This window comes from Magallana gigas, chromosome 5 (genome assembly GCF_963853765.1).
Source record: "Magallana gigas chromosome 5, xbMagGiga1.1, whole genome shotgun sequence".
Lineage (NCBI taxonomy): Eukaryota > Metazoa > Mollusca > Bivalvia > Ostreida > Ostreidae > Magallana > Magallana gigas.
This window is the reverse complement of record NC_088857.1, coordinates 54,694,809-54,755,085: the sequence shown is the minus strand read 5'-3', so window position 1 is coordinate 54,755,085 and position 60,277 is coordinate 54,694,809. Positions and strand designations below refer to the sequence as shown.

Below are 60,277 nucleotides of genomic sequence, written 5' to 3'. Positions count from 1 at the left end.
TTTCTGATGTTTGGTATAAGGGAAATCGAAGAAAAATTTCCCCATACTAGGTAGATACTGCTGTTCTGCTGGAAAATATGGGGAAATATAAAAATATCTATATCCTTACTCTCGTTTGCACGTCAGTTCATAAAACGTTGTCTTTGTCAGTTTAATAGGCTTACCGGTGAAAGAATAACCATACGTTATTAAAAAATATATTTTTACTTTTGCGTCTATAAATTATTTTAATCATGTTTGCAACCCTCTGAAAATGAGTTCTATTTTTATGTCAGTTGAATATTTGCTTTTTCATCGGTAATTCAAGGGGAAAACTCGTGTCATAAATCAACCCTTGGCATATCGATATACAAAACCATTAAATCAAGGTAGTGACATTGTTTCAATGTTTTGTTTTTTCTTCAATAAAATATTTGTCCTTGGAAAGTTTTTTTTTTCTTAAGTGGTTTTGTAACCTTTTTCCCCACTTAAGATAAATTTTTCCATGTTTATGCCTTACACATGTAAATTCCGGAAGTATTGGACAGAGGTCAGATTAAGTGCTTAATTCCAGGATGTGTTTGTGGTGAGTTCAGATTTAGTGTTCTCGGTGACCGTGTTAAGATTAGGATTAACTAGTCATGATTCAAGGTTATTCCGTTGTTTCTATTGTTGTTATCACCATTGTGAGGGCATCCGCACTCGTTTGATACACAAGGTAGCTCACAATTAAGACACAATACAGTACTTAATGAAGCCTAATTACGTACCATAATTTGACCTGTTTTGGGAAGTTTTTATTCAAATACAATCGCACAAACGAAATCAGCTGTTACTGACGACGTTCGATTGTGGTTCTCGGTACAAAAGAGGGTTAATCGGGGTCCAGTTGTCTTTATTCATCAAGTTTTCCGTTTCAATCATATGGTCGTAGTTAACTACCACACCTTGACAACATTTAGGGAGAGGGAAGTGGAGTTGTGTATCTCACTTAAGATAAATATCGAATGTGTTCGGAAATACAAAATCCTTCGCGTCACTGCCCCATAAAATAAAGTGAATTGGTTGTTTCACCAATTGGCGTGTGTTCGAGATGACTTTCGCGATAACGTTTGGAGTTTAATGGATGTGTATGCAGATGGCAAACCCTTCCGATGCCTGCCATTAATTAACCTGATGATGTGTTTATGCTCACGGATAAGACCCCTATTGTGTCCCAAAAGGAAGTCTCGATCAACAATTTAACATCCATAGTTACTTAATTCCATGAATGATCACCTGATAAAAGACAATTTATCATGTAATATCAAATCCTTCACATTTTACACGTCTGTATGTAGATGCACATTTTTTTTACTATTAAACAGGTGAATATCAGAGTTCTTGGTCACCTTAATATCACTATTGTTTAATTTCCTTTGGCCTATTGTGAGTATAATTGGCTGTCTGAAATGACCAGTTACACTTGACCTTCTGTCAGTATTATGTCAAAGTTCCTGGTAATCCTTCAATAGATTAATTGGCCATTGAGCTTACCGTTCAGCTCTACCATAAAATCAGTGACAGTTCTCTTTAGAAATTCACACCCCTTTCTACTTTTGGAGCAAAAACAATCAGCAGCGATGTGTGCAAGAATAAACATTCATTAGAGCTTTTATTTATCTGTTAATCAGGGACAATTCCTCACCATTAGACAGAGATGGAGAGAATGAATCAGATAGGCTACACACTGTGTGATTGTAGTCTACAATTGAAATTAATTACATGTCATCAAGCAGTAGCTCTAACTGTGTAAACAGAGGCGTTAGCTTTGTCGGTAGTATAGAATTTGCAGTCAAATACCAGACAGAAACTTTTATTGCGGTTTTAATATCAAGAACATAGAACGATCAAAGAACCCATACTTTGTATGTTTTATGCTAAACCTGTAGAGATTTGCATGAGCAACAAAAATCTCTCCCACACTTATGAACCATTCATAAGTATTTTGAGCATTGTATAAAAGTACAAAGTAACAGTTTTGATACATTTGACCACCACCACAACCTCCACACACTCAAATCATTTAATTTGACATTTCTTCCAAGTTTTACATGCGGAAAAGTTGAATAAGATTAACCCTGATTAAGAGGATCAGTGTAATCCTGGCTCTGTCACGGTGTATACCACAAGTGGGTGTAATGTCTTCCCTCTCGCCAATCTTACTGCATGATGGCCGACCGCTGGGTTTTTCATATCCCTAAAAGGGAATCGTTAGTACTATGTCTGCTTCGCAGTCACTTTTTCACACTGAATATAATGGTGCCACACTGTAGGCGAATTCTTAATTTATGTCTATTTCAAGGTCTGACGGTAAAAAATATTACACAATCGATTATGCAATGTGAATATCTCCCTATCTCTACTGTTTTAGAAAGTAATACAAAGACGCACGACGATTTTTCAATCATCAAAGTACTTTTCAAATTAGCATGTTTTTTTTTTCCTTTTTTTAAATTTATTTATTTTTGTACTTTGCTTTACTAATTCTTGTAATGCATGATTTTTGGAGAAAAACAATTGATATTTTTTTCTGTTGCAATAAGATCTGGAACGTCTTTTGCACATTTTTATCGATCCATATCTCAGGTCTCAAACCAAATTCTTTGGCATTTTTTCCCGTACATCTATATATGGGCCATAGCAAGTAGAATGAAACAAACCGCGAAAACGTTTTTATTTTCCGACTAGAGAGGGGAGGAGAGACGGCTTCCGGTCTTGTGAGTTAAAGTGCAGGATCCAAAGCGACTTATCGCGCGCCAAAAACCACATATGTTTTCCCTAGTCACGATTTTGGTTCAAGATCAAATATATAATGTAACTATACTGCTGTATGTTTCAATGGTTTAGGAAGTTTTATGAGGTTTTTCATACAAATATAAAACAGTGATACTTAAGAAAATAGTTTCAATAGTATGTTTATGTATACATATTTTATAGTACCACGTACAGGCTTTTCTTTTGACGTTGATAGAAGCTAACATTATCTACGCCCTAGCTGAAAGAAAACGTGAGTTGTTAAAATAAAAAAAAAATTAAATATGTGTTTTCATGTCGTTTTGGCCTAACATGGGGTATTCCTACAGAAATGACAATATGGTAAGCATTGAAACGTTATACCTGGATATAATGATTGGGTCATACACACGTAAGCATTGAAACGAAATACCTGGATATAACCTGGATATGATTGGGTCATACACAAGTAATACCTGGATATAACCTGGATATGATTGGGTCATACACACGTAAGACAAACAAGTCGGTTCTATTGGTCATCCTTTCTGATATCCGTGTCTAAAAAGTTTGCAAAATATACTTGAAGTTGTAATGTCCGCAATTCTGAGTACATATGTATCACATAAAATGCCTTATTTGGTCATGCACTGTAGGAACCAGGATAGCTAGTTTAATTTTCAGATCTGGTTTTGTGAACCCTAAACCTAATTGATGTTAGTCAGTTAATATGTAAGCTAGACATTTATTAGGATTCTTTTATGAATTTTGCTTATTTCGAAAATTTTGTTCAGAATTACCATGATTGAAAATCTAAAAACAAGATCAGAAGACCTCAAATGGAAAACTAAAACTAAAAACCACAAAGCTATCTTATCTAACTGGTTGTTGAAATTCTTGTTGTATTCAATATAATGGCAAGTTTCGTCCAAATGATTATTTTCCAATTTTCTTATAAAATTGATAAAAAGTTAACAGTCGATTAGTAAAAATTAAAAAGATCTAATCTGTTTAACCAAGGATAATTTTAAGTGTGGTTCTTTAAATCATCATTAGTTAAACAACTCAAATCTTTTTTACCCATACTTTTTTAACTGCCCACGTATGATTAACAAATCGAAGTGTTCACTGCCATAGAATAAAGGCTAATAAACCAATCTTTGAAAAAGAAATATTTCCCTACTAATTGTTTACCCTTATTTTTACAGTGTGGTAAAAGGTTACCGTATATTAATGGAATATATAAACTCTATTTTTATTCATGAAATATAAATTAACATAGTTTAAGTAACACTTTAACTGACCGACCGCCCGTCTGACTGCTCTGTTATGGAACTTTTTATATTTGATAGGTACATGTATTAGGATTTCTAATCACTTTAGTTTAATACTGAAAATATACATACCCGGTATATGCAATCGGAGTGTTCTCCCTTGTTTTATTTGAATATTTTTGATTTTTTTTCTTACATCGTATTCTTTTCTTGGCATATTATCAAGTTTTTCCCTTTTTGAACTTAAAAAAATGTAAGATCAAAATATATGAAAGTACATATAGTACGCTCTTGAACAATATCTGCAATTTAACGTCAGTTTGTGAAAATGTACTAACCATAAAAAGATGACGTACACGGGTGATTATAATTGTTCTGTGAAACGTACAGGTGTAGACTGTATATAAATCCTGCCTAATGGTTAGGACTTCTTTGGCGGGAACCATTATAAATGTTGCACTTCTTCGGTCGAAAAAAAATAGCCATGATTTATTATTTTGGTAGAGATGTTAGTGAACATTCGTTCTTCTTTTTTTCCCACCAGTTTAGATCTTTTGACACAGCTTTCATATACATCGTCTCTTCACACATGCTATACAATCTGCTTTGTGAGGGAGGTTGTTTGTTTGTGATGTTGATTTCGTCGTTGTTGTTGTTTTTGTTACTTCGTTTGTTATTGCAAATTTTATTGATGATGAAATATTAGAAATTACGTGTATTCCGTTGCTTTTGTATATTAGATTATTATATTGTGGATTACGTCGTCGGTGTTTTAATTTATGTAGTTAATTTACATTTTTCAGTGTCTTTGTCTATGATCTATTATAACACTACAAATCGATTTTGAAATGTATAGGCCAGTACATTTCATTCACGACTATTTGAATATATAATCGTACAATTGCTGAAAAAGTATAAATAATATGAAATCATTCTTTGAGTATTATGATGTGATCAAATACGGTCGGGAATGATGAAATTTATCATAGGGCCCTTTGGATCTGATCACCCCGACCGTATTTGATCACCTCATAATATTTTATTCCTTAAGATGGAATAACACATCATCACAAAATGGCTAACCGCTGATCTAAACGACATTTCGTTTTATTAAAAAAAATTTATGGACTGAAGCATATAACTTACTCCATAGCCGAGTGGATAAAGGGTCGAACTTGTGATCCGTACATCCCGAGTTCGAATCCCACAGGAGCTTTTGTTGTTACTTACTGCATTATTTTAATCATTTTAGATATTCATTTTTTATACCCAAACTGCAAGTTTTTCGCTTATTTGACTTTTGTACAGTTTATTTATCATTATATCGTTCATTATCAAAAAAATTCCTGTTAATTTGAGTGACTTTTTCAAGGTGTGTTATTCCACATTAAGTAATTGTTGACTTCGGCATAGTTTTTCCTGTCGCCGTTACAGCTCTGGAATGTTGATATCGTCCATGTAAGTATTGCAGTCGGTTTTGTTTTGTTGGTTTTTTGGGTTTTTTTGGTTTTTGTTATTGGGGTTTTTTTTTGGTCTTATACAGACTTTTCTTTTGACGTTGATAGAATTTAACATTTGTTTTGCATGCATATTAATTTAAACAACACACAACTTTTGAAGTCGGACTTTAATAGTGTTCTAGCAATAATAAAACAAAAACGTAGTACATGTGTCTCTTTCTATGATAATTTTTCCTTTTTTAAGCATTTGAATGACGAGTAGGAATCCGAAGGTCGAGATATGATATATGTATTCCCTAGGGTTGTGTTTGTCGTGGCTGCCTACACTACCTGTCACATATATAAAATCACCTTAATATGGTTTAATAAAATAAATTCTTATGCAACTTTTCACATTTATATCTTCTTCTACAGAAGCCTTGGTCTTATATGAACTTAACTTTTAGTGCATGAGAACATTTGAATCCTTATGATAACAAACATGGCTGGAATAAAACGACACCCCACATGTCAAGCAGCCATGAAATGTTTTTATTTTTTGGTATACTGGGCCCGATTTTTTTTCAAATTTTTTTAGGCGGGCGGTGATGAGAATCTAAAAATTTAATTTTATGTGACCTGACACAGGCAAGTGAAATTTTAGTCTCAAATCGTTTTCATTAATACAAGACATGACAGAGACACGAATTAAGCATTTTTTAAATAATGACATTGAACTTGCCCTAATGTCCTTGGATCAAGGTCTTGACACATCTTCAGGTCATAAGCAATCTTAGTGTGAAATCAGATCTTAAAACGTTTCGCCATAAAAAGAAATAATCCGGACAAAAATTTTGCGATTTTTCTGTCATCAAACTTGCCCAAATGACCTTTGGTCAAGGTCATAACACAAAATCAAGACATAAGCAATCTTTGCAGGAAGTAAGAAAGATATGGATCGGACACGAATTCTACAAAGACCAGACGGACGGGCAAGGTGATTCCTTTATCCCCCACCCACCCACCCCAAAAAAAACTTTTTCAGGGGTTATAAAAACAAATAAGACGAATTTTCTTTAAAAAGATTTAAAACTTCGTGATATGTAACAAGACTGCATGATCAAAAATGTCTTTGTATACGTTTTATGTCAATTTGTTTTGCCTCAGAAACCTTACATAACTTGCATCTGTTTTGTAACACAGCCCTGTGGATTGGATATTGGTGGACGATATCGAGATTTAATCCGACGTTCTCTCTCTTTGGGAAGCGCACTTGGTCGCTCATTGATTTTACGTTCCCTGGCATTGCTCAGTTCGGATGTATTCCATATAACAATGCTAGTAAACAACGAACATTGTGTTCCTTCGCACTCCCTCATGTTTCTTAATGTGTGAAAAGATTCCTGTGATTGAAAACATCGTGTGGTCCTCGAATCTTCCTGTCAGCCTCCCACATTGTGTGTCGCGGTCCGCTCCCGGGCATTCCGGGCCAGTCAAGGTCATTCAAGGTCGGGCGATCTCAGTAAGGGGTTTGCCAAAGTTCCGCCAAAAGTTTCAACTACAAACAAACGAAGTAAAGAAACAAAATGCACCAGGAACATGACTACTGAATTTTGATGTTGTTTGTCTAGAGAAATATCGTCAGACGAGGGTTATTGTTGACCGAATATTCTTGTGCAACAATAAATACAATAGTATGAAAATTGTTTTCATTTTAACAGCAATATATAGACGCATGAAAGGCCCTAATTTAGACCTGAAAAGAGTTTAAAATTGTACCAGCAACATTTGTTGTTTGTCGCCAGACCATTTTTATTAATCAACAATTTCTGGTTTTCAGGTGCAGCGACTTTAGCGTTACCAAGGTAATTACTACTCAAATAAATCAACAACGTCTTTAAGATGATTTATAAACAAATCACAGCGTCATTGCCATATGGGGAACAACTTTATTACAGTATATTAAAATGCAATATAATAAATCATGATATTGTAGGTTTGGTATTATTCAAAAGTATTGCATCGTGGGCAACAATTAATTGCACGTGAAATTTGACGTCGGTGTCTCAATTCGCAGGGGACAATTTGTCGTTAAGGAAATTAAAATGTAGAACGATGTTATACATTAAATTAATGTATTAAATTAATAAAACCGTAAAAACATAATTTCTGTTTATTTTGGTACGTTATTGCATCTGTTTTCTTTGTCTTTTTATTGCTAAATTTTATTCATTTCTGGACATTGTCCATTGTTGTGCTGAATATCTTGTACATTTTTCCAGCTGTTAAATATTAAGAGTCAAGTGCCATGTTATCAAATTAAAATCAAATTATTGCAAATATTCTGAGCTTTTTGTCTGCCGTTTCTATCATTAGGTATACGTGCATATGAATGGACCATATGCTGATGTAAGTATCCAGATATGATTTACACTGTCAGTTCATGAACAAAGCTTAATATTACATAAAGAGTTTTATCACAATTACAAACTATTCACAACATTACATTCATTGCCAATTACGTTAATGTCTCTAAACTTCAGACAATTAGAATCAGACAATAAACGACAGACCTATTTGTACAGGTGTACAATGCGTAGTTATCAGAATTCACACGACGTCTATTGTACTCGTGACAACTCTAACGCAAAATTAGTACTGGTATTGCGCAATTAGAATCTTTTGAAACAAACATCACTGTTCACCTCAAAATGGGCAATTCCACGATTTTTTTTTCAAAATTAGGAACTTTTTCCTAACCCTACGTGATATTTGTCATATTGTAAACATAGGAAAAAGTTTTATCAGAGTAATTACAATGGGTAAATATTTGTTGGAGCGCGTCTAAGTACTGACGGATATCTATCAAGTCTGAGATCGCATCAAACTGTTGACAGAGTTAGTCAGTCAACCCTGTAGTTGCAAAACTATTATAGATCACCCTCAGCTTCCGCTTAATATATTTATGACGTAATTTGCCATTTAATTATTTGTCTTTTTCCTAAATATTTTATTTTTTTAACTTTCAAAATTATTATTATTACTTATCGCAGAACAACCATTTGATGTTGTATATTACATATATGTACTGTGTTTCACAATTTTAAAATGATTTTTAAAAAACGCATAGATGAATTAATTGTTTTTAGGGCCTTTATTCTCACAGTTTCATTATTTATTTATTTACTTCTTTAATCACACAGTGAAATGTTAGAAACCAACAACGTCACACGTCTGTGGTCGCGATGAACAGATGTACTTTAGAAGGTGTTGTACTGTCAAGGCGGTGAAATATCATCATTAATTTATGATTTAAATATCTATTTGTCGAATGCAAGACAATAGGACAAGTTTGGTCTCATGTTAAAAATTTAATTAGGTAGTATTGCACACCGCCCCGCTGAGATGTGCAATTCCTTCACACTTTGGCGGACGCATTCAGTAAGACTAACAAGTAACAACTGCACAGTGGGTGCATCGGTGAATCAAGACTTTGAAATATTGAAATCCAAACCCTATGGGAAATTCATATTAAAAGGATGTAGTTATTTTCTTAGCTATATGATGTCATTCTGTTGAAAGATTAACACACCGTCGATAAACAATGGTTTTACGGTTTTGTTTACCACAAGAATAAGTCGATTGGGAGGCTGCTATTTTATTACTGAATACTTGGAATGCAAAAATAGTCCTCAAAGATGATTGTTAAACTATTAAGGTGTGTATCCATCAAATCATTAACTTTCTTCAGAGATTCTTCAGAAGTCTTCTTGTTTTTTTTTATAGATAAATTGATCTGATTTGTTGAATTCTCACTTCTCTTTCCTATAAATCAACACTACCTAACCATGTGATTATGAAGACTACAAAGTTTTGGGGAAAAATCCCTCCGCAAAATATTGGCCAACGACAAGCTCTGGAAATATTTGTTTAACCTCTAAAACACCTAACGTATCAAATGATTTCTGTCTTCGCCAATGTGTTTGTATAACCACTGCAATCAAACTATCGATACGAGGGAGTACTGAGGACGGAACAAGGCGATGGTAGCGGAGTGCATCTCAGCGCAAATTCCGTTTGTCGCCTTCAGCCAGCTACATCCATCAATGGTGCACACAGACCGAGTATTCCAGAGAGCTATTAAGACGGTGCCGACATCTATTCTCAAGATTCAATAATCTCAAATGTAACGTTTGCTGACCGAGGAAAGGTATAAGTTCTCATCGAGATATAACCATACCAGGAGAGTTCCAACCGACGAAAGGATAACCATTAGATGGTCAAAATAGAGACCTCCAAAATGTAACACAATTTATCACGCAAAATTCAAAACGCAGATCAAACAAAATATTGAACGGAAACAACAATATTACTATACTCTGAATTAAAACCAGATAAAGAATCATTGCTTAAACAAGTTAGACTTTGTGCATGAAAACAGATTTCTGTCACAAGTTTGGTTTTTGGGGTTTTTTATGTTGTTTTTTTTTTTTTTTTTTTTGCATTTTAAACATGATCCTTCAACGTGAAATAACTAATTTACATGAAAGCTTTGGGCACTAATACTCTTTCAAAAATATTTTAACTACATTAAAAAAAAATTATTTGGATATTAATCATTTACACATATTTTTAAAATGTAAAAGTATATGTCATACGGATTTGCAAATTTATCAAAATTTGTTTATAATGATACTGAAATACTATTTTCAAAGCGAGTTTATTTTAAAATGAGATAAGCATTATCAGAAGACTTATTACTTAGGTGAAGAATTCAATTATCAGAGTTTTTCTGATGAAACATTTAACAAAGAAGTAAGTTTTAGGGATAATGACGTTTTCCGATGATGATAAAAGACCAACGCGAACCTTGGCTTTTCTGTGTTTGATTGAAAACTAAACACTAGCTTATCATATAGGTGTTCTTTTTTTATATGGTACATATATACAAGTTTCTATCATAAAATCTGGTCTTAAGAAGCAATGAATGAACAACGCTTTTTGTCCTGAACAAGTCAATAAAAACTAAAAGCAGGTCCATAACACAACTCGCTTCTCATAATGGTTTGTAAAAAAATTAATAAAAATAAAACTCATTGTCACGCACACTTTTGAAATCAGTTAACCAAATCCCTGCAAAGACGGCCGATCTTTTGTAATGAATATTATAAGGCAGAGCTTCTGACGAAATCGCCTCGTATCCTATCGTATTTCCTATCAATACTCCAACCTCGGATATACAGAAGGACATGACTTATTTATGATAATTCCGTTTGTTCCATTGGGATATTCCTCACCTCCTCGACTTTGATAGCAGAACTGATACAATAGCAAACAGGTAAACTGGAATTTCATCATTCTGCAGGGAGGGTCATGCTTGATTGTGACGTACAGAACCTTCCGGGTCAAAGGTCACATGTCGACGAACTATCAAGAAACTTATTCTTCATCACACAAAAAAATTGCCACACCCCCATAGATGTAGGAGCATATATAGTATGTAAACTACAGTTTGCAGCGAGTTGAACACAGTTTGTGGCGCTGTTTGCTGGACTTGAGTACCTTTATTTACTATCATGCCGTTAGAAGGAGCCGTTTGAAATCTATCACCAGAAGTTAGAAGAAGAAACCAATTTTCCGAGTTGTTTTATTTTCAGATTTGAGTGTTGTTCGTGGGAGCCTGTGATTTTTGTGGATATGTCTGTGAACTATTCGTACATCTTATTCCTATTAACAATATTCATATGCACTATAATCAGTTTGACAGTTGCTTTCCCCCTGGATGAGTTAGAAGTTATTCAAGCACCCGAAGAATGGTAAGTCAATTCATATTGGGTAAAATTATTTAAAGTTTATCAAATAAAATTAGTTAATTTCAAGGTGGCAAGTTCTCGCTTATAAACAGGGTTTAACTGAATTCTATTTAAAAAAAATTTTAAGGAAAAAAAACGCGATGTCATTTCATGTGCTCTTTGCATTATTAATTGTCAATTTTAGTTTACTGTTGATTTTTTTTTTGGAAGCTATAAATACAAACCATTTTGACACGGCTCTCACATGTCATTCCTTTTTTTTTTTTAATTTCTGAATAATTTGTTTGGTTGTTTCAGTATGTATAGCATTGTATATCGGCCTCGTCATCTTAATTATAGATGTATTGGTAAAATAAAGCACTGACGTGCCAGGTATGGTTTGTTGTTTAGGAATCCCTATTTCATGGCGTGTAATGAGCGAGAGAAAGCCCTAATTAGGCCCTAACGAAGGCTGCTGAAGTCAGTCAGGTGACTGACAATTGTCAACTCTACCGGAAGTAGGGGGACAGAGGATAGATAACATATATAAGATATGAACCAGCAGAACAGCGAGTCGATTAGATCTAAGAAAGTGAAAGGAAATTAAATCTACTGATATCGTTTCTCATTACGTGTACAGTATTATGATGAGCTTCCAAATTTCATGAAAGTAAAGTAAACGACGATTTTCTTGCACACAAAAGTACGAAACGTCCCTTTTAAAAAATGCATATTAATGTTTATATGTTTTTTGTAAGTAAAAGTATTTGACTTGTTATCTAAGCTCCAATTAATTTCAAAGAAAAATATTTTATTTAATCAAATTTGGTTAAAGTACAAGTTGTTCTACAAAAAAAGAGACAAAATGTTATGTGATTAACGATAAATCAAACAAGCCTTTCCTATTAAATTACAACTGTAAACGTGTTTTTTTACCCTGGACAATGACGTTTTGGTAGAAGTATTTTCAAAATCAATCCGAAGCACATTCTATCCCCTGTGCCATCTCTATTTTTGACGGACCAAGGCGTTTTGGGACTAGAGTGTCTGACGTATAGTATGAAGATTTCCTTTCTTGACTTTTGTGTTCGGGCCGTCAACACTTTTCCTAGACATTTTTATAGTAGGTAACAAAATAAACCCAGGCATTGAATCTCTCAGTCTGGAAGACCACATAGACGGTTTATTTTTCTTGTAGGGTCCCATATGAATTGACGATATTAATAATCTCCGAAGATGCCGTTGTCATATTTTGGCAAAATGTTACGTAACGTGAAGATTAGCTTTGCTATTTTTTGATACTCAATAGAGGAATCATATAAAATGTCTTCATTAATTTTTCGTTGATGAAATCGCTATTTGTGGTGATGCATGTGGCAGTAGTCCCGGCTTGGTTTGGATACTAAGCGCCCATTTCTCATCAGATTAGAAAAGGTTACAGAACTTGGAGTGAGATTCAATGGTATTTCCAGTGCTGGTTTATGCAATTAACACCAGCGTTAGGTTTTATTGATATTCTCCGGGGGGCGGGGGAGGGAGGTATAGTGTCTTACTCAAAAGACCTACAATACAATTTCGATTTACTCCTTACCCCGGGAGTATTTGTTCTTTCACGACCTATATATGATAAAACGTTTGAGTTCAGGACCATATAATTCATAGGGTTATTAGCCCTATTACGGCGCCTCAATCACGTGCAAACCAATTGAAATGGGTTTTTGTGATTTTGACATTCAATAGAGTTGATCGTCTGGTCCCCCCGGTCGTTTTCTATCCAATATTACGGACAGTTCGCGCTTTTGATTCGCGGCAAAGTGTTTAACGGAAATTACCCCAACTTTATAAAATTAAAATCGAATTTGTTCATATCCGACGATGTCGCAAGTGCGTCAAGTATATTTTGTTTTCATTTTACTGAAGTCATATGAACATCAATCTGATGATGATGTCGATAACATTTAACATTACATATTCTAATATTTCTCATGCACTGAATTATTTCAGGTTTTAATAATCATAAATAATAAATCATTACAACAAACACTCAAATTTTAACGTAGCAGACTTGAGCGAACACATATTCTTTAGTTTAAAAACATATTACAGAATTAAACACGTTTTTTTCACAACAAATGCAAAACCATGAATTATACTTTAATGAGTACACAGCAGTTCTCGGTACCCTTTCCCTTTTAATGGAGCCTGACGCAATATTGAATAAAACAGAACAGAATATTAACTAAAAAATGACTGTTTATAGGCATGACCTTTAAGATTTTAGAGCTCTTGGAATGCCCTTGTATATACGGACAAAGCGTTAGCGGGCCTTAGTGGCCATGGGAATGATTTGGTTAAAGCAGCCGTGTATTCCTTGCACGCCCTACTGCAGTGGTCCGCTACGAAGACTCGCCATAATCCAATGACATTCCATCGTCTTGTTACACAAGTCATTGAGTGCCGAGTCATTTAGACGAAGCAAAGAATCTGACACATGCCAAACAATGAAGAAGATTACTAAGTTAAATATTTCTATCGGTGCTGTTTCTAAAAATAAGGCAATCCATGCATAAATTCTCTCCCCTCGGGATGAAGACATTCTGCAAAAGGATTTGTGCTTAAGACAATAATGGGCTTATATCTCAAATTGCACACCCCTGATTTTATTTCTCACAGTTCCTTCCCCCTCTGGGTCTTAGAACTGACCTTTGTGGGGACCTTTTTTAGTTTACCAGAAAACGTTCTAAAAAGGTTTCAATCAACAAAATGTATTGATACATGGTATAATTTTTAGACACCTTATCTGTTACATACACGTGTAACAAATCAAGTTACTGGTCACTTGAGAATATGAAACATTTCTAAAACAAAATCTATTTCTATTTTTTCTTTGTACCTGTTACAGATGCCCCATCAGTGTTAGGAACCTCAAGTTGTAACTAACAGAGTAATGATAACCTTTAAGACCATGTTCCACGTGTACAGAATTGACATATATTGGTGACCATCAAAAAGCCCATTCCGTCTTTGCATCACAATGCTGCCACTATTAACCGGAAGTTAATTAATCACAATAATATTCGAATCGATGAGGATATTTATCGGGTTTGCATGTTACTCCATTGTTTTTTTCTAATAAAACACGGCTTTAGAAGGTAGTAGAAAGCATGGTAATGCCATTAATGCAAATGAAGCACGGATATGTTCTTTAGCGCGGTAATTATCAGCGCGGGACTCGGACGGCAGTATCATAGGCACTATAGGTTCGGATGGATGGATGTCTTTAAACCCGGAAGAAATAGAACGCGGAAATAGTGTAAGGTGCTACTTCCTGTCAGTTCATTCATTAACTCTTCCATTTTTTCCGCTCCCCACTCCTTCGGAATATCTTTGTTTTCAAATTTACATTGTAAACACTTCAGTAAAAAAATCGTACATGCATGATATTTTCTTAAAACAAAATAAACTCCTAGACTTTCTAAGCTATTTCCACGAATACGTTTTGTAGATTTTATGTAAATTTTTGTGACGGACATTACTCTCCCCTTACGGAATAAGTAATATGGTTTCAAGACGTGGTGTTACTCAGTGAGAAAGGTCAAATTACCACGTTCATGCTACGGTATAATAAGACCAAAATCAGTCTTTATATGTGAACCAATTTCTCCCGTGATAATTAATTCTCACAATGGAGCTCTATTTATAGTCGTTCAGGGATCAAAATTAATGTTTGAAATGTGAAGCATTACCAGTCGCCCGGAATTAACCTACAGTTAACACTAAGATGGCCGCCTTTGATGAGAACGATGGCGTTATCTTTATAAGACTTTCTCATGCTAGCAATCATCGTACTATTGCTTAATGAATGAAACCAATCATTGTTTAGGTTTATCATTTAACTTGTGTGTACACTCATCAAAGGAAGCGTTGACACCTTTGTTCTCACAGCGATCTCGCTCGATCCATCCAGCTCTCGTTTCCAACGTTAATTGGCGGAAACTGAATAGAATCTAAGTCGGAAACACTCGTAATCCGGACAAAACACATTTATTGGATAATAATCTCCGCTGATTAGCATAATATACTTCAAATAGAGAAAAAATGTTTAATTGAATTCCGATAGTATTCGTAGGACTGGTGCTGATCGCATGTTAGCTAGGATAGAATTAGCGGAAATGTCACGGATTGGCTCTGAATTCTAAACAATTCTTGGTCTTCTCAGAATATAAACACCGGACTACATGGTAATTAGCTTAATTTCCTGAAACAAAAGGCCAAAAACAATCGATTTTGTCACTTTTGTAATCTATTAATTTATGTTTGAATGAAAAAAGAACCACAATAACTGGAAAAGAAAAAGATTTTATATCAGTTTGGTAAAGATTTAATAACACGGAATTTTCACTTATTCACTAATTTAGAAAGTTTTATTTTTGCTAGGTCTTTGCGTAGGAATTGCAATCGATCTGATAACCAAATACAGTGTTGATCATTAAAACAAACTCTATTCTTTTCTACATTTATTTCATTAAAAAATTGAATTGCTATTTATAGTGTGCACAGGACCAAAACAAGCTCACATATTCTTAAAATTGGCGACTATATTTAAACGAAACATCGGATGTTGTGCCCCATTACAAGTCTTTATCTAAATACGGACTTTTAAATATTTCAAACTTCGTTACAATGGCTTTTTTCTGTGAATATATGTAAATATAACTGCATGCTGTCTAATGCCACATAACATGTATCAGTCAGCGTTATGACGAAACCGCTCCTGTTTTAAGTTCTTTGTCCACACATTTTGGTTTCATTTCGTGATTGGTTGCATGGCGGAAACAGTCTTAATTGCATTGTATTAATTAATTTCGCATATCTCTTTAATGCCTGTTTCTTCTGTAGCGTTTATTAAATATAACATTTTCCTCGAATCCATTTATAGAATTTTTGTAAAATTATGTATCTTATGAGCAGGGAATAATTGGAAAACTTTTCGTTGAATCGGCAATGTTTGATCTAAATCGAAAACGCCCCCACCCCCAACAGTGATTTCTAACTTCTGATTTTTGAATCAAATCATGATTATGCAAACTGGCAGGATGGTTTTCAAAGCGGGGCTAAAACTAGATCATTTCTCGTTTAACTTGTGAACAATTTACGATTAAAGAAACAGGACATCGACCAAAGCGTTATTGGAATGAAGAAATACGGCGTAGTATTAATTCGTGTTCGGTAAATATTTACAGATCCCTGAAAAGACCTTCGACAATACATCAAGTCCTTGGGTCCTGAATGATAATAAAGCCCTGGGTACTGGTAAACCATCACTGTGCTAATATAACGCCGACCAATTAAGAACGCTGAAACGAGAGATTTTTTCAGCAACTGCAATTTTTTTTTTTGTAAGCCTAGGAAGCGTATATAAATATATGTAGATGTTCAAATCTCGATTCGTGGAAACTAGAACAATCAGAAGAGCAATAGAAAACGAAGAACCTTATTTAGTATAAATCTTGCAAACAGGATAGATAAAATTGAATTCCTACAAATTGAGTTTGTAAAAGATGAAAACAAAATTCTCGATTTAAAAATTAAATTGCATGGTTTGGAGATTTCTCCATTCGTGACCCGTGATAATAAAATAAATAATAATAAAATTACACCTTGTTCGCACCTAATGCTAAATCAGACTTAATCCGTACCAAAAGGTCGTTAACCTCCCATACAAATGTCGCCTCAAACTGAAGCGCAGAACAAGGAATTGCACCCTTCTCATTTGAAAACAGTTATGAAAATCGGTACATGATCGATAAGAATATTAGATAATAACAGGGTCGCTGATTTATTGTCTTACATCTATGAATGTAATTGACCTAATTCTACCTAGTAATTTCTTGGTTGGTTTTTTGCATTACAAATGGTTTTAGAATGCCTCAAATGTTTCGGCCCAATTAACTTTTACGACAACCAGAAATTTACGACTTCTACAAGTTTTCTTTGGGCAGTTCGCTTACATACAGGTGATCTACAGCTAAAGGCTGGGATTAGTATAAGTACTTTAGAATTAGAGTAATCCCAATTTAGGCGTCCTGGTAAAGAAAGGTTTTTTCTTACGAACTGAAAAGTTTCTTTCCCCCGCAAACTCATGACTCAGTTTTTTAGGTATACGAGGACGACGTTCCGGTTATTAATATAAGCAAAATATCCTCCTTTAATTAAAACGCCAACTTAGAAATCATAAAAATAGAAGAGGCCACAAGTTCTTGAATTCCATACAAGGGTTTGGATATAAAAAAAAAACTTCTTGCTGTGAATACCTTTGACCTGAGACAGTCTTTGAAATATTTTACGATATTCTCCTAAGTAAAGAGCAGAGTCATTGATATGTCGACAGCGCAAAATCCGGTATAGCGCACATTGATGTAACAATAAAAAGTTCTCCGTCTCGCAATGTCCTTAACATTTCCGTGCCGGTTTTTTGACGCTCCAAACTCCTGAATTTTCTTTCTAAGACTTAGTTTGATGCCAGTTGTTTCCGGGTCACCTTGGATGTAATTGTCCGCAAAAACTTACGTCAAAACCTTGTGTATTTTTATGTTGACATTGTAATCGCGTTGTTATACCTGTATTATCTATCTAATACCTTGACGATCGTACAAAAGCAACTCCTACCCAACACCAGTTTTCATTCATGATCTTTATGTGATATTTCAGATACAATGGGGCTAATTACGTAAATGACTCCTCGATCTTTCTGCCGCTCGCTCCTCATTCGCTGATGATTGTATCTAAGTGAATTTATTTCCAAAATTGTCCGCTTGATCTTCGATATGTCGAAGGTCACGAAAACTCACATTTGGTTGGCACAAGGTCAACTGTAATTAAAGGGTTTTTTTTCCAAAAATTGCAAATCAGCACCGTGCATCTGCTACAAGGTTCAATCTGATAAGGGTCTTGGTGAAATCCGTTCCTGTCCGTTTTAGGCAGAGTTTGGGGGACGATGCCAATAAATGCACCGCGTACAATAGTCAATCAGTAATCGGAGAACACGGGTCATATGTAATCGAATTAAAATTACAAAAACGAAACAAAAAATGTCTCCATAAATATTTTGTAATTTAGCGATATTCAGTAATGTAAATTAGATTAGTGAGATTAAATGGTTTGGACGTGGGAATTCACAAGTTCAGATGGAAAGAAAAGAGGGTTTAATTGGTGATTGGTAGATTCGTTATTCCTTTGTCCATTTGCTGATTGCATAACGTGTGGGCTGCTGGAAATCCAGGAATCTCGTGTGAACTATCTTCTCCCTCACGCTCCCTTAATGTTACATTTTTTTATACAAGAGCGTGTAGGAATACATTCTCGTTTGCTCTGTTACTAGTATAAACATTACAACAGTTTGCCGTTTTTTGATCATTACTTGTGAACGAGAATATTGGAGGGGTAAACCAATTTGTCCGACAAATTGATTAGCACTCGGAACAGGAAATACATTATTTGTAAAGGTTTAATTTAGATACGATTTGATAAAAGAATTACACGTTTAGCTGTGTCGTATCAACTTCAATTGCAGACACAGTAGGCCAATGTGGTAATATCATGGCAATATTCTATAAACGTGTACATATAAGGGTTCTATCATGACATGAAGCTAACCATATAATGTAGGTCAAATAAAATTTAACTAAATAATCAAACACCCACCGTTGTCTTTTTCTTACGTTCTTTTTTATTCTTAGTGCTGTCAGTGTTAAGATACTGAATGATATTAATCGCATTTTTCTTATAGCAACATGATTATATATTTTTAATCTTTTTATTTTTAGGTCAATATCCGAAAATAGCGATGACTTAATCAAAAGGGACTGCGCAGGCTTCCCTTGTATGTACACGCATATGGCAGAAAAAGCGGGCAGGGCGTCCTTATTCCGTGCTCTGGCGAGAATCATTGACGACTGCGCGGCGGATCCAAGGTGTAATCCAGGTAAGGACATTGTATACACTGTAGTGGGCGGAAGATGCGGGTTATACTGTACCGACCCATGGACAGTGAACCCAGATCAGATTGCACAGTACCTTTATCATTAAGAGTAGGATATACATGGAAAGCAGAAAAAATCTTTAAACAGAACTTTTTACTTTCAATATGTGAAGGCGTATAGTTTACGGGGTTTAAAAGGGTCGTTTAAGAATTCACATCATCTGGTAATGTATTTTTTTTATTCAGAGTATAGTATACAACGTAGTTCCAACAAATGTCGACCGAACCAAAATTGAATATTTTCCTGGCTTAGAAAGACCATGGTCCGGTTTATTAGTGTTACTTTCTCAATCTACCCTACTGTTTGCTAATGATATGAATTAAGTCTATGAACACTGTTTTGATACAAGTTCACTGCTTCACGTCTTGACTGTCTGACGACTCTCAAGCACTGGCATCAAAGATTTACTGCATAAACGATTAATTCGATTAATTTAAAGAAACAGTTGATTAACCTTCTTCTGCATTGGAAGCAAAGGAATACCAAATTAAAGAAAACAAGGTGATAGATTTTTTTTCGCTCTCAAATTGATAGTCGAGACGCGGGGAAATTAAGACAAATTTCTTCTATAGTGAGATAAATCCTTGTTAGTTGTACATTCCCAGACTACCTGCGGTCGGTATCAGGGGTCAACGAGGCGGTATTTCAAAGTTTCAACTCTAAGTACTGTAGACAAATCCTTTGAATCAATTTGACGTACCCCAATACGTCACAGGGGGCTACCAACGTGTTGTTATTTTTAGAACTTGATCACCTTTTATAGCCAGTACGTCAGACAGTATATAGTCATGTTTTCTTGTCCACATTTGGTCTTTGACTTTGAGCGATTGGCGTTTCTTTTTCAAGAAAGTTTCTTAAATGTTTTTATAAAAGGTTCTCATCACTGCAATCTAACTTGATGGTTATTTTAATTTTTGTACTTTTATGCAGCAGTTGCTTCATCAAAATTAATACATGTACAGTGTATTTCAAAAAATCTCCTGATTGAATTTTTCTTGGATAATTGTTGCTTATTAATCCCTGGATGGAGTAGTATTATAAATCCATACTTTTAATGTATTTTTTTTTCATTGCAGGACGAAGAAAGAGATCAGTTCTACGAATGCTACGTAAATAGGATTTACATGAAACTGACCAATAGGAAGCTATGTCTCAGTGTATCTATTGACCAATCAGCATGGTGCATGATACTGTGAATAAATCTATCCAACTAATCATATTTATTGCTAACAGTTGTCTGGGATTCTGAGAAAACCAGACTGAACAGTGGTCCCTTCCATTATTTGTAGCGTAATGAGCTTTAAATTCTCTACATAATAAAGTATTTTCTTTATCTGGACTGTTGATTTTTACTGTTAATGCTGACACGCATGTCTCAATGCATGCAGAAATAAAATAAATGCTTATATCTATATGCCATTCCCAGGAATTTGGATGTGCACATGTCTTTCCTTTAGACTAGTATATGGTTTGTTCGGTTACAATATGGTTTGTATAATGGGGTGTTTATATATGTTGACCCTCCTTTTATATGCTCTGAAGTCAATCCCAGATTACTCAAAATTAACTTAAAATCTTAAAAGGTCTGACAAATGTGGGTCAGTGTGTGACACCTTTCGGCTGAACTCAGACAGGAATATCTAGCTGTGAAGTAAACCATTAGTCCATTTTTTCTTGTTTATTCTGTGATAGAACGAGCGATCCTAAACTAAGGTTTGAAATAAATTAGTGATTTGAGCTATTTGTTCCTTTTAGAACTACCTTAATGTGCATTTATTTTAACCATTAATAGGAATAGAACGTGGTACTTTTTACAAATTTCACTACACAAATAGAAGCATTGGCATATAACAAAGGGAAACATGAATGGCTGCCACAAGATAAATTTAAGTAGATACTTTTGCATGTTCGTACAAAATAAACAGAACTCCGCGTTTCTTGTCAGTCTTAACTTTGTTTTCAAATTTAATAAAAGTATTATAATTTAAATTATTCTAACGCTCTTTAAAACAATTTTGAATTTGCCATCGAGTCATTCAAAAGTAAAACGTGTTGTTCAATAAGAATACTGAAAATATTTTCTATTAGATTTTTTCACATATTTAATCCTCCACAATTTACTTGCTCAACCTATGTAGTCGTTTTTTAATTTGTTTGTGTGGTTATTTTTTATTTGCCAGAGTTTTACCAATAAATATAAATCATAATTAGTAATATCATGTGTTTTTTAACTATAAGAAAGTAATACTATATGTATTCGTTTATAATAAGCATTTCTCAAATTAAATTAAATAAACATATAATATACTGTTTCACCAGTATTCGTCGGAATCCAATTTTCACAGATTTCGACGTCGATACCGATCAACTAAATCAAAATGTTTATCAAATAATGAACATTGACGTAATCTGTCATTTCCGACAAAATACGAAATTAAGTATAATATATTCTCAACACTGTAAAATTTAATATTATCCACAAAAATAAAACGCCCAATAACATCAATTAAAACCGCAATATGATACAAGCGTACCAAAATATAAGAAGCAAGAAAGGGGTTATGGCGCTAAGACCGAGTGCCTGTGAATGAAAGTAGATTAATTAACAACGGGGAAAGCAAATTCTTCAATCACTGCAAACAAGTATCGATCCGAACACGCTCCTGTGGAGTCGTACATCACCCTGGGCCCGCGCCGCCTCATTAGTCATTTACACTTTCCATTGTTAATGTTACATTTCCGGGACATTTGCATTTTTTATATCAAAGCACACGGCTTTTAGGTTCTCCTTTCAATGAAAAGTTTAAGATCAATCAAATGAAAAGGAGCCGTGTAAGGACTTTTTTGATATTTCGCGCCTGATAAAACACGCGTCTCTTTAAGGACCTTATGAATCATTTCCCCTCTCCGGGTTATAGAGAAGCTGATATTACAATTTAGGGATCGAATTCTATAAAACGACGTTTTCACACCACGCTGAGACAAATATTGGTACACTTCAAAAGATTTCTATAACTTAATCAAATGCTCAAGGATTGCCACCATGTTTAGTTTGGACTAAAATGGCGAGGATTCTAGGCTCAACAACCTTTTAATTTTTTGCGATTCAATTAATTAAGATTCAATTAATTTTTAATCCCATTTAATTTTTTTTATCTAAAATAACTGATTGCCAATGCATATCTACATCGTGATCAAAGCTTCTGAAGATTTACTAAGTTTATTTGGATCTGCACCTATTCAAATGATTATTTAAGAGAAAAAATAATTCATTTTATATAAGCCTGAATGGAATCTATAATATGAAAACTGATGCATAAATTGAAAACTGAACACACATGTTTCAAAGTTGCGACAAAAATTAATATCCAAGGGTTTATCTGTCAACTGCAGAACTTCAAATTGAGAAACATCTTTTTAAAAAATGAGTATAGTAACAGTAAGTCTATTCCATGTCTCTAAAATTTAACACATATAACAATGAAAAAAAATTCTGACAGACTGAATTTTAATAAAATTCAGATTGTGCAGCAGTAGATCGGAAATAGACCACCACAGAGCGTGACGCTAACATGTTCGCTATAGGTAACAACGTCATCAGAAATTACCAAGGTACCGGAAGTACCTTTGCTTGACATGTAGAAATGGCCGAATTTCAAAGCTTTATATATGTAAGGATTTATATACATGGCTTATGTTTCCTTTTCCAATGCAGCTATGACGTCAGCGAGTTTTTAAATCACAAATGTTTTGGAAATTCCAGAAATCTTAAGTGATGATGAAACCAAAACCATATTAATGGCAATTAAATTGCATCGATTGAAAATCATAACAGTTGTAAACAATGTACACATTTTATGGACGACTGCACTCATTGATAAATTTGCTTAGACGACATGTTAGCTTAAGGTGGTATGGGACATCTGTCGATATTAATGTGGATTAAAGTACTATATAATTGAAAAACTTTCACCGGTTTAGAATTTTCAAATTTTACAATATTTAACCAAAAAATAGCTTTTAAAAATATTTGAAAAGGTAAAAATTGTAAAACCCCCAGTGGGATTCGAACTCATGACTTACAGGTTCGTAGTAAACCCTCTAACCCACTGCGCTACGGAGTTAGATGACAAATTTTGGAGAGAAAAAAACTACTTATATAATTACACTTTATTTTATTGTTTATTTCGATAAACAATACGTCACAACATGGAAGTGTCCCATACCACCTTAAGGTGAAATGGGATACCTTGAGATACTTAGTATCAATATAGATGAAAGTATAGATCATATTAAAAAATAATATCCCTGTTTTAAAATTTACAAACTATAAAAAAAATTACTATAAAAATGCATTAAAAAAAAAAACTCGTATAAAAGCGAAAAATGTAAAAGGTAAATGTAAAATTGTACGACACTCTTAGAGAAACACCGTGATAGGTTATAATTAATTTCAATTTAAAAGAAACTACGTATCAATTTGGAGGTGCCTCACCCCCCCCCCCCCCCACCCCCTTTTAGCCTGGGCATATGAACTGCATGAAAAAGGTCTTTGGTTCGAATCCAATTAAGCCCTTTTTTACTATTGAAGGTTTGTGCATTGCACTATCTAGAAATGTATGTGCCACCAGATAATTAGAGAGCTCTAGGTAGACAATTGCCTTTTTATCTTCATTAGAAAAACATTTTCTGACCCAACTCATTCACGAAAGAAAATAAATATGAAAGTAGGCACGGGAAGACATTATGTTAGGTTACATATTCATATTAAAAGTTCATTTGAAGAGGACGACGATGTCAAATTATTTCAAAATACCCAACAGACGATGTCCGTATTTATATAAGTGCCTTGATTCTGGATTTAAATGCATGCTTGCATGTTATTATTAACCAATTTACCGCAAGTTCTTTTTCTCTGCAGGTGCGAGTGCAGGCTAAGGTGTGCTAGTTGGTTTGTTTGTTTTTTTTTTTATTATTTTGAAAAGGCAAAAATGATTTTGATCTTTTATTCTTCTTTTTTTTAGGGGGGGGGGGGGGGGGGTCATTAAATCTGAAAAAAAGCCTTTTTAATACATGTGTATATTTTCAGATGCAACTGTAAAAATGATTTTATTTAAAAAAAAAGTTTGGCGGTTCATTCGGGTATAAAGATATAGAATTGAAGAAAATATAATGGCATAACCAAAGCACAATTTCTCATATAAAAATGTTAAGTGCATGGTTAATTATTTTAACTTATCTTTAATTTGATATGCTGTCCAGTCCGTTATGATATAATATTGTGTAATATCTCTGTGCCACCAGATAATTAGAGAGCTCTAGGTAGACAAACCGTTCAATAGCATTGCCTTTTTATCTTCATTAGAAAAACATTTTCTGACCCTACTGTTCATTCATGAAAGAAAATAAATATGAAAGTAGGCACGGGAAGACATTATGTTAGGTTACATATTCATATTAAAAGTTCATTTGATATGCTGTCCAGTCCGTTATGATATAATATTGTGTAATACCTCTGCCAATAAAAAAATATTGCTAATTTTACGTTTCGTTTCAATGACTTTCTGGGTATATTAAAATTGAATATTGTAACCCAACTTTTATTCGCGTGCGAGAAAACTTGGCGAGAACCGTAATAACTTTATCGTTACGAACATTTCTTATCAGACATTTAATAATAGTATCTCTCTAAATTGTACCGACTGATAAATGCATGACGTCAACGTGTTCGGTCCCGGAAAAGGGTTAGTTCACAGCATCTAGTACTTAGTATCTTATGATTTAACAAGTTTCTATTCTACAGTTCCTATAAGAAGTTGAGAAATAACATAGAGATAACACCAGCACTAAAATAATTCCAAACACACATCGTCGTCACTGAGATGTGACAGCAGGACTTTAGTAATGTCACTCTTAACATTTTATAAAACACATAACTCCAACAAATCAGTTTGTTTGTAAAGGTCTGATAAAAGAAGAAGAAAAACACATGTCTGACTTTAAGCGATGTTTATTTCTTAAATAACAACTTTGTATATTTGATCCCCACCATATCTAAGTTGGATTTCTAGTCAGTACTTTCCCCAACATACTGAGCTCTTCCATCAGTATAAGCACTTTTACCAGTAAATTATACATGGAAAACAAGATGTAAACGAGGCACCTCTCTGCTTTGCAGAGCCTCCATGTGAGTATTATCAATGAGATTGGAGGATCTACCCGACAGATTTTAAAATTTTCAGCCTTGTTTTAAATTCAATAGAAAAATAGTCTTAGCAAGTCAGAGAGACTATCTCAGGGGAAGACACATCTCTGAGCAATAGTTTTAATTTACAATCTTTCTCAAAATATGTTCAATGATGTACATGTATACATAACTAACACATTTCTCATACAAATAAAATATTGTTAAAACAGTCACATGTAAGTTTTCATACATTATAATATATACATATATCATACACAACTAAATCCATTTAATCCCATTTTTGCTGAACATCGTCCAATGAAGAGAATAGTTACAGAGATGGTATAACTTTGAGCTATACATGATAAGACAACAAATGCTAATACCTTTCAACATAGCTTTCTAAATATGTAAATCAAAGTACTGACATGTAAGTACTAAAACTCATTGCGGAATGTGTTACAAACGGCAGGAGCATTACACTCAATAGTAATATAATACTAGTATGATTTGTATCATAGAATAACAGAACTGGTAATGGCAATGGCTACATGTACCTGTAATAAATCACAGCAGGTAAAAACAATGTGGTACTGCACGGCCAATAATTAAAATTAAAAAAATATGTGTTTGATAATTACTGAGCCTGCAAGTTGACCACACCCTGTAGGACCCAAGCTTATGTTGTGGTCAAGTTGAATTAGCATATAATTGTGAAAGGGTTGTCTTCATGTTTGATCTATGTGTCTAAAACAGGACAAAACTTTAAGTTTGTAAATCCACACAATGTCATGTGTTTATAAGTAAAATATTGCTTTCATGATTAAGTCACAGAAGTTCAACAACATGGGAGTTTTCTGTTTTAATTAAAAAAAACCTTTATGTAAAAGAAAACCCACAACACTGTTTGTTGATAATTTAAACAAATAAAACAGAGATACAGATTTAATTTACATGGGCCCTAATTAGTCTCTTTTGGCTAAAACATTTTTTATGCATATGTATTACATCTAAGAGTATCACAACTTGTAAACACACAAATACCCAGAACAAAAATTTCAAAATGAGATTTGTTCAACTTAATATCTCAAATAAGACTCAAGAAATGATAAGACAATGAAGATAATGGTTTGTTTTCTCGCTCTGGTCGATCACAGACATAAAAAATGGTGCCAATAACATAAAAGTCCCCCTCTTCTCCAAACTAATTGACTCAAACTACATGCATCCGATTTTTATGAAACTGATTAGGCATATAAACCACAACTGAGAAGGATAATCATTAGATTCCTTTACTAGTATGCCTGAACCAGAATAATTTTTTACCTTTACCACAGTTGGACATTTACACACCTGATATGTATCAATTGAGATCGGGGCAGAGATCAGGAGAGGGGGAGTGGCTCACTCGTTCATCTAAAATAATAACCTTCTGTCACAAACAGACAGAGGAGCACTATCATGAGGAGGACTATGGGCACCATTAGAATGTCTGGCGTGATCAGCCAGAGCAGCCACCGTCAAACCGTGACCATGCGGAGGGTGGGGAGGGGCGGGGAGTCCTTGGGGGGAGGGGACCCCCTCCGCCGCCGGCAGTACTTCTTATAGCATGCCTCAATCTAAAAACAAACAGAAAGTTGTGATTATGTGGCTATCAAGTATAATTCACACTTGCTGCAAAGTCAATCCTCCAGGTTTTAAATGAAATACAAAAAAAAAATATATCGGGTATGATGAATTAAGTTAGATTAATTAAATAAGATTTAAAATTATTTGTCTTTCGTACTTAAATAAATTAAGCATGCTTTACTGATGTAAATTACACTATCATTTATTTAGAAAATATCATAATAAACAAAATTGATCGATGCAGTATTAGATATATCTTTTCTCAGAAAAAGCAAAGACAATTGGTGTTTGGGTAATGGGTGTTCCTGCAATAACTTACTTGATCAGAGAAATAAGATGAGACAATTAATAGTACAAGTAATATGATAGAGATGTGGGTCAGAAGCTTCATCCAATCCCTGTACGCCTTCCACTCTCGCAGCTCATCCACATGGATAAAACGATTCCGATATTCTAGAGGAAGCTCAAACTGAGAGCGAAGCGGAAAAACAGACTCATAAAAGTCGTGAAGTATGGCTTTTACCTGTAAAAGGAAAAAACAATTTGATGAACAGCATTTACTATCAAAATTCACACTTATCATGAATTAAGATCAATTTTACAAATAAATCATGCTTCATTCCAGTAATTTGTTTCTCTGATATAAGAGTCAGTATAACTTAAAATCAATTTCGTTGCATTAACAACTAAGATTACAACATGACATCAAATCTCAAATCTAAATAAAATTGCTAATTTTTTTTAGACAACACTGTTGCAAATTGATGAAATTCAAGCAACCCATCCTTATTGCGCCTTTATCATAATGATTAACTCTATATGTAAATTTTTATAAAAAATGTAGAAGTGTCTACATCAGTTGAAAGCAGTGATATCATTTGGGTGATAATTAACAAATGCTTTCGGATGCATGAAATACTTACAGTTTTTGCATCTTCACTTTCATGATCAATGTTGTCATTAAGGCAAATGAATTTCCTGGAAATTTAAATAACACAGTGTCATCAATGATAAAATGAATTAAAAGTTCTTACTGAAAAGCTTAAAGCTAATCACTGAGTTTCTTATCATGTTTAATGAAATTACCCATTGGATTTGGTGTAAAGCATATCTTTGGAATTCCCACATATTTAGGATATTCAAATCACTAGTGAGTCCGGGTCTAATTTGTTCCGCCCTACATTTTTATGCAAATGAAATTTTTTACATGAATTTTTACTGATATAATTATTTTCTTAAGATGAAAAAATCAGACATTTACCACATTGTTTGTTCAGAGGGTCATCTCAAAGTTAATTTGGGTCTTAAAAAATTTTTTTTTGTTTGCCCAATTTCAAAGATTTGTCTGATAATTTTATTGGCTATTTTTTATTTGACAAAGGCAGACATATGATCTATAGAGTATTATAAAAACACTTCGACATCACTAAGTAATAAAAATAAGATATAACATCACATATTAAGGGTCAAAATATAAAATATATGGTCATTGTCTTAAGTACATGTATTAACCTATATTTACTAGGCAGGTAAGAAAACATGACAGATTAGGATAAGATAGAAATTTTAAGGTATAAATCACATTTGAAGACAAGGCAAGAAGTTTAAAAAAAATGTAAATAAAAGCATTAAATCATGATTTTTTGAAGTACCGGTATACAATCTCATAACTGCAGCGATGTGTGCATACAAATTTTCATAACATGCTAACGCGCGTTACTCAATTTGTATGCACACACCGCTGCGGTTATGAGACTGTATACTTCAAAAAATCAGAATTTAATGCTATAATATAATATCAATTTTGCGCCTCACACAAGCTTTTTTTGACAAATTTTGTTGCATATCTGTAGTTGAAACCATAACACCATGGCATCAACCAATCAAAAAGATGATGTCACAACGCAAAGAAAATGCTGCGCAATAGCGAGCGTACTTGAACTGTTCTCTGCCTCATTAAGTTGGAAAAATATATGCCACTGTTTGAGGCCCTTTGACTACAATGCTCACCTGAGCAACAATTCCCAACTGTTCTATAAGTCTCACTTGTTTTGATTTAATTTCTTAGTCAATTATCTATAAACAGAATTGAGGTACTTCCTTTGTGATTTAGATCTGAGCTTAATTAAGTCATTTATTCATCTGAGGGTAGTTACTTTAGGTTTTCACATGAACTATCCAAAAGAAACTAGAGGTACTGTGAGCAAGCTCACAATTGATACCCCCCGCTAAGAAAAATTTAATATTTAAACATTTTGAATTATTGGTATACTGAGCCGGATTTTTTCCATGTTTTTTTTTCCACACATTTTTTTTTTCCAAAAAAAAAAAATTCATTGGGGCAGGCCATTTTCAAAGATACGGGGATGAGAGTCTAAAAATAGTTTTATATGGCCTGATACAGGCAAGCTTTGTGTCAAATTTTAGCTTCTAATATTTCCATTAATACAAGACATGACACAGACAGAATTTAGCATTTTTGAAACAATGACCTTGAACTTCCTCAAATGACCTTGGGTCAAGGTCATGACACACCCTTAGGTCATAAGCAATCTTTGTGTGAAGTAAAAACTTCCAATGTTTCCCCATAAGAAAGATATGGACCGGACACAAATTTTGCATTTATTCTGCCAGTGACCTTGACCTTTCCCAAATGACCTTGGGTCAAGGTCATGACACACCCTTAGGTCATAAGCAATCTTTGTGTGAAGTAAGAACATTTAATGCTTCTCTTTAAGGAAGATATAGACCAAACACAAATTTTGCATTTTTTCTGCCAGTGATCTTGACCTTGCCCGAATGACCTTGGGTCAAGGTCATGACACACCCTTAGGTCATAAGCAATCATTGTGTGTAGTAAAAACTTCCAATGTTTCCCCATAAGAAAGATATGGACCGGACACAAATTTTGCATTTATTCTGCCAGTGACCTTGACCTTTCCCAAATGACCTTGGGTCAAGGTCATGACACACCCTTAGGTCATAAGCAATCTTTGTGTGAAGTAAGAACATTTAATGCTTCTCTTTAAGGAAGATATAGACCAAACACAAATTTTGCATTTTTTCTGCCAGTGATCTTGACCTTGCCCGAATGACCTTGGGTCAAGGTCATGACACACCCTTAGGTCATAAGCAATCATTGTGTGTAGTAAAAACTTCCAATGTTTCCCCGTAAGAAAGATATGGACAGGACACAAATTTTGCATTTTTTCTGCCAGTGACCTTGACCTTTCCCAAATGACCTTTGGTCAAGGTCATGACACACCCTTAGGTCATAAGCAATCTTTGTGTGAGGTAAGAACTTTCAATGTTTCTCCATAAGAAAGATATGGACCGGACACGATTGCACAGACAGACGGACGGACAGACGGACAGATGGACGGACAGACGGACGGACAGACGGACAAGGTGATTCCTATATACCCCCCCAAACTTTGTTTGTGGGGGGTATAATAAGATACCTATGAGGGATGTTAGAAAAGCTCGCGAACAAGTTTGGTTGTGAACCAACTATTCACATGATACCAGCGAAACTTTTCAAATTTAAACTTGGAGTATTTTCTAGTAAATATGTAAATATTTCTTTGTTTTTTTCAAATGCACCATAAAAATATACAGCATATTATTATGATAAGATATGTTTCACGAAGCATGTCCATTTTTTAATTTTATTTTTTTTATTCTGTACGCATTTTTCTTATTCAAGTAAATGCACCATTTAAGAGGATAAAAATTTATGATATTTCAGGTGATGTAACAATAACTTATAAATGTCATGAAAGTTTCAATTAAATTTAAGAATTTCTTACCATTTTATTGCCAAATATTGATGCCCAACACTTAAAAATCAAGTCAAATACATTAAATGGAGATCTTGGAGCACCAGGCTTTTTAATGATAGCCTGGTGCTCCATGATCTCCATTTAGTTTGTGTGCAAGTAGGAAAATCTCTGATTGAGACCAAAATGTTCTTAGATGCTGCTGAAGATGGCCCCCATGTGTCTAGGACAATGGTTTACCAATGGCATCATAATGATAAAGGTGGAAGGACTGATATTTTTTATGACAAACCGGACTGTAACAAACCCTCCATACAGCCTGGATCTGGCATCTATGGATTTTGTTTTTTTCCTTATTTTACCGGTAAGCTAAAACTGTGTGGACAGAGATTTTTCAACCTACAGTATGCCACAAAAGACATTAATTACACAAAAACTTAACAAATCATGGTAATATAAATGGGTTAAAAAAATAAAAAGTGAGTGGAACTGATAGGTGTTTACTTAGGAAAAAGAGTGACAGGTTTGCATTCCAGTTGTTTGACGCCACACAACCTCATGGAAATATAATTTAATTCTGGTTGTAACGCGCTTTCTGATTGGCTAAAAAATTATTTTATATCGTATAAAGAATGTTGCCTACGTCATAGTAGGAATAACGTCAAAACGTATCAATACGCCTGACGTTACGTTTAAATTTTGTACAATTTTACGTCATTTTAAAGGTCAAATGACCGTTTTCATCTACAATGCAGAGTAAAAAATTAAATTATAAGCAATGAATTCAATATTTACTAGTTTTATACGATATAAAATGGTTTGAAACAGTTTACGCTTTTTTATAAACTGCTTCGCGGTTTATAAAGCGTAAACTGCCCCAAACCATTTTATATCGTATAAAACAAATAAATATTGAATTCATTCCTTAAATGAAATAGTGCTCCATAAATCCAATTCATATGCTAAGTAAAAATCGCTGCATATTATGAAAAATTATTAAATAATCTGATTTTTTGCATACTTATTTTGAATTGACAGTCATTTGATAAAACATATGTCATCCTTCAAAGTAAAAAGTAATTTTTCCATGAATTACAGTGTCCGCAAACTTTTATAACAGCCCTCATATTTGGAGTTTTTAAATTATTTATCTAACAGACTTGAGACACTTACTTTTGGTTTGTGTGCAAATTTATTTAACAGAACTAAGGCACTTACTTTGGATTTTTTCGTACATCATCCAGCTGTCCCACCACTGTGGAGCCATTTGTTTTAATCATCTTGAATGCTATTTCACTGTCTTCATCTGTTATATATCTGTTTTGATAAACAAATTATCGATAAATACAATAAAATAAGACAAATATCTGTTTTTAAACCAAATTCTAAATGCTGAAATGGATATGGATTTGTACAGTTTGATGATGTTCCATCATTTTAACTTTTTAATACATGTAGTTGAAAATCCAGAGAAAAGAATGTGCCATAGATATCACAAAAATAACATGTAGTATATCAACATTCCATTATTTCTGTATAATTCATAATTAGAAAATAGGATCTCGTAGACAGGTAAATAACATTGTTTCTACAAATTGCAACCTGACTACTGTGATATTGGTTAGTATGATTAGCTGAAATGGTGACAAGTTTGTCCTAGACTGACAAGTGTTAATCTTGACATTCTCACAAAAATGAAATTTAGTACATAAAGTTTTTGCAGACTGTAGTGATTTAAAACATGCCTTTGGCTGTTTCTCTTTTGATATCAAATGAAGATTGGTAGAGAACACATATAAACAAAAGGCAATCAAAGTACTGAAGTACTGACGGGAGTGGATTTTATCGATTATTATTTATTTTAAAATCAACGATATGTTATTTTGCTTGGCAAGTAGTTTATGTTATTTTGCTTGGCAAGTAGTTTATGTTATTTTGCTTGGCAAGTAGTTTATGTTATTTTGCTTGGCAAGTAGTTTATAATCTGTACTTGAATTACGCACACTTTTATAATATGAATTCTCGGACTTTCGGGTAATCGAAATATTTCAAAAATTGTAATGGATCCATGCAATAATAAACTCTAGTCTCGTTCAACCAGATGCTCAGCTTTCTCCGTTAATCTCCGAAAGCAAGAGGTACTCTCTGCCAACACCAGGTCGCGTGATAGCTTGATGATGAGACCTCTAAATACATGTATAGACTGACTCTCTGCTTGTCGGAGATTTACGGAGACAGTCTATGGTTGAACGAGACTATATTGAACTCTGGTGTAGGAATACATATGACTGCAAAAAATATCTAAATTGTTCGTACTATTTAAAATCTGACTATTTTTAAGGTATTCATAAATAAGTTTCATTAAAAAAAAATGCTTCAGCAAACATTACATCGAATTTATCAATTTTCAAGAACTAAGTCTTGTCAGTGGTGATGATTTGAGTTTAGGTCCAAACACTGTTTCAGTTTTGGTTTGCCAGAGTAACTGCATAGGAGAGTTGATTAAAAATCAACTCCCAAAAACCACAATATAGTCAATCATCTGACCAAAGATAGATCTCAAAGCTAAGGGATCATTTTTTGACTATTCACTGTTTTATCTTAATTTTTAAAAACACTTCAGGTTCTTTATCTGTTCTTCATCTTTAAACAATAAATCTGTTCTTCATAAATTTTGCATAAATTAAATAAGAAGTTTTATGATGGATCTTCATTCACGACATTTTGTTGGTCTACCCGATAGCACTGACCCAAAGACTTTGTTGTGTTATTTAAAGGGCTAAAGCTCTAAGAGCCAAAATCAGATTTCAAATCCCACAATTGAAAAGTAATACAAAGAAACATTACCCCACTCATTTTTTAATTAATATATCAACACTGCAAAATGAATTCAAATTTTCCATATAAAAACCAAATCTATTATACTAACAAGCAATTTACCTGTATTTGTTGACTGGAGGAAAATGTTTCTTTATTTTGTCCTTGACCCCTTGACATTGAGTGAATAGAGACCATTTGACTTGAGGCTGTAAGTATAAATAGACCTTGACATTGAGTGAATAGAGACCATGTGACTTGAGGCTGTAAGTATAAATAGACCTTGACATTGAGTGAATAGAGACCATGTGACTTGAGGCTGTAAGTATAAATAGATAAACATACAGGGGACGAATTCATTACTGCTTGTAAAAAAATTAGAAATATACAGGGGGACAAAGTCAGCACTGCTTATGAACAAATTCAAATGAAGATATAGGGGACAAATTCATTACTGCTTGTGAACAAATTCTATGAACATACAGAGGACAAATTCACCTCCTCTAATGAATAGTACATTTTCTTTCTCAGCAGTTGATATATTCCCTACCATTCTCTTGTCGTAGTAGTCCTCGGGCTCCTGCCCTCGGGGTACCTCTGTACTGACATTTGGAGAGAGACTGCAGTTGATGAACACCTCTTCAAGATTAGTCAGCATCTGAAAAAAGCACAGAGGGAGTCAAGAGGAGCAACTCTGTCTTATAGAGAGGTACAAACCTGGTACTGGTACATTAAATGATTGAATGATCCATGCAGATGAAACAACTCAAATATTTAGACCACAGCATTTATGATAAACAGACTAACGGAGTAAGTAACGAGTTCACAGCATTAATTAACAATCCACAGACAAATGGAAAACCTTAAATAACGAGTCAATGACTTTCACAATTCATAAAGAGAAGCAACTCTCACCTGTAGATCCAGGGGCAGGTCATTCATCCTGGTGGCCAGGGTCCTGATTTCTCTGTCTGACAGAACCCTGTAAAATATTTAATACAATATAAAAGTCATCAGTGCACAAAACATGTTTAATGATTCAAAAGTTACTTTCATTTAAGAAAATTCACTTTTCACTAATATATAACCAATAAGCTGACAAGATTTAATAAGCATCATTTTTCAGTCTTCTGGATTTCTTTTACTAAATTTATTTTCAAACACATTCTCATTCATAATTAGCGGAGCCTCAAACTTCAAAGTTCCCACCAAGTTTTTATAAGACGCTTCTATTCAATGATCTCATCATTTTCTTGGTTTCTGTAAAGCTTTGGTTTATTTGAATCATATTTCCCCCTGATTATACATGTACTCCATCATTAACCACCTACCCCGAGTGATCTGTGTCGAGTTCTTCAAATATCTCCTCTGCCGTCCTGTTCCTAGTGACGCCCATTAAATAGTAGAAGTAGGAAAAGGCAAACTGCATGTCGTTCCTGCTGCGTATCTTGTTTGATGAAGTCACCTCAAACTCGGCAGGAAACCTGAAGATAATTCAAAGCAAACGTCCAATATTTATTGTAGCAGTCTTGTTTGTTAAACTGTTGTAAATTCTTTGCATTAAATTGGTAATGGCATATTTTACTGCTTTGAAACAGTACAGTATGTTTATTAGTAGAGACATTTTTTTTCTAATTTGATCTCAACTTGTATACATTATTTATTCAATTATATTTATTGTGGCCAAAAATGCAATAATTTCATAAAATACATGGGTACCATCAACAAATTTCATTTATAAAGTTTGCAGGGTAAATAACATTTTCAGGATGAAAAAAATACTTTGGGCTGAAGATCGGAGATCCTTAATCAGATTCAACTTTGTGTTTCAAAGCAGTGAGGTAGCAGAATCAAAACCTTTGAAAGATCTAGACCTCAGAAGTCTTTAGTACTTAAACAAATTAAAATTCAGTGCATTATAAAGTCAAAGTCAATAGGAGTGACTTGACTTTGGTATTAAAAATACAAAACAATTCATATGAGAACCTCCATTCACCTCTCATGAAGTTCATTCATGATGTCCTTGTCGACCATGTGTGGCATGTGACCAGGGACCTTCCGAGCCGTGTATCCGAATGCCTTGTTATACAGCCGGTTAACGTGGCGCAAGGAGTCTCCAAATGTGTCAAGGAGCTGACGACCTCTGAACTCTAACACAGTGTACTCTTCCTTGGTCTGCTGATTTTCTTTTTCCTTAAAAGTACACATAAATGTACCGGTACATCAATGACACTTAGGAATATCTCAAGATGCATGATTGACTTGTACTTGAGTTTTTTCTGACAATCAAGCGGTTTGAAGCAATGAATACATATAAACTGTACATGCTGGACAACCTAAAGTTGAATTTCATGGACCTGCTAGTACCTCTTTTAATTTCTTGAATACGCCTAGTCGTTCCCAGGGGAGATTCCTCTCTGGCTCACTCCCTGCCCTGATGACATTGTCAAGGTCAACGTCTACCAGACTGAGAGTGTTCTCCTTTCTGATTGGCTGATTCTGCATCCTGATGACAGACAGCAGGCCCCGCCCCTGGAACACCTCCTGATGATTTTCTTGGAGGTATTTTTGGTACCTGTCCCACAAGGAAGCTTGTTTAATGTGGAACCCTTTTTCAGTTAATTCCCCTAAAATAAGATTTTTTGTTATTAAAATATTACTAAAACTTCAAATTAAATTATGACTTTCGTAAATAGTACCAGTACTACATTAGTCAAATAAACAACGTCTCTTAACAGTTCTATTTTTGGCCTTTTAAAGGCTATAACAGTTTTGGATTCAAGTAATGTACTTGTATGAATGAACTCTTGAACATACCACTTTCAAACTGCTGTTGAATTGATTTTAATTCTTCCTTGAATTCTTCGGGTAAAGTCTCTGAACTAAGGTTGACAGATTGAGGCATTGTGGGATACTTGTATACTTTGGCTGGTTTTTGGGGACCTCTAAAATTACAAGTAAATGTATTTTATCAAAACATGGCATGATTCTATAAAATCATCCCAACAGGCAATTTCTTGATCATGCTGAGAAATGGATGAAAAACAGTCTAAGCTCTTTGGTTTTTGGACTAGAACTAACCTCTTGTGTTTTGGGATGTCGTAGATGTAGGGTTTCTCTGTGGTGGTCACATTACTCTGTGTGGTATTACTGACCCCCAGGGAAAGCTTAGATGGCTTCTGTTTCGTGTCTGTCAGTAGGGTGAAGCTGTACTGTAAGGTACAGAAATATTTAAAACAATACACCTTCTACTCCTCAAACCAAAAACTGTTGTAATAACATACCCAAACACTGAAATGTACGTACGTTGAATGAGTTACTGTCGTTACCAGTGTGACCTTTTAACTGGAAATAAATGGCTGTTTTGTTGTGGTCGGCGTACAGGAGGACCGTGATGACCTTAAACTTGTTAGCCACTGATGCCAGACGGACAACCTCTGACTTGTTGTGGGTCGCAGATGATATGGAACCCTCAGAACCAGTCAAGTCTGTCAGGTTTAGAAAGACAATTGTCTCCCCTGGAAAATATTACAAGTTGACCATACTCGTATTTGAATGTAAGCAAATTTTTTTAACAAGCTTTAGGATATATGTTCATACATTTAAAATCCTCTTACATTCACACATATTGATTATTGACTCACCTGGTGGGACTTTATAGTAGGTAGAGTTCCTGTATATCTTGATCTCATACAGATCTCTGTAATTATTCACTCCACAATCTCCAACATCATATCCACAGTTGTGTACATTGCAAGACTGAAGATAAAACAAAAACACACGTACAGCACATCCCTAAAAAGTTGGAGAGTTATGATCCAAGAGTTGCGTTCCCTTAAGTTTTCTTATATGTTGATGCTTAGCTATTAGTTTGAGATACTTAAAGATAGTTTCAAAATAATTTCAATTATAACAAATCTAAGATAACTTGAGAAGATAATGAACTGTTGAACAATATTGTATGATATTTATGTAATATTTTAAATCACATTTTGAGTTTTAAGTACACAAAGCAGGAACAGGTAACCATAAAAGTGGACAAAGTTCACAATACATGTGCAACGTTTTAGAGGGTAACCATTGTTTATTACATTATTTATAGTGTTTACAGGTGTGTAAGTCGTACTCACAGTGTCACAGTATCGGTCAGCCAGCCAGGAGGTGGCACAGCCTTTGTTACAGTACTCTGTCAAAGGAAACAAGGGTTCATAAAATGATAGGATGAGAGAGAGAGAGAGAGAGAGAGAGAGAGAGAGAGAGATCATCAAAACCCTGGTCAGACAAGAGATGAGCTACATTTTGTAATTCAAAATCCTTACTTTAACTTTAAAAGCTTTTGTCATTAAATATGTAACTTCTTGAAAGGTGAAATACTCAGTCCACTTATACTCACTGACTTCACTCTCTGAGTTGTACCCATACCCTGGCCACTGAGCCCCACCCCCACCAGACTGGGCAGCTTCACCTGGACACACAAAAAAAAACATCAGTTATTACTCAGGAACATGTATTATCATTACATACCTGTACAAACCCACTGTCACCAAAATGTTCATATTGCTCAACTCAGTCCTCAACTCATATCCTTCATAGAAAAGTGCATAAATTTAAAGTCAAAACTCAGACTTAAGGTCAAGTATTGACTTAAGGAAAGTTGGTGATGGCAGGGTCTTTTTTCATGCACTAGATTCATTGACTGTTACCTATAGCAGATTATTAAATTCATGAATTAAATGGAATAAAAAATATAAAACTGTATTTCTGCTACCATATTTAAAACTTTGTAAACTGAGTTGAAAGTATTTTTCATAGATATCTGTTAATGTAAAAAATCTTCACAATACACTCGGTGACAATTTGATTACTGTGGAATCATCATTGTTCGTGGGGGACCAATGTTCCAGGCTTTTGTGGGTAACCCTTGCCCAAGAATTTACATCCCCACGATTGTATATGCATGTACAAGCATTTGTTTAATATCTATTAAAATTTCAACTTTCTACCAACGACATTATGTCCCCATTAACCAGGAAAAATTTGGCTAGCTACCAAACATTGACCCCCACGAAAGAAAAAGGTTCCACAGTACTTGACAGGTAGAAAGCCCACCTGTACAGTCGCCGCCGTCGTACTCGCACTCCGAGTTGTTACACGCCTTGTCACAGTATCCGTCATTGATCCAGGTGGACGGACAGCCTTCCTGACAGCTGGGTACGGGCCACGTCAGGTAGACCCGCTGCCCCGTGGCCTGGGTGTAGAAATCCTCGGGCCACACCTCCCTACCAAACATAACGTCGTCGTTCATATAAATGAACTTCTTGGACAGTCCTGGGATCCGATGGATGTTGGCCTCTATGGCCGGAGAACTGAAAGTCGGAAGGTGGGTCTTGTTTGGGAAAATTTCCTGTCAATTTACAATCAAATGTATATTGTACTCTTTGTTCACATATAATGGCTTATATATTCAGCTACAATACATGAATTATAATTTGTTATACAAGTTGTTGTTTAAGATCACAGAGAGTGTTAACTTAAAGAATGAATGATATATATGCATACCTCATGAGTCACAATAGAAACCCTGGGGTTTTCCAAATCTAACCAATGAGGAATCTGTCCGTTGGTCACAATAAAGACATGTCTCACCCAGGGGGCAAACTTCTCCACCGATCTCAAGGAATATCTCAGCTCATCATTGTCTTCAAATCTACTGCTCGAGATATCCTCATCTCGGCTAAACTACAAGTATTTATCAGACATTGTTATGAATGCAAACTACATTGTGCAAAATACAGATATTTAAAAGTAGATGTACATCTCCATCTTACAGGGAATATTCTCTTACAGAAATGAATTATATTTGGAAAATACAACTTTTTGTATAAACCATTTTAACTACTAGTAGGAAACATGATGTACATATGCAGGCTATGTTGTATTTAAAGTGTTTTTTAACTAAAGCTCCCATAAAAAATAAACAATATCTTGGATCACCTATTTTCCATTAGGTATAAATTCTACATAGTGTATAGGTCACCTAACAGGGTTTGACCTTTGACCTTGGCACACTTACATCCCTGAGGTCCCACACCAGGTTGGCAGCGTTCAGCGTGGGCTGTTTACCATCAATGGAAATGTTCCGGACCTGGAAATACAAACAAAGGACTCTGTTTTATCATCAAGCTTATTTCAAGAATAATGTCTAAAGAATTTGGGAATGAACTTACAGTAACTAGAGTATCAAAGGCCTTCTTGTTTGGTACGTATAAAACAGCCAGCCCAGATTCTGTGTCATAGGTGATCTACAAAACATAGCATGTCTCATGCTAAAGTCTGGAGTGCATCTATTAAGAGATAGTAAAATCAACTGATACTGCTGGCAATCAGAATAAGGGAATATATTCACCTTCTCAATGCCCTCCCTGGTATTTTCTGGCAGTTTTTCTTTGAGTTCGTGTTCGGAGTATTTGGAGGGGAACCCAGCCATGATGATTGTGTCAGATAGGAGGATGCTGCTGTGTACCGTCCAATCGCTGGTCTATGACAAAAAATAAAAAGCTCTGTGAAGACACTCAAACATTAGAATGAAATCCCTATGACCATGTCTGCGACAGAGTAAAAAAACCTCTGTAGAGACACACAAGCTTAAGACAAAGTCTCCTGATACCACATCTATGATACTCATAAATTCAACACTATTAATTAATGATTTTCTAAAATAATGATTAATATGATCAATCTATGAGGTTAACAAACCAACTTACAAAAAATCCCTGGGCCATGGAGAAATTTTGCTTTCCAATGAAAAGTGTCTGATTTCTCAGGGAGAGAACTGAAAATACAAACAGAATAAATGATAAATGATCCCTAACAGAGACGACTAGCCCGAAAATGACAAATGGAATAAACTGTAAAAAACTAAGAAAAATAATCATTCATAAATGCACATAACATTTAGTGATGTGCTTCAATTAGCAGCAGCTATGATCCACCAAAAATGCTGAATAGAATACAGAGCCAAATTAAATAAAAATTTACAGTGTTGGGCATCAGTATGATATCAGGGTATAATATCACATGTACAACATACTTCTGTCAAAGGAGAGAGAGAGAGAGAGAAAGAGACCTTGCTGTTTGTGTGGGAACTCCACCACAGTGTAGTTGATGCTGGAGGTGGTGCTGGATTGGACAGTGAATGTCCGTGTGGCCTCTGAGAACTCCGACCTAATTCTGCCCAGATCTTCCAGAGTGGTTCCCTCGGGTATGACCGGGTCCAAAACCAACAGGCTCGTGGCCAGACAGTTTGTGAATACACACTTCTCATCCCTGTAACAACACCATCATTTAATGTTGTTTATCAGTATTTATCATGATCATTTCTTTCTGGCATTTTGTTCTATAAAGCTTTGAAGTTCCATAACCTTTTGGACTCTGTATCACAGGCACTTGTTTCTGAGAAAAAAATTTACCCTATAGTATAATAATAATACGTGTTATTATTATACTATAGGGTAAATTTTTTTCTCAGAAACAAGTGCCTGTGCTCTGTGTATATGTATTTTTATGATCAACATAAAAAAATGCATCAAAACTACTACATGCTCCAACACCTATGTATATGTTCTTCCCTATATAGAAAGCCAAGATTATGGTAACACCGATACAGATTGTCATCTTGCAAAAAAAAAAACCCCTCTAGCAATAGAAATTTAATTTACTCATAGTTTTCACATACTTATCTGTAACACCAGACCTAGATAAAAAAAAAACCATGAAACAAAGGTACGTGTATCGTTAACAAAGTAGGAATAAATCAAATAGAAAATAACCCAGAGTCTTCATGAAAAAAAAAACGGTTTTATAACAGACATTGGGGTTAAGGTTAGGTCCTGTTTAACCTTGAAAGGACAATGTACCTGAAGGTCAAACACAATAGGAATATCTGTATGGTGCTGTAGAGTTTTTTCAGTAAATATATTTCTTAATTTATTATTCATGCATTAATCCAAATAATGTAGTACTTATTAAGAACAATCTTATCACCAATCTTTAAAATAAATATCTTCTATAAACATATCTATACTGACTTTTCAGACAGGGTTTTAGCAAAGGGGGAAGGGGGTACATGTATTACCAGGTGTTAATCAAATCCATCACGTGTTTTTTATGGAGGTACATGTATAATGAATATAAAGAATCTAGGAAACTAAAAGGAGGGCCACAACTTAAACTCAATATAACGGTACATGTAGGCAGGTTTATCACAGTAAAAGTCTTTTTGTAAAATCATTATCACCGAAGGCTTTTTACCCTGGTCTGATGAAAATTGCTCAATCAAATGCAGTTTACCTTTCACTAAACCACAAATCTCTATTACTTACTTGGTGATGTTCAGTTCTTTCTCCATGCCCATTTTGAATGCCCTTAATTCACTGAGGAGTCTAGTGTCCGTACCATTTACCCAGGTGTACACAACGTCAATGGGCAGTGGTGTACACAGCCTGTCAAGGTCAGAGGGTCAAAAATGTACATAATGTCACTTAGAGAGAATTACTAGTTCATAATGTCACAATCAGATGATGTTACTAATTATATTGACACTCAGAGGGTCTAACTTGTACAAGATGACATAGAGAAAATCATAAGGACATACAGCAAGAAAGATCAAAGTATCACTTTTACAAGAAAGAATTGTGCCAGTTTGTCTAAGATCTGAATGACTTCCTTTTTGGAATATGTACATAATCCATGTAATAATGAATGATTACACAAAAAAATACTTAAACACAGTGCTACATATTCAAATATTGTTTTTTGCTATTGACTTCATGAAATCAAAAATACCCAATAATTTCATTAAAAATTATCAAAGATTTTAATGATTAATTTCTACATGAAAAGCTTATACCGGTTACTAAACATTCTGTGCATTGATAATTACTCAATAAATCAACAGAGCATGTGAGAAATGAAACATATATTATGCATTTAATAAACTAGGTTAGCACTTCAGGTTATGATCTCAAACTGAATGGCCAATAACCTGTGACAAATGACCTTGATGTTATTTAAGAATGACCTGTGAACTATTCATCTGCAGTTTAAATTTCCAACTGACCTGGTGCGATATGACCTGCCAGCAATGTTATCACTGTAGGAGTTGAAAACCGCAGCATATTTTTCATGGCTCCACTCTAGAACAGTCTGAAAAAGAGATTATATTTCTTATTGATGCACAAAGAAATTTTATTATTAAAATTTGAATTTCATTTGTTCGAAAAGAGAAAATTTTTAAATGAAATTGTCAAATCTATTTTTTATTCCTTAAAAATAAATCAATTTTGTTTTATACAACAATTGACTAGCAAGTTCTACAACTGACATCAAAATCTCTCACTGGCATAGATGTTAGCACAAGGGGTTCATTAATGTGGGAGGAAACTAAAATGCCCAGAGAAAATTTATGTGTCCAAGTGGGCAACCACCATACCCTTTCATATACATGTACTACCACTGTCGATCATAAAGATCAAATTTGGGTTGCAGCCATGAAAAGACATTGTCCACTACACTACTTGGACACCTTTTTTTATTATCATATTATTATATTAGTATTTACAGACTTCAATGTTTCTGATTTCCTATTACAGAAATGGGATGATTCTTTGTTATTTTAGTAATTCATAGTGATACAAAAACAGCAGATATTATACTATCAAATACTGCCAAACTGAAAAGATCATACACTAAATTTTCATAAAATTTTCACCTGTGGATTCTCATCTCATTATTCTTAATTTTATCTAATGCACTTCTCTTTAAATTTATTTTCCATTACATACTGTATAGCAAGTAGCTATCAATAGGAGGAAATGGGCTTTATCATTTACAATATAAATACAGCAACGGTTCTTTGGTTTATTAATAACACCAACAGCTGTGGCCACCAAATGCTACCATGAGTTAATATTTCATTCACTGTAAATGTGTGTTCTTTTCTTTTTCATTTGATTAAAAATAGGTTTGATCGGTTTTGGAATGTGTGTCACGAACGAAACAGCTGCATTGCCAACATGGGTCTTTATGTATATCAATTGATCAAGACATGGGGATTCCATCCAGTTACACTAATGGGTACATGATTCCACATTCAGTTCAATCCTTCGTACAAATAGAAGGTAATTGAGACAGATGCCCCATACAGTAATTCTGACTTTAAAAGGAATTTAGATAAAAGAAAATCTTAAGAAATATATGATAGATTTTAACCAAGTTAATTCTTTTCTTATTCATGTTATTAAAATGTAAAGTCAGGAACTAAAAATTTTAATTTCTTCAAGAGCAAGTTTTACTGTACAGTTCTAAATAACATTTTTAAAAATAAACTAAACCAGAAGATATTGGAAAAAACATTATATCAATGCACGTTGCAGAAAAACGAAATATATTGAAATTCTCACAAGCACCTACTAGATCTTCATGTCTGACTCATAATGACATTTGTAGTCAGACACTTATAAGTTATATGATTATTATACATTAGACATATAGGGTTCAGATTTTCTTACAGAAGCAAGTGCTTATCAGTGGGGCTACAGGCTGCCCTATAGATGAATCCTAAATGATTTAATAGTCATTAATTATACCTGCTTGTATTCAATTGGATCATGACTGTAATAGTACAATCAATGTACAAGGGGCATACGTTCTATCATTTTGTGTGCTTAAACACTTACACAAAGAACTTAGAAGTCCAGATACATGTTCATACATCTTTTTTACCTATGTACAAGGTGTATATATATACATGCTACATGTACTGATGATGGTACAGTACATGTGCTAGACTCCTAGAAATTATGGTTTTAAAAAGGTTAATATTTATCACATTTATCATATGACAGTGTGAAATGCAGAATTTTAGAAATAAATAAATTCTGAAATCGATTCAATTCGGAAATCTTCTAAATATAACGCCCCGCCCACGTTGGAAAATTAAAAACAAAGACTTTCTCACCTCTCCAAAATGAAGAGCTGCAACAATCAGAATGACAGCGGCCGCAATAACCATAAAAATTCCATATTTGTGTGATAAGACATCGTATACCCTTTTTTGTATTACTTTTCTTAAGTTTTTCAGCATAATAAAACTCGTGATCACTCGAGTGACTTTTTCATGGGAGCTGCCATCTTTGATTTGCAAAGCATTGTGGGATACTCAAAATTATGCCACGCGAGTTTCAGTTTGTCGACATAATAGAACATGTGATTCATATTTTTGATTTATTACCTCGCCATCATATGTAATACAAATTCATCCTGAAATCTACCTACAGTATATTTAGAAAATTTGCGGAGTGTAGTACACGCTGTGTATTGGTAAAAGATGTCACTGAGGGAGGAAATTGCCAAGTTGACCACCCCAACCCCCGTGTTCTGTGACCCAGAGGACGACATAGACGATGGTATAAAGTCTGAACGATAATATACTCTAGCTAAAATATGTCACGTTTTATAATTTGTTTAATAAGAACAGAGACATAAATAACAATCAAATAAAATTATTTATGTCTGATCAGAATTACAATGTATGTGATATTACAATATGCCCTTCTGGTATTAATTTTTTTAAAAATAAAACAGTCATCAGAGATTTAACATGCAAGTGCCTTGTTAACAATGAATGTACCAGTATTTAATTCATAACGATTGTGTACAGCCTAGGAACTACTAGTATATACCAGGACTATAAAGTATATAAGTTTTAAAACCCAGGCAGTTGTCTCTTAATTTTTTATGTATTACCTTAATGAGGATCATTTCTGGTTTTCCTAGTCACTGCCGCCAAATTAACAGAGAAGTCTGCAGATAATGAAGAGTTTGCTCCATTGCCAGCCAGTAAATTAAGACAACGAGTGGCAGCACAATCGGCAAGCACAGAAAAGAAGTATGCTGGTCGCAAAATATCCCGCTCTAAGTTGGTGGACCTCGATTCAGGTAGATAAAGAAATAAATCAGACATTATCATTGCAAATTGAAAAGGAAGAGAAATAATTTGATATACCGGTACTCTAAAACATGATCACTTTAGCTTACAGCAAATTCTTGCGATTCAGTTTTAAGAAATGTGTTTCAAACTTATCAGATGTACATTTATAAGAATCAAGATAACTTGCCCCTGGTTTTTACTGTACCGGTATATAGATAATTGACTCATTTATCTTCAAGTTTGTTGATGTTATGTTAAGGGTAGAGTGCTTATATTTTATCATCTTTGCATACTTTTTTCATCTTTAATGGCTTTATATTGAATGATTGACTTCATTCTACAGACAACAGTGAGTCCGAACAGTCATCAGGGAGCATGTCAGGTGAAGAAGATGAAAACAGTTCTCTGAATGATGAAGAGATGATGGTAGAGGAGGAGCAGGGTGATGAAGATGATGAGGATGAATCAGTAGGCAGCGAGGACATAAAAACGACAGAGGAGGTGGAGGAGGAGTTGTCTGCCCTTGGATTGTTCAAGGCTAAGATGAAATCAAGCACAGATACACAGCAGCCTGGGCAACAGTTTAGGTAATAACATACAAGTAACACATAAAGTATTATTCTAATGTATTAAATGACAGGCTTGAGTATGCTCTCAAAACATTTACAAGAGTCAGTCTAGATATAAAAAAGTAAAAATTAGGTATCTGCTTATCTTTACTTTATTTCAGACATGATGTGTTTCTGATTATTTTGTAGCTGACATCCTGTCAAGTATATTATCTTTTCCCCTTGGCTTGATTTAAAGTGAAAGTTCTCAACCTCTTTTTATTTGTACAAATCACTCAGCTCTGTTGTCTCTTTCCTACAGCAGTTCTCTGCCGTGATGTTTTGTATACCTATAGCAGTGTGTTTCTGATTCGTTTCCCCACAGTTTTGTTGATGATGGAGACTACAGTAAATACTACGACTCAGGGGAAGATGGTGAGGAACACAGTGATGAGGATGATGAAGAATCAGATGAAGAGGAAGAAGAGGAGGATGAGGATAAAGAGGGGTCTGAGGAGGAGGAGGATGAAGACATTGAAGATGAAGAAGAAGGTAACAGTTATTAGCCGTATAGTCAGCAGATTGCTAATACATGTTGTAATATGATGTTTATGGCTATTCTGTAAACTAAAATGTGTATATGATTTGATTTTGTTTGACAGATGAAGGGGGAATGAGCAGTTTCTCAAAGTCTCAGCTGAATGAGGAGATACAAAAAGGAGAGGCGGCCCGACAACAGTTAGGTCAGTGGACTTAATCTGTAGGTTGTAGGTAGAAACGCTACATTGTACAAGAACCCAGTAACTTTATGGAAAAACCTTGTTTGAAATAAGTTATAGACTTTAGAAAGATAAATGCTAACTAGGTAAAGGGGGTTTTTAAATGTATGTGTGCCTAATAAACTGTGTGTGTACTCTCATGAAATTGTTATTTAGGTTTGTGGGATAGCTTGTTGGAAGGAAGAATCAAGTTTCAGAAAATTCTGTCAGCTGTCAATCAACTTCCTCAACCTGACACCTGGAAGGAGTTTGAAGAATCAGGGGAAGACAACTTTAAAGAAAAGAAAGCTTCAGGTGTGGAAAAATACAATAGTGTTGAATTAAAACTAAGTGAACAAGTTCTCTTCACACTACAAATTTATATTTTGATTAAAACCAGAGTTTGAAAGCGAAGAAAATTAATTAGCTAATGTATTGATTTATGTGACATGATCTGTTTACAGCGAAGTCCTTGTTAGAGAATCTTCTTCAGAAATTGATCCAGCTGCAGTCGGTCCTTCTACTTCAGAATTCAGAAACTCAATACATTGAGTCTGGTCAGAAAAAGTCAGTAAATATAAGTTTGTGGTGGAATATAAAAATTTTACGATGCATTGTACTAATAACAAGTCAGAAAAATTCTGTGCTCTTTAGGAAGATAGGGTTCAGTTTTTAACTGTCATTTGTTTATAAAGTATGATAAATACTCTGTAAATAGCATATGACTGTCAAATCACTGATTAGGAAAATCAAAATATCTTTAACATGCATTGTAGGCCAGTAAAGAAATCGGAGGACCCAGATGATGAGGAGATAACAAGTGAATCAGACTCTGAGGAACCACATGAAGCGACAGGAAATGTAAAGGAGACTAAGACAGCCGTCAAACGGAAACTCACCACAGAGGAAATCCCAGAATTCCTGGCCAAGCGCCACAAAGATCTCCATAGTTACAGGTCAGGATACTGTTCAATTTCCCAACCAATTAACTTAAATTGCATAAATTAAAAAAAAAGAAATTGGCAGGTGGTCAGCGAGTTGAATATGAATTCTATACATGTAAATAGTGGAGGAGGATTTTGACTTATTTTGTTGTAGAAATGACACACTGCAGAAGTGGTACGACAAGACCCGACTACTGGGAGGGAAACTGTCCAGTAAATCCTTCAGTGGATTCGAGCAGTCGGCCGTGAAACAGATAGAGCAGGTAAGAGATGGAGTCCAGTTTGTGTAGCAATGTAATAATGGAGTGAGGTTAAAGGAGTTTCAATATACCTGATAGATTAAATATGGCTAATATGATGCCAACTTTTCTGAGTTGATGAGGACAAATTTCTTAAATTTTATGTGTTTAGATTTTGACTGATAAGGACAGACTGGTCAAGAGAACTCAGATGAAGAGGGCGAGTTACAGAGTGCTGGGTAAACCAGAGGAATCTCAACTCCCTGTACAGGAGGCAGAGGTATTCTCTCTCTCTCTCTCTCTCTCTCTCTCTCTCTCTCTCTCTCTCTCTCTCTCTCTTCTCTCTCTCTCATGCACACACACACACACACACACACACACACAAATGTTATATTTTATTTGAAAACAACAAAAGCAAAATAAATGTGCAGCAGTATTTGACCTGAGGGGGTGGTGCCTAATAACCCAACATCATTATTTTTTGCCTTTGTACAAATCAATTCAATTTCAATTCAATATACTTACCAATTAAGTGCCCTCATTAATCAAGAAGATAATATATTGATGTATACATGTACTGATAAGTGTTTCAATAAAATGTTGGGGTAATGATTCTTGGTGTTTTAGCAGGAGACAGAGAGGAAGCCCGCAGTACATACTTACGACCCCGAAATATTTGACGACAGTGACTTTTACCACCAACAGCTGAGAGAGCTCATTGAGAGGAAGACATCGGATATCAACGACCCCATTGCACTTAGCAGGTGAGGCCATAGTGATAATCACACACTAGCTCTTTTTCTGGTATGATGTACTCTGGTTTAAGTTGAACCTTTTTATTAATACTTCAGGGTGCCAATTTATAAAATCAAGTGCATTAAGATACATGAAGTTAACTTAATTTAGCTTGTGAAATTGATAAAAGGGGGTTTGTATAAATTATTTCAACCTGAAATTTATATTTTTTTCAATCTTTTTTTAAATTTCAATGAAAGAATATCTTACATGTAGATGTTTTGTGTCTGATGATCTGGAATATATTCTCTGAGTTTTGTGCATTGATTTTGCCTTTATTTATGACTTATCTCCTCTTTGATGTCTCTTTTTGCAGGCAGTGGCTAGAAATTCAGAGACTCCGCAACAAAGTGAAGAGAAAGGTGGAAACGAAGGCATCCAAGGGGCGAAAAATCAGGTGATTGCTAAGTTTACAGTCAATGCTAAAAAAAAAATCAGTTGATTGCTAGGTTTACAGTCTATGCTTTCTCTATATTAAGTGTAGAAAAATTAGTTGATTGCTAGGTTTACAGTCAATGGTAGAAAAATCAGGTGATTGGTAGGTTTACAGTCAATGGTAGAAAATTTTACAGTCAATGCTTTCTCTATATTAAGTGTAGAAAAATCAGTTGACTGCTAGGTTTACAGTCAATTGTAGAAAAGTTTACAGTCAATGTCTTCTCTATATTAAGTGTAGAAAAATTAGTTGATTGCTAGGTTTACAGTCAATAATAGAAAAATCAGGTGATTGGTAGGTTTACAGTTAATGCTTTATCTATTTTAAGTGAGAATTAGAGTGTTAAGGTCACCTTTTAAAAAATTTTCTTTACTGTCTTTGGATTCAGTGTTATAATTTTCAGTTCAGGTTGTTTTTTAAAGATGCATGAAAATAATTATTTTAAATCAAAATGTCATTTTCTGCTTCTTTCTCTTCAGTTTGTTAAAGATGGGGTAACATATTTTTAAACATTCTCTGTAAAAATTCAAAGAAAGAGCAATACTGAATTTAAACATAATACTGTGGTGCAAACTACTGATATGAGTGAAAGAACAGCAACTCTCGAGAGTGTAGCTTGTTATTTGTGTAAGGGTTATTTCCCTTTAATTGACTTCTCTATACATATTTGCAGATACCATGTCCATCCTAAACTGGTGAATTTCATGGCTCCTAAAGAAACCTGTAACTGGTCTGATGAAGCCAGGTAAAGATTAATTAAAGATTATTAATTAAAGAAACAAAATAATTGACATTAGCAGATTGTTTGTTTAGATCTTGAATACAAGATTAGTATTTCTGTTTTCAGGGATGACCTGTTTAAATCGTTGTTTGGTCAGCGGGGCCCTACAGCTCCCATCTCCTCAGACGAGAGCATGGTTGGACGATGATGACTCCTCTAATCACAGAAGAAGACTCGTCATGGAAACTAATTGATGAACATTGGATTCTTCGATTTCATTACCACCTTATCTTTCTGTCATTTCTTGTGTTAATTTTCTAAAGGCTGAAAATAATGTTTTATACATTTATTTAATTAAAAATTATGTCAAACACTGAAGAAATTCATTCCTGTTTTATTTTACATGAAAGGAGAGATTCCTCAATTGTATGAAAGTACGGCAGAATGAGAACTCTTCAGGTTGCCTTGTGGAGGAGATTGGTAACTTAAAAACAATTTATCAAAGAAGTTGCGCATGAAAAACAACTTAAAATTTCTATATTTTACCAGAATTTAATTGGCTATACAGGGGCATATTCACAATATTGGTCAAATTTTACTTTTTATTTCAATTATTATTGTTTAAATGTTCTAGTAATGCATTTCTAATAATCATGCAAATCAATGTCTGAGTGTCAGTGGTAGATATATTGGCAAGATACAGAGCTCGCAAATTTTCGTTTTGTATTTTTGCTTGTGCTATGTTTTTGTTTACATTGGAGCAATATACCATGTAAGTTCTTTTTCAAGCTGATTTTTTTCTATCAGATTATTCATTTTAAACATAGGGAAACAGTTCCTAGCATTTGTCCCATTCATGTTAGGTCTAAAACGTGAATTTTCTTTCCAACATTCAAAATGTTACTTTGTAATAGAAACATGCTTGCATAACAAAGAATTATGAGCTCTGTATCCTGCGTAGCCTGTCCAAAGTTAATTCTATATGTTTTAAGTAACCCACGCGAGTAGGTTTAGGAGAATTAAAAAATAACAAACCCACCTTTATTTTTATTTGATATTGACCTAGACCGAGTTTACTAAAATACTGCAATTTGTACAAATTTCAAATGTTTAGTGAACATAATGGACTATATTAGATATACAATGAGAATACCAGAAAAGATGTTTATTAAAGAGGTAACACTAGCTTGAATATTCATTGTATTTACATTTATGTAAATGAATAAAAATCATTACGGTACCGTAGTATGAAAATCTTTAACTTGAATTGACGTTAAATGTAGAATTAACTTTGGTTGGCCTTAAAACTCGATGACCGACACTTTAATTGAGTGTCGGTCATTTGAGTACAATTATTAGAAATGTCTTGCTAAGGCAATGTAAAAATTTAAAAATAAAAAATAAATTTTTACCAATATTGTGACCATGCCCCTCATACGGTATGTATTTTTACACGTGGCAATTAACCTTTACTGGGCATTTTGATTTTTAAAACCAAGTCCTTGTCAATTTCTAATGAGATCATCTGTGGGTCTCAATTTGCCTTGCTATGAAGTAAGGCAAACATATCTGTTGATCTAAATACAAATCATCTTGCACTAGTTAATACCAAGTATCAGTTAATATTAAGACCATTTTGAGGCCTGTCTCTTTCATCCATTTGAACTTCAATATTTTGTACCAACTGAATTTGCATCATCCTGTTTTGAATAAATAAGAAATGAGCAACAACCAAATTGCAATTTACAATTTAATATGTAGGGAATCGTTAACAAGTACAGTGAAAATGATTTGCGAAAATATTTCTATAGACAAAATATTTACAAGTATGAACAGAGTATTTACAACAACCAATTCTTTATTCATGAGCTGGTGAGATAGTTCACTTGGTAGCTAACATCACTTTAAAAAGGCTCAATCTCTTGAGTCTATATCTGGTTTTCTCTGCTTTTTACAAAGAATTAGAGGACCAAGGAATAGCTTCCCTTTCACTTGAACAGAACAAATGAAGTTTGCAAACAGTAAAACAAGAACAGACAAGGACTTGCCATTTAAAAGAGCATCACAGACCAAATCCTGCATCTGACAGAATAAAACTCTAAAATATAATGTCAACAGGCCGGCTCCTGTGTACAGAAACCAGGTAAAATGTGATTCAGCACTGTACAATGGATTTAATAGTCAGGTCTCACCTGCCTAAAACACAGGTGAGACTGGATTCACAGCCACAGGTATTCTCTATAAACCAATTTTTATCTGCCACATTAAAAAGTTAATTTTTGGTGTATAATCAGCAAACTGCTGCTAAATTCTATTGAAATATTTAATTATTTTTATAAAGTAAAAAAAAATTATATTCAATAAAATGTGGCATTGAAATTCTTCAATTGCTGATAAAAGGTGGTTTATGTTTACACCTCATTGGAATCCATCAAGATGAAATAAAAAAAAATTTCACTGATGAACAAAATGTAAACAGGTTACGTCAAGGCAGACAAATACATTGCATATTAAAAGCACAGGATGGTGACATGATGAACATCTTGAGATCGTTGGGACACATATAAACACTGAATTCCAATGATCTATCATCAATCTGTGTGAAAGTTTGTCAATTCGTGGAGAACCCCTCGCAAGGTGCTTGTCCTACAGTACTAAGAGATATGTGTGATCTGTTGATCCTCGTTGAAGCAGCTGCCATGTAACTGTTTATGTAATGTACTCAATGATCTGACAGTCAAAGATTTACTGTAAATAGGTACCTCAAAACAGAATCAACATCACTTGTTGTTTTAGTACCACACGTTAAACAGTCAGTAATTTTTTCCTAACAAAATAAATAAATTCAATCAAATGCAGTATGGTTTTAAGTAATGCCCAGTAGATACTCTGAGGCAGTATACCGAGACGGGGCAGTAATAAAGACAAAATGTTTGCCAAGTTTAGTAGTGTACAAGTTTCACAACTTACCAGGAATGTAAAATTTGATTAGCACTCCAAATTACTATTTCTTAAAATCAATTAAACTGAAATTAATTTAAATTGTATGAATAATTAAGCCTTTTTGGTCCAACAATTGCACAAAGATATTCATTTTCTGAAAAATTGGCCCCCACGATTTCCATGATTATCATATGATTATCAACCATTCAATTTTCTTAAGTTTTCCCCCCTTTCTTTAAAAGAATTCCTTTCCTGTTTCAAAACATATACTTGTTGACAGAATAGTAGTTAATATCTGTACTCGAAATGTCACACAACTATGATCAATATACAACTTAAAGACAATGAACCAGAATGATTTGATGAAATCTTTGTACACAAATTAATTTGTTGTCATAAAAATAGCATTGTCAACATCTTGCACTCTCTCTCTCTCATGCTCCTTTCACACATCTCGCTCCATTTGCACTTCTCGAAAGTTGTCTCGGCACTCGGCTACGTTGTAAACTTGTTATTCTCAGTTCTGACACGATTTGATTTGCGGGCAGTGAATTTGGAGTCTCTACACAGCTGACATGTGTACACTTCAGGGACATTGTTCTTGCGGATTTTTGCACATGAGAAATGAATCCAGGTTTCGCACTCAGAACACTCGATCATCGGTCGTCCCGCATATGGCTTCATACAGAAACAAGTGATCAACTCGGACTCCTCCTCTGTAAAATAATAACACCAAATGTAATTTGCTAAGAAATTTCAGTCAGATTTTTTATCAATATATTCAGCAATTTAGAAATAATTAACTGCTTTATAATGACCTTGACATGTTGATTAGATATGATGTGTTTTTATCACGTACATGTCAATTTCATCAACACATACTAAAGTGTTGTTTTTCTATAACTTTTAACTAGATAATTATTGGTCAATCTGAGAACTGCTTAACCAAGTGTCTCCTATTTAACTGCTTTTTCCAGTCACAAATAAATAGTTCTACATAGACTGTAGTTTAGAGGTCACTAGAGTCAGTTTTTTTCACTTATTTCACATGACTTAAATGGGCCATTTAATGGTCTATGATCGAGGTTAGATAACTGACCTGAGTCATTGAGTTCCTGAGAACTGGAGAATTGGTGGGTGGGGCTGCCGGCCGACAGCGTGGTGTCCGAGGTGTAGCTCTCGGCGGTGCTGCCGCTGCTGTCCAATGGACTCATGTTGTTGTGGGATCGCAGGTCCTGTAAAAGATACACAGTTCTCAATATCAAACATCTGCTGCCTGAATAAGACCTATCTTGCATATTAGTATCTGAAATTTACTGAGTAACTGTATTTTAAACTAAAATCAATACATGATGTCATTAGATAAAATCAATCCATGGACGTGAAAATCAATATGTTTTTCCTGTCATTTAGCAAGTGCAAATAAAAGGATCATTAAAAGGGAATTGTCATATAGGTTTAAAACTTGCAAAAATAAAATGTGTTTGTACACATTTCATGCTTTAAATTATTTACCTGGCAAATACTTGCTCACTTTTCATTTACTACATGTACTCACAAATTATCATTTTGATAAAACAGAATCCAACCCCCTAAAGGTTTTATGTTGACATGAAATATTCTGATCTACACAGACTTCTCAAGGTTGTTTATTAATTAGCATACAAGGTGTGTTAAAATCCTCACGCAACTACTACGCACTACAGGTGATCTCCAACTTTTTGGCAAATCTTCAACATCCGGCCCCCAGATTTAACCAGTCAATATAACAGTGACAATTAGGTCACCGGTACGGGACACTACACAACTTGTTTAACTACTTATCATGCAGACACTTGTCGGTCTACACACGAATCAATAGTCGATCCCAACTGACAGCACAAGAAAAAAATTTATCTGCGTATACTATTGATTTCCATTGGTTCAAGATGGGTGCCCTCAGTCTGTGTGGTAATTTTCTCTTTCACTTGTGATGTGTTTTGGGAGAATTTAAAGACTGGAGATTGATTTTTAGTTTATCTACATGAACAGGATTTTGGTGTTGATTCTCAACAGGATAAAGCCTCTTTCTAGTGATTACTGATATCTGAATGCATCGTGGCCATCAATGTTAGCTCACCGTAAACGACAAGTAATCAATGCTAGGTGAGACTAAGCTAGTCATCTTGCTTCAGTAACCAGGCATATAATTAAATTGGAATCATCAGTGCATATCCTAATGACAGTAATATCAAATACACAACATCTACCACTCTGTAATCTCTGGGACCCCCTCCATTTTGGCTATGTTTTGTACTAAAGAAATGGGAGCAATCTTTGCTGTTATCTTTTTCCTGGTTTATTGTGAGAAGTCCTTTAGATAAAGCATGACACACATCCCTATACTTCCTCCAACCCTTTCCACCCCCCCCCCCCCTTCTTCCGACTAATCCCTTGAAGGTGTACTAGAGAACTAAAATGGCCAGAGCAGTCTGATAGCAAATAATGAATCGTACCTCACTGCGCTGGGTCTCGTATTGAGTGTACTCCATGATCATCGTACAAAACATGAAAAAATCCTCCTTGGTTTTCTTGCGCCTCGAAGGTAAACTTCCTTGATGCTAAAATAAAAACAAAGAGAAATCTTTTATCAAATTTCTGCAGAAAGCTGTCATTATTATCAATTGTACTTCTGCCACCAGAGGTGTCCACACTACAACCACCCAGACATAGTTCAGGCACCCTCGGGCTGATATCAGTTCACTGGTAAACACACAAAATTTTTAAAAAAAAATATCAGAGGGCAACCCGAGCTATCAGACTTGTTTACTTGTAGAGGGGAGCGGTAGGAGTCCGTTCTGCTTCAGGGGATGAGTATTATGGGGTCACTAATGGTGTAACAGGCATCACATGTCGGGACAAGCGAATGGTGTGATGTACCTGTATCCCCTACCTGTGACAACATGGATTTAATTAGAGAATTAGAGCTAACACTAAATAACCAGCGATTTAGGTGCAGACAAGCACATAGAAATTTCTCGTAATTATACACATGAGTCATAATCTTGACATACTATCATTACAGCAAAAAATCAATAAAAATAGGAGAAAAATATGGAAAATATTCCTTTTTATTTTCATGAAAAGAAATCTTTATCCTACCTTCAGTGAAACTATTCGCATGTTTTCTGACACATTTTATTCCGTTTTGTGAAACAAACAATGATACTGCTCTCCACAGCTTCTAGTACTGATCTGTACACAAGCCTTTTAAAATGAACTCAATGCCATTCATGTAGTATCATAGGTCAAAGTTCTACCCACGGATCTCATGAATATTCATGAACCTCCTCATTATCTGCTTTTGCCGCCATTCCAACAAGAAAGAAAATGGCCGAATGATTATTTCTGCGCAGTTTTCTAGCGTACCAGTTGAGAGGTGGCTAGTACCTGGGTGACAGTTTTGGCCCCAATGGTCAGTAGCTGAGGGAATCACTAAGGGTTTGAGCTGTTACTCTTTCCTGTTCCATATAACAGAGAGAAACTAGCAGGTCATTGTTGTGAGGAATACACAAATAACAAGGGTCATCTCAAAAGTGATAATTTTTCTTCCTCTTTCTGATGTAATAATTTAGGGACTAGATTTATTGGAATGGCTAGCTCATTTACTTGCACTATTTATTACCATGAGTTTTTGGATTTTGCAGGTTTTAAAAAACATTTGTAATTTTCATAAATAATTAGATTTGCAGTCAAGCTCTAACATTGAAATTAATATTACGATATTATGTAGACATTTAACAACTGATTTCTGACTGTCTCACTTTCAATTTTATATATTTTCATCAAATCACTGTTCCACCACAAAGAATAGATATTCTATATGTATACTTGATTGACCACAAAATACTATTTACACAATGTTTACGTCAAATTTCAAGGGTAGTTTTCTGGATATCATATTTCCAGTCAATACATTTTTCATCTTATGTTATAATACATGAATTAATCACTTCCATAATCTAAATGTTTCTTTAAAAAATTTCTTACATTTTATGTGTAAACTAAAGATGCAACCAGGAACCTTGACCTTCTGCCAAAACTTGTTTACAATGCTCTCTGGGAGGCAACGGGGTATAACCTTACACTTCAATGGGTACAAACCCTTCACAATAAAATTCTAAAATATCCAGAAAACTGCATCCTTTCTTCTGATTATCAATTGTATGTAAAAAGTTAAAAAAAACCCTGCATACTTGATGAGTTTAGGTACTGGGTAATAATAAACCTATACATCACAAATACTCACATTTAACATCATAGATTCCTAGAAACTGTAGTATAACTCATTACAACTACTTGCATTCTATTAGAGTGTATGCAACAAACAAAACCAAAACCCTGGTTACAGCTATCAAAGTCTTTTGTAGCATCCATACATTGATAAATGATCTGATGATAAAGTCTCTAATGCTACCCACATCTCTAATGCAATGCCCACATCAACAAACCTAAATTTAATTGACAAAATATTTTGCATGCAAGCTTTTCAAAACTGATAAACAAGTCTCTATTTAGCATTCCTCACCCCTAGACGTGCCACCCCAAGCTTCAAACACGGGCAAGAACTTCAGAGCTTCATTTCATAAGAGTCAAAAACATTTTTGTATTTTCATCATGTTGATAGTGAGCAAAATTTAATTTTTCACTGGAGGGTGATGTATGTTTCCTATTTACTCTAATAAATTAAACAATAAATATACATTAATGCTATATTGGTATATAGAGTCTGTGAGGGAATTTCTATCCGTTCTATAGTATAAGCATGCTAAAACAACAGTGTCATCGAACAGTGCAAGGACAATATTGATATAATTGTGCATTATCATTAAGGTTTGTCATGTCTATGAAAATGTTTATGAATAAATTTTTCGTTCAAGCATTTCAATGAATTTAACTTTGTTCATCGAGAGGGAAGCAGTGTTTTAAAATCCTTATATGTACAGTATAAACAACAGATTTGAAGCTGGTAAGAGAAAAGGGGGGTCTGAAGTGTTGTGGTCTTAATACAAACTGGATGAAAAATATATTCCATTGAAAAACCTAGTATGTTGGCATTTTTTATCTTATCCTGATTCCTATTTACCTGAAATGTAGCAGTATGATTGCCCAACTTCACGAAAATGGCTGACCAAAATGAAATGGCCGCCATCTTGACGAGCGTCAAAATCGACATATTATCAAAGAAAATTACTGTTCCCTTACCTCGTAGTCGACCTTTCCCATGATTTTCCTCTTTTTTGGTGCTGAAACACAAATAATGTCCAAAATAAGTAAGTTTTAACGAAAAATATCCAATAATACACTAAAAATCAACAAGAGATGGGATGACAGATCCAAAAAATCTTTTCACTTGTCGACAACAAAGTGACAGAAAATTTCTGATTTGATTGTTTTCCCAACAAATCTGAAAACACATAGTATCAAAAGAAAGAACTTCATTCAGTAATACACCTCAAATATTGACGAAAACACAATTTTTCCAATACTCAAACTGTAATGGCGGTCTATTGTGTGAATGAAGACACAAACCCCTCTTCAGAATATTTGCTGCATACGCTTCAGAAAGTCTATGAAACAATAAAAATTTGCGTAAATATGATAGAATTACCTTTGAAGACTTCTTCTGTCATATTAATGCCAGTTTTTATGGTATGGAATTCCTATAATCCACAGTGAAATCAAAATCTCTGACGCTCGCCGACATTAAACGGAACAACTTCGTTAGAAATGTGATCCAACGCTTCGTCCCACTTGCCCCGGCTTGCAGGTCACGAACTCTCTAATTTGCATATTTGTGACGTTACTTTACCGTTAAAGATCTCAGTGCGCGGATCTCAGTGTCCTAAACTATTGCCCATCAAAAGCAATGAATAGGTTGACGCGAAAATAATTTACATATAGATTATATAGAAGAATTTTATTTATTTTCTACTAAAGTTCTTAATTGTTATGTAATGAAAATACCACAAATCAATTTAATAAGATATAAAATATATATAAAAATGTATAAATAAGACATACTTGAATTCATTAATGTTTAGTTAAAGGAACCTCTCTCTCTCTCTCTCTCTCTCTCAGCGTTTATCGAAATATGGGAATTGAAAAGGACAATTTCTTTTAATTATTATAAAATAATTGCATTTTACATGTACATATGTTACTACCCGGGCATTCATTGTGAGGGGTATGTTACTATAAATTCCAGTCTAGTTTGTCATTACGGGGTAATTGGCACACAAGTAAAAGCACTGGCAAAGAATACTCTGAGTCAGTTTTCCCAGCGTTTGATGTGTACCTTATATCCACCACTTGACCAAATGTTTTGTAATTAAAGCTGTTTCTGTCACACTAAAAGAATGAGTTTATAGATCATGCTGAGCATTATATTGTTTCTTTTTTTTTATCTTATACAGGTACATGTATATATGCACCAGCGTATTCTCTTATAAAAAAGAAATACATGTACTAATTAGATGAGACATTTAAGGAGAAGAATCATTTGTAAGCCCATTGCCCAATTTAAAAAGTAAAATTTAACATATAATTTGAATATCAAATAAATAAATAATTACATGTAATACTTAAATGTCTCAAATTTGCTACCTTTTTGTTAGAAATTTATCAAGGACTAAAAACAATTGTTTTACCAGTGATTTTTGTACGATCAAGTAAATTTTTACGCTTTCCAAACATGAGCTTTGTCAAACACCACAGTCAGAGGTACAGCATTATGGAATAAGGAGAGAGTATTTAGTCGTTCTCTCTGAAATAATGGCCATTTGATAGTACAGCTTTGTCAAGGATTGACATTTTTGCAACCTTGGATATCCAATCACTGCAAAATATCATGCAGTGTATACAATGTTAATTTGTAAAAACTCTAAACGATGAGTCTACTCATATAGGTGGAACATTTCCTCCAAAGTTAAATAATAAAATCCTTTCTCTTTTGGTTTGTGCATAATACAATCATCCCAGAAAACATACTTAACCCATACGAGTTACTTATATGTATAAGGTGAAAGTTAAAATTTTCCCATTTATATCAATAAGTATTCTGCAGAGAATTTGATCTTAAACTTTGAACTTTCTCCACTTTTGTCCCTGTCATTCAGCAAGGCATGTCTCTTTGCTGTTAGTTGTATTAAG

The 60,277-nt window shown here is 34.4% G+C and overlaps 3 protein-coding genes across 8 annotated transcripts; 1 reads left to right on the top strand and 2 right to left on the bottom strand.

The window, feature by feature from the left end:
* Nucleotides 1–25,295: 25,295 nt before the first annotated feature.
* LOC105336164 (N-acetylglucosamine-1-phosphotransferase subunits alpha/beta) lies at nucleotides 25,296–44,923 on the bottom strand. 4 transcript variants are annotated; one of them, XM_066083625.1, is made up of 28 exons: nucleotides 44,731–44,923; nucleotides 42,832–42,917; nucleotides 42,095–42,214; nucleotides 41,449–41,466; nucleotides 40,840–41,039; nucleotides 40,478–40,545; nucleotides 40,120–40,251; nucleotides 39,941–40,015; nucleotides 39,787–39,858; nucleotides 39,273–39,452; nucleotides 38,823–39,117; nucleotides 38,107–38,178; nucleotides 37,844–37,899; nucleotides 37,358–37,472; nucleotides 37,020–37,231; nucleotides 36,795–36,925; nucleotides 36,531–36,658; nucleotides 36,081–36,340; nucleotides 35,710–35,906; nucleotides 35,045–35,197; nucleotides 34,629–34,695; nucleotides 34,264–34,371; nucleotides 33,941–33,977; nucleotides 33,837–33,885; nucleotides 32,115–32,213; nucleotides 28,041–28,095; nucleotides 27,437–27,640; nucleotides 25,296–27,107 (listed from the first exon to the last, which is right to left on the bottom strand). In XM_066083625.1, exons 1-28 carry the CDS (start codon nucleotides 44,854–44,856, stop codon nucleotides 27,009–27,011), a joined length of 3,414 nt encoding a protein of 1,137 aa, XP_065939697.1. In that variant the 5' UTR covers nucleotides 44,857–44,923; the 3' UTR covers nucleotides 25,296–27,008. The 4 variants fall into 4 exon arrangements, 3 of the variants coding, with proteins under 3 accessions (XP_065939697.1, XP_065939698.1, XP_065939699.1); XM_066083626.1 differs by lacking the exon at nucleotides 33,941–33,977 and having other exon boundaries at nucleotides 33,837–33,922; XM_066083627.1 differs by lacking the exon at nucleotides 41,449–41,466.
* Nucleotides 44,924–44,963: 40 nt separating this feature from the next.
* LOC105336176 (protein AATF) lies at nucleotides 44,964–50,525 on the top strand. Of its 2 annotated transcripts, none has more exons than XM_034459961.2 (14): nucleotides 44,964–45,178; nucleotides 45,549–45,710; nucleotides 46,046–46,289; nucleotides 46,636–46,802; nucleotides 46,913–46,993; nucleotides 47,186–47,323; nucleotides 47,473–47,575; nucleotides 47,785–47,964; nucleotides 48,107–48,215; nucleotides 48,364–48,471; nucleotides 48,822–48,955; nucleotides 49,303–49,383; nucleotides 50,096–50,167; nucleotides 50,270–50,525. In XM_034459961.2, the coding sequence occupies exons 1-14, from the start codon at nucleotides 45,100–45,102 to the stop codon at nucleotides 50,349–50,351; spliced, it is 1,740 nt and encodes a 579-aa protein (XP_034315852.2). In that variant the 5' UTR covers nucleotides 44,964–45,099; the 3' UTR covers nucleotides 50,352–50,525. The 2 variants fall into 2 exon arrangements, with proteins under 2 accessions (XP_034315852.2, XP_034315846.2); XM_034459955.2 differs by having other exon boundaries at nucleotides 48,819–48,955.
* A 2,693-nt stretch (nucleotides 50,526–53,218) lies between these two features.
* LOC105336163 (PHD finger protein 23B) lies at nucleotides 53,219–58,893 on the bottom strand. Of its 2 annotated transcripts, XM_011440356.4 has the most exons (5): nucleotides 58,737–58,893; nucleotides 58,331–58,371; nucleotides 55,582–55,686; nucleotides 54,186–54,321; nucleotides 53,219–53,802 (listed from the first exon to the last, which is right to left on the bottom strand). In XM_011440356.4, the coding sequence occupies exons 1-5, from the start codon at nucleotides 58,756–58,758 to the stop codon at nucleotides 53,582–53,584; spliced, it is 525 nt and encodes a 174-aa protein (XP_011438658.2). In that variant the 5' UTR covers nucleotides 58,759–58,893; the 3' UTR covers nucleotides 53,219–53,581. The 2 variants fall into 2 exon arrangements, with proteins under 2 accessions (XP_011438658.2, XP_011438660.2); XM_011440358.4 differs by lacking the exons at nucleotides 58,331–58,371; nucleotides 58,737–58,893 and adding an exon at nucleotides 56,228–56,382.
* Between the last annotated feature and the right edge of the window lie 1,384 nt (nucleotides 58,894–60,277).

Coding starts and splice junctions, on each gene's coding strand:
- LOC105336164 (XM_066083625.1), bottom strand. CDS start 44,856: ATGCTGAAAAACTTAAGAAAAGTAATACAAAAAAGGGTATACGATGTC. Junction 39,453..39,786: donor TGGTGTGGGACCTCAGGGAT/GTAAGTGTGCCA, acceptor AAATACTTGTAG/TTTAGCCGAGATGAGGATAT. Junction 33,978..34,263: donor ACTACTACGACAAGAGAATG/GTAGGGAATATA, acceptor TTATACTTACAG/CCTCAAGTCACATGGTCTCT.
- LOC105336176 (XM_034459955.2), top strand. CDS start 45,100: ATGTCACTGAGGGAGGAAATTGCCAAGTTGACCACCCCAACCCCCGTG. Junction 48,956..49,302: donor GACCCCATTGCACTTAGCAG/GTGAGGCCATAG, acceptor CTCTTTTTGCAG/GCAGTGGCTAGAAATTCAGA. Junction 49,384..50,095: donor TCCAAGGGGCGAAAAATCAG/GTGATTGCTAAG, acceptor ACATATTTGCAG/ATACCATGTCCATCCTAAAC.
- LOC105336163 (XM_011440356.4), bottom strand. CDS start 58,758: ATGACAGAAGAAGTCTTCAAAG. Junction 58,372..58,736: donor GACAGAAGAAGTCTTCAAAG/GTAATTCTATCA, acceptor TTTGTGTTTCAG/CACCAAAAAAGAGGAAAATC. Junction 54,322..55,581: donor ACGAGACCCAGCGCAGTGAG/GTACGATTCATT, acceptor TATCTTTTACAG/GACCTGCGATCCCACAACAA.